General features: G+C 35.4%; 5 protein-coding genes, 1 long non-coding RNA gene and 2 other non-coding genes across 8 annotated transcripts in view; 6 read left to right on the top strand and 2 right to left on the bottom strand.

Annotated features, from left to right (window-relative positions):
* The first annotated feature begins 15516 nt into the window (after nt 1-15516).
* On the top strand, nt 15517-19828 carry LOC111996137 (alpha-galactosidase 1). The gene is given in 16 exon segments (XM_065782135.1): nt 15517-15708; nt 15840-15945; nt 15948-16070; nt 16317-16499; nt 16792-16853; nt 16981-17007; nt 17009-17075; nt 17078-17132; nt 17267-17364; nt 17887-17945; nt 18035-18169; nt 18252-18496; nt 18638-18797; nt 19037-19112; nt 19220-19270; nt 19482-19828. Coding segments are annotated over 16 exon segments (1860 nt in total). The 5' UTR covers nt 15517-15531; the 3' UTR covers nt 19718-19828.
* Nucleotides 19829-25861: 6033 nt separating this feature from the next.
* Nucleotides 25862-30858, top strand: LOC111989417 (proteasome subunit beta type-2-A; the record flags this gene model as incomplete). The annotated part of the gene is given in 6 exon segments (XM_065782121.1): nt 25862-25892; nt 25895-25969; nt 26090-26128; nt 26131-26148; nt 26151-26215; nt 30364-30858. Coding segments are annotated over 6 exon segments (561 nt in total), but the record flags the coding sequence as incomplete, so codon positions are not given.
* A 5749-nt stretch (nt 30859-36607) lies between these two features.
* On the bottom strand, nt 36608-37369 carry LOC136071156 (uncharacterized). Its single transcript, XM_065782120.1, has one exon. It carries the CDS (start codon nt 37367-37369, stop codon nt 36608-36610), a length of 762 nt encoding a protein of 253 aa, XP_065638192.1.
* A 5121-nt stretch (nt 37370-42490) lies between these two features.
* On the top strand, nt 42491-42808 carry LOC111989434 (BAG family molecular chaperone regulator 5, mitochondrial). Its single transcript, XM_024021216.1, has one exon. The coding sequence runs from the start codon at nt 42491-42493 to the stop codon at nt 42806-42808; it is 318 nt and encodes a 105-aa protein (XP_023876984.1).
* A 6315-nt stretch (nt 42809-49123) lies between these two features.
* On the top strand, nt 49124-51187 carry LOC111989424 (uncharacterized). The gene is made up of 2 exons (XR_010632481.1): nt 49124-49793; nt 50815-51187. It is a non-coding gene; the product is annotated as an uncharacterized LOC111989424 (transcript).
* A 3248-nt stretch (nt 51188-54435) lies between these two features.
* Nucleotides 54436-57175, top strand: LOC136071159 (uncharacterized). The gene is made up of 3 exons (XR_010632480.1): nt 54436-54982; nt 55930-56117; nt 56878-57175. It is a non-coding gene; the product is annotated as an uncharacterized LOC136071159 (long non-coding RNA).
* A 2953-nt stretch (nt 57176-60128) lies between these two features.
* LOC136071154 (2S sulfur-rich seed storage protein 1-like) lies at nt 60129-60691 on the top strand. Its single transcript, XM_065782119.1, has 2 exons — nt 60129-60282; nt 60323-60691. The coding sequence occupies exons 1-2, from the start codon at nt 60129-60131 to the stop codon at nt 60562-60564; spliced, it is 396 nt and encodes a 131-aa protein (XP_065638191.1). The 3' UTR covers nt 60565-60691.
* A 10534-nt stretch (nt 60692-71225) lies between these two features.
* LOC111999191 (uncharacterized) overlaps nt 71226-72089 on the bottom strand; it is a 1724-nt gene continuing 860 nt past the window's right edge. Inside the window, exons 3-5 of the transcript XR_010632479.1 lie at nt 71989-72089; nt 71695-71793; nt 71226-71618 (exon numbers count right to left, since the gene is read on the bottom strand). The exon at nt 71989-72089 is cut by the window's right edge and continues 37 nt beyond it. This is a non-coding gene — a transcript (uncharacterized LOC111999191). The remainder of the gene's footprint in view (nt 71619-71694; nt 71794-71988) is intronic.

Here is a 72089-nt window from a genome sequence, read left to right as displayed (position 1 = left end):
AACCACGTAAATATTATCTTGTACGTGTTATTGTTTTTTTTTGCGAGTGTTTTCTCTATTTTTTGTTTCTCACGGGTTGAGAATTTCGGGTTGAATTCCCTATAGGTAGGAGAGGGATTGTTTCGTCTGTAATGAAAATTATTCAATAGCAAATAGCAAGAGTAATGTTTTCTCCTCCCTCTCACATAAATGGTATGTCCCACAACGAAAATCTGAGTAAAATCCAACAACCATTGAATTTGATGTTGAATGTTTGCTATCTTCATTCGTAAAATGCACACATGCAAAGCATTCTTAAGCAATCATGCACTTGTGATCTTATTAAACATGTGTTTATCGATGGTGGACTTAAATGATTTAAAGAGGCAAATGATGAGTAAAATCCAACAACCATTGAATTTGATGTTGAATGTTTGCTATCTTCATTCGTAAAATGCACACATGCAAAGCATTCTTAAGCAATCATGCACTTGTGATCTTATTAAACATGTGTTTATCGATGGTGGACTTAAATGATTTAAAGAGGCAAATGATGAGCTCCACGTTCACATTGCCTTGCAAACCTTATAAGTTTGTGTTGTGCTTTGCTATGCATATAGAGAGGTGTTACATCCACAATATTTTTACAACAAATAATAAGTGGTTAGTTATTATTAGTTCTAATTTGAATTTACCAACTGAAATTACTTTTCTATCCTACCAATAACAACCCGTAACAATCTGCCACATAGAATTTATTATGAAAATGTTGTGGACATATCATTTCTCATGCATATATCATATTCTCTTTGAGCCCTTCTATTTCTTTTTACTGTGGTATCATGACTAGCTCCACCTCACCTTCTGTGCTTCCATTCATTTGTTTTCGCTTCCCTTCCCTTCCTTTTTCATATCAATTATAGTATTTTATACAATTATTTAAGATATGTGTATGAAATAGTAGAAGTAAACTAGTATACTTTTCCAATTTTTAAACAACCTAATCACAATCAAAACAATGCTTTTCACTTAACCCAAAGCAATTTAAACAACCGAACAAACTCCAATAATGATAATTGTATGGCATAAGGCTTCGAGCCCACTGGGCATTGGGCCTTGGCCCAAGCACACTACTAAGACATTCTCAAGCCCAAATCCAATAGTAGGCTCGTTCAGCTGATCGCAAGATAGTTAACCCGTCTGTATTTACCTGGAACAACTCATGACCTCGGCAGCCCGGTATTGTCGTGGGGAGTATTGCTGCTGAGCAACCTTTTGGAAGCAGGAATTAGTTCCAAAGTTATCTCCAAAATTTCCAAAGAAACATATTCCATGTCAGGAATAATCAAATCTGACCCCACCCACACGAGTGAGACTAGAATGTAATCATGAACACTTCACCAACCTTAAGCTATAAATAGGGGAAGTGAGTAAAGAGAAGGGGTTGGTCATTTTGAGTGAGAAGGGAGAGCTAAAGAGAGATAATACTAACCACAGAAAGGAGGTTAGAGGAGAGAGGGAAGTTTCATGTAGGCAAAGGCGTGCAGCTAAGTAATCCGGTTGGGAGCTACTCGTAGTAAGAAAATCATAACCCACCATATAAATAAATTGTGAACCCAACACTAAGCCCAGTCTAGTGAGAAAAACTGGGCATGCACAATAATGGAAGCCTTTGCGTGGAAAAACCTTACGTGGAGGCGTGAATGCACACATGCCACCATGCATAAAGCCACCCAAGTATATGCCAAAACCATCCCTCCTTACACGTACTTTACACGCACAGTCCAAGATCATCATCTATCGGTATTCACCTAAGGATAAGAGTTAAATAACAAGAAACATTCTTCTCACAAGCGAAAGACTAAAAATAACACTCAATATTGCCTCTAATTTTCATACATACACGAGGTGGAACTTTATATTGGACTAGATTACTAGAACAACCCTTCAAGCATGAGTAATGACGGCCTACATTTTCAAAACCAAACATTTAATATAAATAAAACTTGACCAAATACTTAAAAAATAACTAACAATTACCTATATTAATAAGACTTGGGAAATGGAAAATACACTTTCGAAACAAATAGACACATCTAATGCCAAATAATTCAAATTTCTTTGATTACCAAATGCATTCTGCAAGCTCAAACAGTCTAAGGTAAAAATGACCTTAACTCCCTTTAGAAATCTCCAAATTACACTATTTGATGTGTTGTAAACTAACCCTTTTTTTTTTGCTAGGTAAGTGAGGGGGATAGAACCCCTGAGTAAAAAGTTACAAAGGAATCCGGGTGCCACTTGGCTACAACTACAAGGCCATTGGCTGATGCGTTGTAAACTAGAGATTTAGAGCTTTCTAGTGATATATGAGTTGCAGCTACTTCTTTTGGGATGAGTGCAGGATTGACTTTTTTAAGTGAATTAAAAATTGCTAATTCCAACTTCTGTGAACTTAAGTAAATGTCCCACACTTTTCTTGTGTCGACATGAAAATTGATTAGATGAAGTTACCAAACCTTTTTGTCAAAACCGAGAGACATATATATTTGATAAGTTAAATCTACTTTTTGAAACACAGGTAATTGATTAGACGAAGATACCCAATCTTTTTGACAAAACTGTGAGACATATTTTGCAAGTTTGAAAGCTACTTTCTGTAATACACTAATCTTTTAAATTGATTTTTTTATTTATTTTTATTTTTATACCATATATAGCTAAAACGACATGCCGCAAATGCAAGTTTGAAAACCAATTTCTTGAAGGAAAAAAAAAAGGGTAAGACTTATTAATCATCTCTTCTAGACACTGCAAAATGAGAGTTTGGTGTATTAAGTACGACCTTTTATATATATATATATATAACCATCCTAGGTTTAATTTAATCACAAAATAAATTCAAGTTTATAATATTATAACCTTCAGCTGTCACTATCAACCCTATGTAGGGAATATAAACAAAATTCTCAAATTTCTGAGATGCTAAAAAGGAAAAAATATGCGCTAAAGAAAAACAATCACACAAAACAATATTTATGTGGTTCGGCAATTTACTTACGTCCACGAAGTTGCGATGATTTCACCATTCACAAGGATAAACACAAGATGCGGTAGTATAGTTTTTCTCTCCCAAAACAAAACACCAAACCCTAATTTCAAACAACGATATTTCCATCTAGCACTGAGAATTCACAATAGGCTAAAAATAGGCCAAAATTTTTCCAACTAAGCCTCAGAAAATCTCTCATATATTAAAAACCGTAGCACTTTTATATTGAATCATTTCATAATCCTGATTAAATATAACTAGACTCCACATAGCCCAATAACACAGATTATTGTTTTTCTTGAGTTCAATACCTACTATCCATAGCCACACTTATTCTAGTTAGCCACAGATGATAGGATCCCTAGCACTAGCGGCTCCACACGCAAGTTAGGCTGGTCACAGGACTCACCCTGACTTGTAAAAAAACGTATATATATATATATATATATACTTGCCAAAAAAATATTATATGCTAAACTAACCTATTATAAGCACCCTAATAAAAATGATGAACATCTTGACTTAAGAATTACAAAATTTTGGGTTCAACAAAAATAAGAGTAATGCAACATTCACAACATTTTCATAATAATTTCACAACAAATCTAATGTGGTAAGCTTTTACAAATTCTAATTCAAGCCCCAACTGATATGAGTTTTTTTACCCACCAATAATAACTTTTTTGCATAAGATTTATTGTAAAAATGTTGTGGATGTAGCATTACTCTAAAATTAATTCTGCCCTCCAAACATAATATTTAATCCTTTTTATAAAATTATTTTTATAAAAAGGTTAAATAATAACAATAAATACTAAGTCTAATAACAACAAACATAAACCAAACAAAAACAAAACAAGACCAAACAACAGAAAATGACCAAATTATTCAACAAAAAGCCTATTACAAAACAAAAATATAGATATTGTTAATCATTCAAATTTGTAGCTCGCTCAACCTATTTAATTTTGCCCCCAAACATAATTCTTAATCCCTTTTAAAAAAATATATTTTTAAAAAAAAAACCTTAAATAACAACAATAAATACTAACCCAAATAACAACAAACAAAAACCAAACAAAAATAAGACAAAACTGAACAACAACAAGTGACCAAATTATTCAATAAAAAACCTATTATAAAACAAAAAATAAAAATTGCTAATCATTCAAATTTGTAGCTCATTCAACCTATTCAATAAAAATAATTTCTATTTTCATTTTTTCTTAAAAAATGGTACTTAGAAAAATATTGTGGTTGTGAAATTTCCTTGATAATGATGGCAATTGTACTTTTTTTGGCTTTGCAGTCACAACAACACGAAGTTATAGCAATTAGCAAATATTCAAGTTATTACTTTATTAGATTTTGTATAATTTAAATTTCTTAATGACCACTCTAAAAATAATTCTTAGTGTCGCCATTGATCCTTGGATTCATCACAGCGTTGTACATTTACAAATCCATCTTTGGAGGAAATACTATACGGTTCAATATATTCCAAAAGAAAGAAAGAAACAAATGCCGGGGTAAAACTACGTTAAAAGAAATCCATTTATTATATGAGATGAGTTCAAGTTACACCTAGTGTAACTATAAAAAGTTATATCTTTTTTAAATCATTGGATTTAAGTAGATCCAACAGTTAAAAAAACTCTCATTATTACAAATATTTTTATTAAAATCTTATTAATTACTCTCATTTATTACATTCTAAACCTATCTTTAAATCCAACAAAATTTGACGTTAGACTCTCTCTCTCTCTCTACATTTCTCTTCCTCTTTGTTTGTCTCTCTCTCAACATTCTAAACCTATGTTTCGCTCTCTATCTCCTCCTCCATTGCTCCTCCACCATTGTTCCACCTCCACAGGTTGCTGGCAGAAAAAAAGGAAGAAGATGGTTTCAATTTATTGCAGCAGCTATGATGTCTGCAATTTATGAGGAAAATAAGGAAGAAGGTGGTTTCATACCTACAGTGTCGAGAACACCTTTGGGATTTGCTGAATCGTGATTAAGCTGCATCTATGCGAATAGGAGTTGCAAATAAAACTAAGAAAATGATGGAATTAGATTACATGTAAATTGTCTATAGTTCATTAGATTGATGTTCTAGGCAGTACACTATGGTTTGGATCAATGACTATATTTTTTAGTTCGTCAACTGTTTAGTATTATGTTCTTTTTAAATTCCAGATGGTTTGGATCAATGTTTACTTTTGCCAATTTGACTACCTCTTTTATGATTAGGGTGAATGACTATTTTAAGTAAATGAATTGTTTGTGCAGCTCTATGGATGTGCGCATGCGCTTGACTCTGTATTTTAGAGTTCTGGGGTTGGCATAAGCTCAACACCGATGGGTATGTGGGAAAAAAAAGGGTAGGTGGGGGGAGGTATTGAATCAATTGATAGAAGTGGAGGGTTGAAAGCAAAACAGGGATGATAATGGCACATGGACTGGTTTCTTGAGCGCCACTGGTAAAGGATGGCCTCCATCTAGTTGTCTAGTTTAAAATAATAGTTTTAGAAGTTGGACTTGGTGCAGAAATTGTTATTGGCGTCGTTAATAAATAATGGCACATCTCATGATAGAATTTTACAAGCTATGGTCAGTGACTAGTCTGCCTATTGACACATCCACACTCAACTGCACAATATGTTTCAGTGTTATCCTGGGATTGGATTTTAAGCAATGTTACATGGGACCACCATGAGTACTTGCTGAATAAATAGATTAAGCACATCAGTTACAACTTCACACTAAAACAAGTGGATTTGCATGTCTATTTGGAGGTGATATTAATACATGTATCAATATTGTGAAGTTGAGTGGGAAGGCCTGATCCTTTGCATAATTGGCTTGTGTGGGAAGCAGATTTGCATGAGAAGCAAATGTACTTGTCAAGCGTGGTTGTTTTACTATTGCAAAATTTGTCTTCACATTTGCGTGAGAAGCAAATGTACTTGCCAAACGTAGTTGCTTTACTATTGCAAAATCTGTCTTCCCAGATCCCCTGGAGGATTTGACAACAATCTTAGTTTAATGATTGTCTCGTGTTTTAGAGGTGTTGTAATGTGTATTGTTTTCTATTTTTCTATGTTGAAGATGGAACTGAATCACATAAAAACGGCAAAGCTAAAACTCAAGTACAAGGCAAAACGACACGCGTGAGGTTAAAAGAACAGAGCAAGCTGAAGAACAAAATGACTGAGTTTTGATTAATGAAGATCATGTGCTCAGCTTGTGATGTAATTTAATCCTAGTTAATTGTATTAGTAGTCCACTTGTCAAGCATCTAATGTTCTGTTGTATTTCCGTTAGATTAGGAAGTTGTTAATTTTCTGTTTTAGTTTTTAGTTCCTCTGTTGTTGTATATATAGAAACAGGGACTCATCTAATTAATCACTTCTTACATTTTCTGAAATTGTTGAATCAGAATCTCCGTTCTCTCAAAGTTCTCTCTTCCAATTTTCTTAATATGGTATCAGAGCAAGATTTTCTTTGAGTTTTCTTTGCGTTTCGTTGTTGCCAAACAGATTTTAGTCTTCGAAATTTCTTTCTTTTCTTCTTGATTCGCTTAAAGTTCTAGCCTTTCATGGCGTCTGATTCAACAACTAATCAAGCACAGTCTTCTACTCAATTTGTGCCTTCTTCAAGCACAGTATTAGCAGATGAATCTGCCAATAATCCCTTTTTTCTTCCAGCCACTAAAAGTCCAGGAATAGTTCTTACTTCGCAGCCTTTAACTGGTCTAGAGAACTATTTGAGTTGGGCGATATCTGTGTTCTTGGCTCCAAGTTCATGAAACAAGTTTGGTTTTGTGAATGGTTCGATTCCTCAACCTGATCTTACTTCTCCATTGTACAATTCTTGGAGTAGGTGTAATACCACTGTGCTCTCATGGCTGACCAACTCTCTCAGCATGGATCTCAAGGCAAGTGTGATGTACATCAACACTGCAAGGGATTTATGGATTGACCTCAGAGATAGACTTTCACAGGGAAATACGCCAAGGCAATTTGAGCTGCAAAAGGAAATTGCTTGTCTTTCTCAAGGTACACTCACAGTAAGTTCATACTTCACAAGGTTTAAAACTCTCTGGGATGAGTTCATCAATTTTTATCCTTTCACTGTATGCAATTTTACCTACACATGTGGCTCTAAGGCTTCTCAATTGGAAGCACAACATAAGGAGCATGTTTTCCGTTTCTTGATGGGGTTAAATGATAGTTATGGGAACATAATAGGTCAGATCTTATTGCTTGAGCCTTTTCCATCTATTAGCAAGGTCTGCTCTTTGATTTTACAAGAAGAAAAGAGAAGAAGCTTTGGGCATGGAGTCAATATAGTTTATCCTACTGAGGCTACTGCTATGTTTGCTAATCACGCTAAGAGTTTTAATAGCAATCAAGGACAGAATCAAGGCAATCGTGGTAATAAAGGTCATTTCAAGAGGGATAAACCTATTTGTACTTACTGTGGTCTTAGTGGTCACATTGCAGACAAATGTTATAAGTTGCATGGGTATCCTCTAGACTATAAGCACAAGGGAAGCAATCAAGCTATGACAAATCAAGTTTCAGCAATATTGCCTTCTGGACATTTTGGCAATATGGATGGTTTTTCCTCAGCCAATCAAAATTTGATCCAACATATAGCTGGTCTTCCTCATCCTAGCATTCAATCTGAAGCTGGTTTTCTTCCACAGCGTTCCTTTGGTGCCACGTTTGCTTCTCCACAGACTCCTGTTCAAAATTTTCAGCCTAAATGTCCTATCTCTCAGGTTCAATGTGAGCAACTCCTTAACTATCTGAAAACAGTCACAGCTTCTGGTTCAGGTGTTGGTACTTCTGCTGCCCATCAAGTTGCTAATGTCATGGCATCTGCTCCCATTATTCAACCTGCTCTACCACCTAATTCTGCTTCTTCTTCTACTACTGATGCTTCAAATTTTTCAGGTAATCCCTTTTGGATTCCTCCTAATTTCACACATTCTGTTTTCTCTGCTCATATTATTGACAGACCTCATTTTAAGTCTCAAGCTTGGATTTTAGACACTGGTGCTACTGACCATATGGTCCACTCAGTGTCACAACTTACTACCATTACTTCCACTGTCCATTCCTATGTTTTTTTGCCAAATGGGGATCAGACCTTAGTAACTCATATAGGCATTGTGCAGATTTCACCCACTTTGACACTCACAAATGTTTTATGAGTTCCTACTTTCAGTTTCAATCTTATTTCCATTAGTAAACTTACACAACAATCCTCTTGTTGTCTTATTTTTCTTGGCCATTGGTGTCTTATCCAGGACCTTGCTCAATGGAGCATGATTAGTCTGGGTAAAGAGTGTCAAGGGTTGTATCTGCTGCAAGCTCTTGCTTCACAGATTGTTCCTACTGCATTGGTTGCTTCTACTGGCCATTCTTCTTCCATTTTATGGCACAGCAGATTGGGACACCCTTCCTTTTCAAAACTCTTTTTGTTAAATAAGATTGTAAGTTCTGAAATTTTCAATAATCCAGACTATTGTGAAATTTGTCACCTTTGTAAACAAAAGAGATTACCTTTCTCTTCCAGCAGTCATATATCTGTTCAGCCTTTTGAGCTTGTTTATTGTGACTTGTGGGGTCCTTTTTCCAGTTGTACTGTTGAAGGTTCTAGATATTTTTTTAACAATTGTTGATGATTTCTCTCGTTGTACTTGGGTGTATCTTCTCAAGAATAAATCTGATACTCGGGTTTTCATTCCTAATTTTGTTAACATGGTTCATACTCAATTTCATGCTTTTGTTAAGACTATTAGGAGTGACAATGGAACATAATTTTTCTTGAGGGAATTTTTTCATTCTAAAGGCATCTTGCATCAATTGTCTTGTGTTGATACTCCTCAACAAAATGCCATTGTTGAAAGGAAGCATCAACACATTCTCAATGTTGCAAGAGCATTAAAATTTCAATTCAATGTACCTTTGTGCTTATGAGGTGATTGCATTCTAACTGCTATCTATCTTATTAATAGATTACCTTCTACACTTCTAAATAACAAAAGTCCATATGAATTGCTTTTTAAGTCTTCTCCATCTTATAAAAATTTAAAGTGTTTTGGTTGTTTGTGTTACATATCCACTTTACCACATAGTAGGCACAAATTTGCACCTAGGGCCAGAAAATGTGTTTTCTTAGGCTATCCTCATGGCATTAAAGGTTACAAGGTTCTTGACCTTGAATCCAATTCCATTCATTTTTCAAGAGACATCATCTTCTATGAGCATATTTTTCCTTTTGTCACATCTGATCATCCTTCCACTTCCTATCTAGATTTTTTTGTGTTTCCCCATTGTGTTTCTGATGCACCTTATGTTCCTGATCCTTCAAACCTTCTTTTAGTTGATTCAATCTTGGTCACTTCCCAACCTGATTCAACCATTGATCCTACTCCTCCTGTTTCCAATCCTTCCCATTGTGATTCCCAACCTGGTTTGTCTTTACCTTCTAATGATTCCCATTGTGATTTCCAGCCTGGCTTGTCTTCACCTTCTGCTTTGGACCCTGTTGTTCCTCCCTCACCACCTTCCCTTGTTCCATCTTTGCTTATTCCCTCATCCTCTTCCTTACCTGCCTTAAGGAGATCAACTAGAACCCATCACCCACCTTCTTACCTTGCTGATTATTCTTGTAAGGCAGTTAATACCAAGCCTGCTTTTGGTTTGCCTTATGACATTTCAGATGTTCTCAGTTACTCACATCTTGGACCTCAATTTGCATCTTTTGTCATGGCTATTAGTTTTGTCCCAACAGAACCTGTCTCTTTCTCTCAGGCTATTCAGTTTCCTGAGTGGAAAGCTACCATGGACAAGGAAATTGCAACTTTGGAGCTCAATAATACTTGGACCCTCACCACTTTACCTATAGGTAAATCTGCCATTGGCTGTAAATGGGTATATAAGGTTAAGTATCATTCAGATGGCTCTATAGAGAGGTATAAAGCACGTTTGGTTGCCAAAGGTTTTACCCAAAGGCTTGGTTTGGATTATTCAGAAACTTTTAGTCCTGTTGCTAAGTCAGTTTCAGTTCGGATTGTCTTATCCTTAGCTACTGTGAATGGGTGGTTTCTTCACCAAATAGATGTCAATAATGCTTTTCTACATGGTGAGTTGGTTGAGGATGTTTACATGTATTTACCACCTAGATTTCACAGCAAGGGGCAGCATCTAGTATGTAAATTGAATAAGAGTCTTTATGGGTTGAAACTAGCTTCTAGAAAATGGTTTGAGAAGTTTTCATCCACCATTTTGCAAATGGGCTTCATTCAATCAAAATCAGATTATTCTTTGTTTACACACACACAAGGAGCCTCATTCACAGTGCTCTTAGTTTATGTAGATGATATATTGTTGACTGGTAATAATCCAACTTGTGTTCAACATTTGAAGAAGGTTCTTGATGACCAATTTGGTTTGAAAGATCTGGGGTCTTTAAGGTATTTCTTAGGGCTCGAGGTAGCTAGAACTGATGCAGGTATAAGCTTGAACCAGAGAAAATATGCCTTGGAAATTTTGGAAGATACAGGTTTTCTAGGTTCTAAACCAGTCAAGTTTTCCATGGAGCAAAACTTGAAGTTGCCTAAGTATGAAGGAAAGCTATTAACAGATCCTACTCAGTTAAGAAGGCTCATTGGGAGACTCTTATACCTCACATTGACAAGCCCATACATCATGTATGCTGTGCACAGGCTGAGTCAGTATGTATCACAGCCAAGAGAGCCCCATTTAGTAGCTGCAAATAGAGTACTTCAATATATAAAAGGCTCACCAAGTAAAGGCATTTTCTTCCCAAGCCAATCTGATCTGCACATTAAGAGCTTTTGTGATGCAGATTGGGCTAGATGCCCTGACACTAGGAGGTCATTAATAGGTTATGCTGTTTTCCTAGGGGAATCATTAATTTCATGGAGGTCTAAGAAGTAAGGTGTTGTTTCCAGGTCCTCAGCTGAAGCTGAGTACAGAGCAATGGCAAGTGTAGCATGTGAGGTTACTTGGGTGCTGCAAATACTTAAAGATTTAAGGGTGAATCATACAAGACCTGCTATGTTGTTCTGTGATAACCAAGCAGCCTTGCATATAGCTGCAAATCTAGTCTTCCATGAAAGGACAAAGCATATCGAGGTAGACTGTCATTTGGTAAGGGATAAGATCATGGAGGGTATGATTAAAACGTTTCATGTTGCTACTAATTCACAAGTGGCAAATATCTTTACCAAAGCACTTAGTTTCTCGGCTTTTACAAGACTTTCTGGAAAGTTGGGTTTGAAAGACATTTTCGTTCCTAGAATTGTAAAGGCACAAATCGCAGATAAAGTTTCAGTTCAAGAAGGTCAAGTCTCAGAACTTGAGGTTCAGGACTTGAGGGGGAATGTTGAAGATGGAACTGAATCACATAAAAACGGCAAAGCTAAAACTCAAGTACAAGGCAAAACGACACGCGTGAGGTTAAAAGAACAGAGCAAGCTGAAGAACAAAACGACTGAGTTTTGATTAATGAAGATCACGTGCTCAGCTTGTGATGTAATTTAATCCCAGTTAATTGTATTAGTAGTCCACTTGTCAAGCATCTAATGGTTCTGTTGTATTTCCGTTAGATTAGGAAGTTGTTAATTTTCTGTTTTAGTTTTTAGTTCCTCTGTTGCTGTATATATAGAAACCGGGACTCATCTAATTAATCACTTCTTACATTTTCTGAAATTGTTGAATCAGAATCTCCGTTCTCTCAAAGCTCTCTCTTCCAATTTTCTTAATACTATGGTTTAATGGTAACCCTTACTATTAAAAACTAAGAAGTGTTTTCCTGTGAGATTATTACGAAAAGTTCTGATAAATTTATAGACTCGGCTGTTATACAGACCGTTCTGGGAGACAGAAATAGTCATCTGCGATTGAAATTTTAAGTCGAAATTGAGATCATAGTCTTAATTCTGCCAGTGCCGTCATGTGGGAGCTATCTGCTACTATGGTAGAGCTTGCTTGCTAGCACTGCCATGGCATTATGTCACTAAAAGGATTTTACAAAATCTTCATAATGTACATCATAAAGCACAACAATATTAATATATTATAGAGGGTGAGGAACAGCAAAACTAAATCAAATTGTCCACCTTCGGGCTTGGGATAAGAAAAGTGAGCAACTGACTACCAAGCCAACAAAGAGAGCTGTTCACATTGTCCACTTATATGTATAAAGTTTCATGTAAAATGTTCTTGGTTATTTTTTTGGAACAAATACAAATTTTCATTCATCCTGTTGAATATTAGCTCTGATACCATGTTAAATAGATAATATTATCAAACGCAATGTGATGTGTTATACCATGTTGTGTATGCTAGAGTGGATGCAGAAGAGGAAGCATAGAATAGGAAAACTGAGAACACGAGGGTTACGTGATTTAGCCTTGACGGCTTACATCCACGGAGGAATCCCTTAAGGGCTACATCTTTATTGCATAAGAGTGTAGTACAAATCCCTTGTGTTACAATGAACCCTAACATGAGTATATATAGGCGACTAAACCCTAGACTACTAGTACAAGTAGGAATGGGCTTGGACCTATTACATTGGGCTAATATATGTTTAATATATATTTCTAACACCCTCCCTCAAACTCAAGGCGGAAGCTCGATGAAGGCTTGAGGTTGGATAAGCATGAGAAGATCGATGCCTTGAAGAATGCTTTTGAAGAAACCACAATGAAGAATGTGCCAATTGACCAATTTCGAAGCTTCAAATGAAGAAACGGAGTCCAAAATCGGAATCTACGCGAAAAACTGAGCAAGATAGGCCATTTCGGAAATTTTGACTTTTGGTCAAAGGTTAACGCAAAAAGTCAAAGTCAACAGATCAGGGTCAAAGTCAACGCTACATGGACCGGGTCGGTTTCGGGTTTTCCGGGTCGGGTCACGGATCGGGCTGCAGAGACGTTGACTCATCCTGATGACGTGGTGCTGACGTGGACTAGGGCTTACGTGTCATGCTGACGTGGAGGGATGACGTCATACCGTGACGTCAGATGACATCAGCAGGACTGCTTCGGCGCGTGGAAGGCGCGTGTCAGCGTATTCCGGCGCGTGGTGGCGAGACAAAAACCTTGGCGGCGCGTGTAAGCGCGTGTGACTTCAGATGAGGATCGGAATTTCAGGTTTCGTAGATCGGCGGACGAGAAGGTCGACAGGGCGGCGCGTGTACTCAGAAGACCATCTGGAACTCAGGAATCTGAGGTGGCGCGTGGGAGGTTTATCGGAGAAATCCACGGCGCGTGAAGGCGCGTGTAGAGGCTTCGGCCCACCGGATTTCTGGGGTTTTGTCGCGTGAGGTTGTGGAGCACGTCTGTTGTGTTGGTTTCGTCAGGCGGAGCTTGGAGTTGCGCAGATCTGATAAGTTAAGTCACGGTTCGCTTGGTTGTTGGATTTTGACACAGCACAGAGCCAAGGCGGCTGCGTGATGCTGTGGAGTCTAGATCTCACAGGCAAGCATGTGTGACTTTAGATGATGATGTGCACGTGATGATCTTCTTTGCTGTGTAGAGATGTTTGTTTGATGCCAAGAACAAAGTTTGGCTCTGATACCATGTTGAATATTAGCTTTGATACCATGTTAAATGGATAATATTATCAAACGCAATGTGATGTGTTATACCATGTTGTGTATACTAGAGTGAATGCAGAAGAGGAAGCATAGAATAGGAAAACTGAGAACACGAGGGTTACGTGGTTCAGCCTTGACGGCTTACATCCACGGAGGAATCCCTTAAGGCTACATCTTTATTGTATAAGAGTGTAGTACAAATCCCTTGTGTTACAATGAACCCTAACATGAGTATATGTAGGCGACTAAACCCTAGACTACTAGTACAAGTAGGAATGGGATTGGGCCTATTACATTGGGCTAATATATGTTTAATATATATCTCTAACACATCCAATCAAAGGAGCAAATCTTTGTTCATTTAGAGACCTTTTTCTGGTACTGATTCTTGACCCATTTGATTCCCACCGAGGTTCCGCTCTTAACCTTTTGGACGCTCACTGGTGCAGCTGCCTTGGCCTTGCCGAGTCCTGCCGATGCTGCTGCTTTCACATCTCCCATCTTGCTGCCACAGCTGTTTCCTACCTTGTTCATGAGCTTGCCATCATCATCATTGCCACCATAACCTTCTGCGCTCCATTGCTCACCCCAGCCTGGTGGCTTACTTCCCATGGTATCTGAATTTTGCTTAAAGACACAGACCCATTAAATTTGCTTTAATTTCCTCTAGTGTCCTTTAGTACAAATCTTATATTTAACAAATAAAACTACAAAAAAAACAGCCGCATATATTTTATCTGTATTTTAACAAATAAGCTACGAAAATAGTAATACCATCTATAGGAAGCAGTATATATTAATACCTTATCAACACAGTTAAACTCAGACTCAGTCTCTCCTCGGATGGGTACCATGAATATGATGAAGATCAACAATGTTGTCTTCACCTCTATCTGTTTTCTCTTCCTTGTTCTTGTTCTTCTTCTTCAAAACCCAACAAGGTACGTACGTACGTAGCTTCTTTCTTCTTCTTCTTCCTCTACATCTATACTGTTACTTATTCACTTTCCCAATACCTGCATTGCATTTTTTACATTCAATTGTGAGATTTGATCAACTGCTGAAGTTTGAAGATAAGCACGATTATCTGTTTTTGCATGTCTTATTCATCATTTTCTCCAACATGCATTAATCACACAATGTGTATGCATACAGACAACGAGTGTTATAGCTCAACTGACACTTTTTTTGTGTTTATGAGGCAAATCCCCTCTAGCCCTTGTAAACTATCAAATTATTAATAATAATAATAAAAAAATTATATATATATTGGTGGAACTCCAAGTTTGCTATTTGCTAAAATTCCCTACTATGATTATTATTATTATTATTATTGATAATTTGATAGTTAGGGGAGGGCCAGGAGGATTTGAAATGGATATCTTTGTTGGAAATTGCCAGTTGAATTACAAGACTCTTTGCTATAAGTATTTTTTTTTTTTTTTTTGGGGATAATTTGCTATAATTAGTAAGTTTTTCTTTGGTCATCATTTTGCTTAGTAATATGTTTTCCAACGCAAAACAATTACTAAACACTAACAATGCATTAGTTTCTTTATACAAATCTCATGATATTAGTGAAGATTAGTGCACAAATTATAAAAGTAGTGGTTAATCATTCAAATTTATGAGCAACTCAGACACCACAAAACCTTAGGGATGATTAGCTTAGTACTTTGTCCAATATCAGAAAGAAAATGAAGATGCTGAAATGATTTCATGAGTGTAGTATTATGTGATTCATGTTTTTTTTTTTTTTTTTTCATGTCTTTGTTGAACCATATATTTCATTTGTCAATTGTGTCAAGGTTATGTAACTGAATTTACTGGTTTTATGAAGAAAATTATGTGCATAAATGGTGTCTCGTTTCAGGGTATCGTCTAAAAGTCTATCCGCTAAAGAACCAAAACAAGCGAGCTCCCCACCTAGAGGTTGGAACTCGTATGATTCCTTTAGCTGGACCATTTCCCAAGAAGAGTTCTTGCAAAATGCTGAAATCATATCTGAGCGGCTACTTCCCCATAAATATAAGGTGTGAAGACTTTGGATGTCTATAATTCATTTTCTTTTTGATTGATTTAGTGCTATTAAGATTGACGATTTTATTAAGTAATGAAACTTATTTATGTCTTTTTATTGCTACCATTTATCTCTGCATTGCAGTATGTTGTGGTGGATTATCTTTGGCATCGGAGAAAGGTCAAAGGTGCTTACCCTGACTCTCTAGGATTTGATGTAATTGATGAATGGGGGAGGATGGCCCCTGACCCAAAGGCGTGAATGGGTTCACTAAAGTAGCCAAGAAAGTGCATAGGATGGGTTTGAAGTTTGGGATTCATGTTATGAGAGGAATAAGTACACAGGCAGTGAATGCAAACACCCCTATCTTGGACATAAACACTGTATTGCCTTTTATTCCAGCTATAAATACTTTGGAAATACCAATAAAATTGAAAATGTTAGAGCATGATTCATTTATTATCATTTATTTATGAAAGAACAAGGAAGCACGCCCAATTTAAAGTTTAATTCTCAGAAATATAAACAATGTTGTAGGAATATGTAATGCAACTACCTCAAAAAGTGTTAAGAGTTAGCTTAATAATCATTGCTTAAGATTCTGTTTTTAATTTATTTATTTTTATCACGGACGTGCTTATGAAGAGTTTGGCCGAAAGTGGTATGCAAAAGATATAGGGATTAAGGAAAGGGCATGTGCATGGATGCCGCACTGTTTCATGAGTGTAGATACCAAGTTGGGAGCAGGAAGAGCCTTCTTGAGGTCACTCTATGAACAGTATGCTTAGTGGGGTGTTGATTTTGGTAAATTGACCATTGTTGATGGAAAGTAGGCCTGCTTAGTCTACATGCATTGCCGCAATACATACTGTAGAATTAGTATCAGTTAGGGTGTTCTTGACATCCTAAGAATTTATGCATGTAGACACTTAAAACTTTTGATTTGTGCATGTTGTACAACCATAACCTTGTACAATCTTTTGATTGCATCCACTACCTATTACAGCAAATCCAATTGGACAGTCACCTGTTTGTCAGTTCAATCTTAATTTTCCACTTTCTAAGTTTGACACTGATCGCTTCTGTTTCCTTGTAGTGAAACACGACTGTGTGTTTGGAAATGACTTGGATATAAATGAAATAACCTATGTGTCAGAGGTAAACTGCATACCTCCCTCTCTCCCTATCTTTGTCTGTCTCCCTACAGTAACCATCATTGTTACATCTGAAATATTTTGTACAATATTTGCATTGCTAACATTTTACATGGTGCACCTTTGCCCAGGTTCTTAAGCAACTTGACCGCCCCATAATTGTATTCACTGTCTCCTGGAACCGGTGTGACCCCATCAATGGCCAAGGATGTGAGTGGACTAGTGAACATGGGGATGATTGGGATACGTGGGGAGATGTTGCGGCTCATTTCAATATTACAAGGTGAAAAGACTGTTCTGTTTCTGTTCAAGAGTTTAGGAGTTTAGGTTACCTTTCAATCATTATTTCTTTTCCATTTACTGCTTTTTTGACCTATCATTAGATAATGTAGAAATAAAATTTAATTTTTTTATCAGGGACTTATCTACCGCTAATATGATAGGAGCTAAGGGCTTGATGGGGAAGTCATGGCCTGACTCGGATATGCTACCACTAGGATGGCTTACTGATCCAGGTTATAATAATTTTCTTGATGCTTTTCCTTCATTCATCTCATGAAGAAAATTTTTACCCTTATTTAAAGGGCTTTGTAGGATCGAATGAACCACAATTTGTTTGGCCATGTCAGAGTAATGTTAGATAAATCTATGAACTTAGTTATTGTTTAAGTGATGTTTGCTGTACATTTTGGGCTTCTTGATCCAGCAGTATTGAGTGTCAAATGGGTCCATGCACTCAAATATGCATAACATCATCTTTAAAAACAAAAAACTCACCATTCCAAGTCCGTTGAGTGACTTCTACTAAAACAGAAGTATGTCTAGACCAAGTGGCATGGCTTCAGAAACAAGTTATACAACGTACTTCTTTACTTGAAACATTTTGTATATCTATGACAAAGCATTGGCAAGTGAATTAGAGATTTTCAAAAGTCTCAGAATATAAATGATTAGATTTGAATGCTTAATTTTAAAGTTGAGCCTAGCCTAAACGTACAAAAACCAACAATTAACTTCAATATGTTCAAATATTATAGGTTCAAATGAAGGTCCACACAGAACATCTAGGCTTCTTCCAGATGAGCAAAGAACTCAGGTATCTATATAAAACAAAATAGTTAGTTCTCTGTATCCCTCAAAATAACTAAGCACTCTATTTTGACCTTATCTTTCTTATTTTCGCAGATGACCTTGTGGTCTATGGCTAAGTCTCCTCTCATGTTTGGAGGAGATGTGAGAAAGCTAGACGGTGCCACATACAACCTTTTAACAAATCCTACTCTGTTAGAGATAAATTCTTTCAGCTTAAATAATATGGAGGCATGTGCACTCATCTATAGTCTTGGGAAAAATAAACTTCGTCTAAATAGCAACATAACATATTATTTAGTTGCTTGTGCAGTTTCCTTATATTACTAGTACGAAGAATTTTAAGAGTATTGACGGCCAGTCAGGAAGATATCTGACCGATGTAAGTACATCGGATACACATGTTTTGAGCCTCACAAGCTGCACAAATTCAAAAGCAATTGGGTGGTCTATTAAAGCTCTGGACCAAAACCTTGAACAAATCTGCTGGAAAGAACACTTAGGAAGCAAGCATCAAGAGCCATTTTGCCTATACAAGAAAGAGCCTCAATTTTCATCGTAAAATTGCTTTCTTTCTCTGATCTGATAGTATCAAAATGTTTTTTTAAAATATTTTCATGTTTACTTATACTAAATTTTTTATATCAATGTTTAGTTATATAATTACAAATTAATTTCAATACATTTGTTCTGATGCAGAGATGAATGGATGTTCCACAAACAACAATATCAAGGGAAACTCCAATTATTTGCAACTGATAGAATGGAGTTTTGCCTGGGGGGTTCTCCAAATCAAAAGCTTACTTCAAAAGAGTTAAAGAGTGGTGCATTTGCACCTTGCAGATGGCACACAAATCAGGTTTTTTTTTTTTTTTTTTTTTTTTTCAATATATCATGAATAAGAGATGTTTCAAACAAAATAATATAAGTTTTAGGAAAAAATGTAGGGAGTAAACTATTATTTCTGGATGACAGATTCATCCGTACTTTTTAAAAATCGTGTGCTTTGCCTTTGTATCTTAATTTCATTATTGTGTTACTTACTCTTAGCTACATTTATGAATTGATGTTGGAAGTTAATGCATTTAGTCTTAGCAGATGTGGGAGCTGAGCGTTAATGGAACTTTGGCAAATAGCTATTCTGGTCTATGTGCAACAGTAAACTCTATCAAAGGTGATAGATTTGTATACTTGTGCTTTATTTTATAAAATGTTGCAAACAACTTTGCTAGTGGTCCCATTGTTTCATATTTTTGAGTTACTAGCTGATTATTTGTGCAGCTGAAGTCCGTCCTGGTGGAACTCGTTCTTGGATCGCAACTGGAAGAAAAGGTATGAATCCCACACCAACATAGAACTCTAATTTGTAGAGCCCCATAGCTGTGCATTTCCGCCAAGTGCAAGACTATTTTTTTTAATTAAAAAAAATGCATAATTCTATTCTTCACATTTTTAATGATTTTTTTTTTTATGAATTATAAAATAAAAAGTGCAAAACTCTATTCTTCATGCTTTCTAATGATTATTATTTCTGCCTTTCTAGGAGAAATATATGTTGCTTTTTCCAATCTGAACCCTGAGAGGACAGTAATATCTGCAAAGATATCGGACATGGCTAAGGTACTTCCTGGTAAAAACTTCAATGGAAATTCCTGTCAGTGCAAAGAAGTATGGAGTGGAAATGACATTAAAGTTAGAAAGCAGACCATATCAAGGGGAGTAAAAGCCCATGGCTGTGCTCTATTTGTCCTGAAATGTAAGTTGGCAGGATTAATTTAAACTAAGATGTATGAAGTCATCTATGCTGTACCACATACAACGAAGGCGATATGTATATGACAAAGTGCTAAGGCAATGATAATTCTTTAACACTCTACTTCGTCTGCATTTTGATTATGTCTTTAGGCTAGTTGATGAGAATTATACCATTGCTCTCGTCAAATATTATGTTCTTTCTCTCTCTTTTTGTTTAGACTAGTGGTATGAATGAATTAAATAAGAATTCTGTATATGTTTTTTTTCTTTAAGAAAAAGATTTCTCTGATATCATTAAAATCCTGGTCTGCATGAGTCTAAACAATCTGGAGTTATTGGTTTAAGATGGGTCAATGATGTAAGTAATGCCCTTTTAGCTAATTTGGGCTGGCAAGTTGGTTTTGGCAGCAACAAATTATGGGCGCAGTTGGTAATGCAGAAACACAATAAAAGTTGGGCTTTGCCTTTCACCCAAAATGACTGGTAGCCGATTCGAATCAAGAAATTAGTTTTTCCAAAAAAGAGAAATTGTGGGTAAGGCTGCTTACCACCAATTTTCTCAAACCCCGCATAAACGAGAGTTTTATACATTGGGTAGACTGGGTATGACCTTAATCATTGGGTTTAGANATGTTAGTAGATGGTATTCGAACTGTTCCCAAAAGGTAATGGAGGCGTGCAAAGGTTGGTATTACAAAAACTCCTAAAAGGCTAAAAGTTTACACTTCCTTCAAGCATCAATGATTACTGATTAGTACTGATGCCTTAGTCAAGATATGGGATGATCCATGGATACCTTCCTTGACTTATTTCAAACCTCAACCTAGGTCGTGTTCTTCTAGACATTAATTGAACTTGTAGATAAGCAAACAAGACAATAGGATCATTCAGTAACTGCTAATCAGATCCAAAGAATTTATTAATTTATCTCGATCTAGCATTGAGTATAAGTTGATCTGGGTTTCCTATGGCCAGAGAAAATTATACTGTTAAGCAAACCTACCTCACTAATCAGGCAAATTTTCTTCTTCAACAAAAGCCATCTACCATCCATAGTAGGAAATTCAACCTCCCAGATTCCTCATGCCACAAGTGTAATGGCTATACTAAAACTCATGAACACCTCTTTTGTCTTTGTCTATTTGCAATTACAGTTTGCAATAACTCTATTTGGCCTTTTAACTTTACATTATTACATCTATAAATTTTGTTAGGATCTTAGTGCATCTTGAATATTTGTGGGTTAAATTCTATTTGATTAAGAGGTCAAAGTGCTGAAGCTGGAATTGCTGCATCGAGAATCTCGATTGAGCAAGAAATGTCTATTAGGTGAAGTACAGTTTTAGAAAAACAATTAACCTGCAATCTCACCTGAGTCTCACCTGATACTTGATCGAGCAAAGATTGCTAACCTAAGAGAAATCAGTTACACCCATCCAATTAGCCCTGTCATATAAGAATATAACCCTCTAATCCCAAGAAGTTGATGTCGCGGAAGCCTGAAGAGAAGCACACACGATGCTCTCTTGATGAAACAGAAACTAAACTATTAGTTCCTGGGTAGTAAACCTCGAGTCCACGAGGGGTTCCTTGAATCCACAAGGTGATAGGTCTGGAATCCACCAGAGAATACAATAGACATAAGTCTGAATTTTTATTGATAATAAACTATCACTGACTTGCCTTTGGAGGCTACAATGTGTTTAAATAGTAAAAACAAAACCTAGGGTAACTAGAAACCCTAAGGCGGCTATGAAAGCATATAAAACCCTAATTTGACTAAATAACATTAAAAATACCTAAAAACAAGGAAGTAAATGCCCTAAACCTAAAATAACGAAAATTACATAAAAATGCCAAATATAAAAGATTACAGAAATTAATTAGAATATTTTGTCCTACATCAGACCCCTCCACTTGAAATAAACTCGTCCTCGAGTTCATTCTTGAAATCTGAAATCTTCCACTCCAAATAAACAAATACTTTGAATGTTTTAATAACTTGATCTGGTTCTGAAACTTGAATTTGTCATAAAGTGTAGCATAAAATTTCTTCTTATCTATCTTCAATTTATTTGCAACATCAATCAACAAAGGGTTGATAGTAAAATTAAAATTTTCTACTCCAAGAAAATCAACATATTGTGTAGTCATCTTCAACAAATCAACTGAGACCTGAGGATTGTGAGTTGTGGACTCATCCTCATATTTGACCTCAATTGAATCTTCCACAACGTTCTCAATAATTACCATCTCTTCATTCCTGTCATTATTCACAATCAACTCAACCTTCGTTTCTTTGACCTCTTCTTCAAATTTTTGACAAGTGGTATTTTCAATCTTCAATTCAATAGCTTGTAGCAAATCTTGATCTTTTTTAACCACTTCAAAATTTTCTTTAGAAATAGGTTGCTTCTTCTCAACCCTCAAACCCTTTCCTTTACTTGACACATGGACTTGCCTGTCATAATTTTGGTTTCGAATATATTGCTTTTCATATGAATATACAGATTTATAATCAACACTTGTATAATCTAGTATATCATAATAGTCATTAGGAAACCATAAATCAATTAATACTCTTTTCATTCTTTGCCAAGAGCGAATTGGATGCTTACCTCGTCGCTTTCTATCAATTTGAATGTCTTCCCACCATTCTTCTGCTTCATTGTCTAATTTATTAGATGCAAGCCGCACCTTTTCTTCATCACAAATCTTCCAAAAATTAAAATACTCTTCTAAATCAAGAAGCCAGTCAATAAAATCCATCCTACACATATCTCCGTCAAAGAATGGAATTTTCTTGTAGTTAGGAGTGCGTCTTTTAATATATTGAACATTGTTGTTGCAAGATGATTTCCTAGCAAGAAGAGTAGCAATCTTTTGCTGGATTTCACCTATAATTTTCTGACTCTTTCCACAAAATTGGTGATTCTCCTCACAAAAATTAAGGAACTCAGCCCTAGTGAGGACTGGGTTGTTGACGTCATCATTGCCGTCATTGTTGTGGTGGTCACCGTCTCGCCGGTTAGCCATCAGACTAGGGTAAGTCAAGGCTCTGATACCAACTGATGTCGCGGAAGCCTGAAGAGAAGCACACACAATGCTCTCTTGATGAAACAGAAACTAAACTGTTAGTTCCTGGGTAATAAACCTCGAGTCCACGAGGGGTTCCTTGAATCCACAAGGTGATAGGTCTAGAATCCACCAGAGAATACGATAGACATAAGTCTGAATTTTTATTGATAATAAACTATCACTGACTTCCCTTTGGAGGCTACAATGTGTTTAAATAGTAAAAACAAAACCTATGGTAACTAGAAACCCTAAGGCGGCTATGAAAGCATATAAAACCCTAATTTGACTAAATAACATTAAAAATACCTAAAAACAAGGAAGTAAATGCCCTAAACCTAAAATAACGAAAATTACATAAAAATGCCAAATATAAAAGATTACAGAAATTAATTAGAATATTTTGTCCTACATCAGAAGTACTAGACCCAATTCATAGATCGAAGAGCTAGAGAGCTACCTATTTTCCTTAGGAGTTTTTCATTCAGTAAACACTTTGCAGTGTTTGAGTGCTTGTGACTGATTTTGGAATTAGCTATTGTGTTTGTGCATCAATGCATATATTATTTGTCTGATCAAATTAACAATTGGGCTTAATTTAATAAATAACATAAAATTGATATAAGCCATAATTTAGGGTCTAATCGCTTTTGTAATCTCTCAAATTCTCTGCCAATCATTGAATGGGCTCAAAATGATTCTCAATCCATTTAATAAGTACCTAGGTGTTGTTAAAAGACGAGCAACACTAGCACACTTTTTGCTGCTATATTTTGTGATCAGCTCTGGCGGTCTAGAAGCAAGCTAGTTCATGAGGGCCTTGACATTATTGAAGGTAATGTGAATGCCAATATGCTAAATAGCTGAGCACTGATTAACCAAATTGGGTGATTGCTAATCTTTTGTTCTTGATATGAAATTCATGCTCTATGTTGTTGGAATGTTGGTGACTGTCAATTTTGTTATATTCTAAGAAAGGCAAATTTCTTAGGCTCATAATCTTATAACATGGGCTATATCTAGTAATGCCTGGCAGCCCACTAACGTTCCTTCTTGGGCTTTTGTTGAGGAGTTGGGTTTTTAATGCAAGAGGAAAAGATATTATTGAAGAAAATTTTAAAAACAGATTTGATTTTGAAGTTGTTAATTAAAATAAGCATTGAAATAGACAACAAATTAAACACAAATTTAATTGTCACACATAATTATAAACTCATACTTTTTAGTCCTAGTATCCATATTAACAAAAATAAATAAAAATATGTATTCATCAACATAATAATTTAAAGGAGTAATTCATATGTGTGTATATATATATATATATATAAGACATTTAAATAGATAATTTGATTAAGAGTAAATGGAGTTCATATAAAAGATTAAAAGATGAACAATATAGTTGAAAATTTTCAAGAGAATTTCTTTATAAATGCTTCAATTTCTTTCGTATACAAGAGTTTCTATGAACAAAAAAAAACATTTATTTAATTGGAAATTTGAACCCACATTTTCAAACACACCAACAGGCATTTTAGAAAAATATATTTATGCTATTAAAGTATGCCTAATTTGCAAACTTCCAAATATTTTGAGACCATGTTTATTAAACTTACAGATTGGATGATTACTTGTGTTCACCTAAAAAATAAGTTCCCACATAAGCAAGTCTATATGGGTAACATATGACTTCGTGCAATAGGCACTTCTCCATAGAAAATTAGAAATTAGGGATAAGCAAAAGTTGGGTTCGGATGCAGATTTGCATGCAAAGAATGACAACGAATTGGGCAACGTTGTGGTAGGTATGGGAGCAATTTGAGACTATGTTTATTAAACTTATAGATTGGATGATTACTTAATGTTCACCTAAAAAATAAGTTCCACATAAGCAAGTCTATATGGGTGACATATGACCCCGTGCAATAGACACTTCTCCATAGAAAATTAGAAATAAGGGATAAGCAAAAGTTGGGTTCGGATGCAAATCTGCATGCAGAGAATGACAATGAATTGGGCAACGTTGTGGTAGGTATGGGAGCAAGGAGACGAGAGGTGGGCAAGGTCAATGGAGGATAAGGGATGCTAGTGAATGTTAGGGGGACACAGAAAGGTCGAGTTTACCAAGTTCAAGAAAGAGGACTCAAAGGCTGACATAAACAAGTTGGTTTTAGGTTTCAAAAACCAATTATGTAGAATATATATTTCAGTGGAACCCTCTGTGATGAATTGGGTTGGGAGAATTTAGTTAAATTCTCAAATTTATGTTCAGCCCTAATAAAAATAATTACACATTGGTTAATTGATGAAGGCAACATATAGCCTTATTTTACTAGTTGACAAGTGGCTAGTGTACTAGTTGGTTTCCAATTATTTTTGAAATGATGCAGATAAAGAGAAAGAGTTGAAAAGTTTAAAGATGAAATATGCCTCGCTTTAAAGGAATAACTACAGTTTTCCAAACTAGACCAAACCTCTCGATTGAATCAAATTAACTATGAGTTGAGAATTAAGAAAATTAGGAACTTAAAATAATGACCATCTTTTCACATAAGGATCAATCTTTTTATGGCATCTAAATATCTTGCTTTTTCAGGGTTCAGAGCATGGTTATCATTTAAAAAAAAAAAAAAAAATGCAACGTTACAGTATATTGTAAATCTTTCATCAGGACAACAAGTCTGTCTAATCTTGACCTTGCACTCAAGATTCTTTTTGGATTCAGGTTAAGATCATTATTATTTTTGCCTTGCCTTGACAATCACATGAAAGATTAAAATATTTTTAAATCTCATCATCACCAAGTCTAGAGTTTCTCTTGGACACACCAAAACTTGTTTGTTTAGTACATTGTAGATAATACGCTCTAACTTATTCTGAATCAAACAATCTTCAACAATTTTATTTCTATTTAAAATCTTATCTATCTCATACTCTTTTTCTTTATTCTTCTCAATCTCTAACGTAATTGTCTCCATAAAAAAACTACAATTCAATTATTTAGTGAGAAAAAAAGATGAAATTCACCAAATCCTTAAAAAAAATAAATATAAATAAAAAATATAATATTATTTAAAAATTGAAAACACGTGTTTAAACGCCGATTCCTCTGCAGTTCACAGCATACTGGTCACAAGTCCAACGAAGACAAGATCATGGTCCTCGATTCTCAAAAGCTCATCGCCGCTAGTGGCGAGGCCGCGACAGTTTTCACTCTCATTTTCAATACACCCTCTTTTGTTTTTTTTTTTTTTTTTGCTTTCTTTCTTTGTTGGATTTTTGGGTTTTGATTGGTTTTTTGAGTTGTTGGTGTTTTGTTTATCTGCAGAGTTCAATTCACTGAGTATATACAGAAAAACGTGGCTTTTATCAATTCCGTAATGGATTCCTCTGACCACAGCCGCTGCAGCAAACTTCACTCGAGGCGAGCTTGCCACTGCTTTGCGTAAGGTATAAAGTGTAAACTAATTTAGGGTTTTTTTTTTTTTTTTTTTTGGGTTTGTTGTTGATGTTAAAATTTGGGTATTTCATTTGGGAAAATTGCAATGAGGATACAAAGAGAAAAAAAGGAATGATTTTTGGATCTGGGTGTTTGAACAATTGCTATGGGGTTGGGGATTCTAGGGTTTTTTGGTTAATTGGAAGGTTTGAAATGGGTTTTATGGTAAATGCAAGGAGGATAGAAAGAAAGGTATTGTTTTTTTTTTTGAGATAAATGTGTGATTGGTTGTTTGTGATTTGATTATTTGAAGTTCTGGTCTCTGCTGGGAAAATGGTAGGATTTGCAATAAAAACCAAGGCCTAGTTCCAAAATTTTATGGTCAGCTATGGATCCAACAGATTAATCAGGGTCAGCCATTTAGTAGGAGTTACATTACCAAAAAAAATGGGTTTAGTGATATTCTTAAGGACAGTGTTATTAGGTCTAACGAGTTTAACTCTTTTCTTTTATTATGTCTCATGTGGTATTTTGCTTGGATACCCATTAAAAAATTAAGTTAAATTGTGCAATTTATAGGAAGTGGATAGTTTTGTATGCTTTTGATTGCTGAACCGGGCTTGTATATATGAATGGGAATTTTTCTATGAAGAGAAGTCCTGTAAGTGTAATTCTGAGCCAAGAATGAATTCGTTGTATTATCAACTATTATATCTTGCCAATGAGATTTGGCTTAAATGGTATTTCCTCTTCCCACAAGAATGAGTGGATGGAAGGAGAACTGGATTCAAAACTCATTGATTCTGTACGTAACTTACCAATGAAAACACTGTGATACCTAGTATTTTTTTTAATCGTTGGAGAGATTAGGATATTATGATTTAGAGCATGACATATTGCCTATATCAAAGTATCAAAGGCATTTATTGTTTCATTTACTTATTAAGATTGTAGTAGAATGAATATAAGTTATTATTTGTTGGTCCATTTCTTCATTGCCCTATAGCTAAGGAGTTGTGGACTATGGTATTGGGTCTGTTTAGTGTTCGAGGGGTTATGCTGAGGAGGGTTTAGGATATGTTAGCTTTCTGGCAGGGTCAGTTTGGTCATCATCGGAACATAGTCATTTGGAAGGTAGTGCCACATTGTTTAATGTGGCGTTTTTGGAGGAAAGGAATTTAGAAGTTTCGAGGATTGTAAATGGTCTATTCTTGATCTTAAGTTATTTTTCATTCAATCTTTGTTTGATTGGATCCTAGCTTTGGAATCATTTCTTTTTCTTCTTTATTAGATCTGTTTGATCATTATAACTTGAGAGATTGATTGTGTTGTACCCATAGTATACCCCTTGTGTACTTGGGCTAATTTTTCATCAATAAAGTTATGCTACTCATAAAAAACAGAAGAAAAAAAAAAGGAAAACTTAATGTGTAAATGAGCATGATTTTGCTTCATTGTTAGTGTCAAGCATTTCAGGCCACACTAACTCATGATAGATTAAATATGATGGAATTAAAGCAACAGTAGAATACCCAAAACGAATATCCCAAAGGGTGGATGGAGATCTAGACTGGGAAGATGAGGGCCATTTTATTTTATGAGTAGTTAAATAGTTATGATAGTTAAGGGTGTAACATTAGAGATTTGGGATCCAGTTTAGTGGGGATTGGTAGATGTTAAAATGCACTATTTGGTAATATGGATTTGGACTTTGCATTGGGGACTTAGTGCTAATATGGTTTATGGAGACCTAAAAAGCACGGACACAGACAGGAAACCAGAAGGTACAAAACACAGTCACATTACAGTTATTGAAAATTTAGGACATGACATGGAAAGGACATAAAGATTAATTAATATATATACTTTTAGGCATATTTTATGTTTATTCTAGGTTTTTAAAAATTAGTAATAACCAATTTTTTTTTTTTTTTTAAAAAAACGTATCTAATATAAATTTAAAAGCAATAATAGATAGCAAAAAAGTACATTGATACCTAAAAATTGATGTTTAGAGTGCAAATAAACTACAAACAATTAACCAAAAACAGTAATTAGAAAAATGCAACTAAGTGTCGGTCACGAGAAAGGGAACTTTAAACAAAGGAACTCTTAAATAATACGCATTGTTTTTGTTAAATTTTTACTCTCTTCTTTGGGGAACGTTGGTCTACGATATTTTTTAAAAATATATTTGGGGGGAAAAAAGAAACCAGAACAAATGATATCGGTCTAATCTGAGGACCACCCAAATAAAGATTATAGCAGACTTATAAAATGAGAGAAGATGCACCCCAAAGAGAGAGAAGATCATGGAGGTCTTTCATGCTATATCGATAAATTGATACTCATGCAATCATGTCCCAAGCCTGTCCATGTCTGGCATGTGTATGACATGGACACAGGTATTTATTGTGCTTGTGCTTCTAAGGAGACTAAGTTGATGTAGGAACAATATTTATTAAATTACGGGAGCTTTGAGTTTTTAAGTTATTGTGATATGCATGGGTTTCAGTAATTAAGGGTAATGATATATTGTTAGTTTCTCTCTCTTATAATAGAGGCTATGGCATAAGGAACTTTCACTTTTGATTATAATGATAATTAGCATCTGCTTAGAAGTTTTTGTTTAAAGAATTTAGGGCTTTTCATTTGGCTACCTTAGAAAAGGTGCTACTTCTTTTTCTCACTAAAAAACATAGTTTGATTGATGACCAAAGTAGGCCTGTCTTCCCACAGCCTGGACTAGAATCTTTTATTCCTTCCTATAGAGCTAGTGTCAAGGGGGAAGGTATGTCCTTTTGTGACTTGCAACCCCATCAGCACTCCTGTTGGTGAGTCATCCATCTTACTTGCACGTCAGTGTCCTTTCATATATATACTTTGAGCGAAACAAAAGATCTATTAGCCCAACCGCGGCGCCCGCCCCCCAACCCCCCCACCCCCCCCCCCCCCCCCCCAAACACACACAACTAAAAACATGTGTAATATATATATATATATATATCCTCAGCTGGGCATGTAGGGTGGGAACCCATCCTGTTAGGCCTAAAGATTCTTGTCCTAGTTTTTGGTGCCCTAAAATGGGAGGAGCTTTATTTAAGATGTTTGCTGGCTGTCTCTTTCATGTAGTTACCTGGCCTTGGACAGGCTGTCTGAGCTCATTTGAGGGTTTTGTTTTTCTACTTGGTTTCTCATTTGGAAATAGCAGTCATTGCTATATGGAAATTGTAATTGATAATTAGATGGTTATATTGTAAGTTTTTCTGGACAGGGATCTATGGTAAGGTTGTTGGTTCAATTGCTCACTGGTTGAGAATTAACTTACTAATAGCAAAAGAAAAAGGATAGGAATCTTAGGGGGTTTACAGGATTCATAAACAGGTTTTAATTCTTGCCATTTTCAAGATGTCATATAAAGAAGCTGGATGCTTTTCTTTATCGGCACAAGGAATGTTAATCAATCCCCATGTGTGCTGACATTGTGGTGGAGAGATACTGGCTTGTCCATTGTTGTGCTTGGAGGATTATGTATGGCTGAGTTATTTGTACCATTGATCTCTGCTGATTGCATATGTTCTTTGATTAAAAAGATTGGGTAATTCAAGGCTGACTTCTTAGCCAGTAGGAGTATAGTGATATCAGAGACATTTGTCTAGTTTTGAGCTTTAGCTTCCAGGTTTTTTCTTTCATCCTTCTTAGTGCTTCATCCATGTCTTTTTGTGTTTTTCCTTGGAGAGACCTTTACTTAAGCTTCTCTGCCTGCTTTTATTATAGCAGCAATGTCTCTTTCCTATTGTAATCAAATTGAAATATATATACCCAACAGAGAAGAATGCTAACATTAATGCTCAGTGGTCTTCTCTAGTGAACTTGCTTAAGATCAGAGGTAATCATTTAAGCCAGTTGACANGGGGGGGGGGGGGGGGGGGGGGGGGGGGGGGGGGGGGGGGTAATTATATAATCATATCGCATATAAATGCTTGTTCTGGATCTGTTCTGTGATTGTGCCCCTTTCATTGAGTTGGTCCTAAGGAGTTACAGTTGCTAATGCGGTTGCCTAGTACATCCACCTGTGGAGACATATGCATCTTATAGGCATAATTGCTAGGTAGTTGATACTTTGGCTACTTGATATAATTGTGATTTTTTTTTTCAGAATCCATACTCTGTGAATATCCTTCTGGCTGGCTACGACAAGGAGACAGGCCCATCTCTTTACTATATTGACTACATTGCTACACTTCACAAACTTGACAAGGGAGCATTTGGTTATGGGTCCTATTTTTCCCTCTCCATGATGGATAGGCACTACCACAGTGGCATGTCAGTGGAAGAAGCAATCGATCTGGTTGATAAGTGCATATTGGAGATTCGATCCCGGCTTGTTGTGGCACCACCAAACTTTGTTATCAAGATTGTTGATAAGGATGGAGCAAGGGAGTATGCCTGGCGTGAATCCGTCAAGGATGGTGCAGTTTCTACAGCCTGAATTCCTTTTTATGTTTTAATTTAAATGAGTTAAAAGGGAAAGTTATATATCTCTTCCTGAACTTTAGTTTGAAATACTCGTACTGACTATTCTTGTTTCATTTGCTGATATGCCAGAATAGTTGTATTGTTGGAAAATTAATGCAACTCATGTGTTTTTCCATTTTCTTTTTCTTTTTTTCTTCAAGTGGGTCTTGTGTGACCTTACCTTAATTTAATTCTCATAATACTTTCCACAATTAACGACTTGATGAAGGATGATTTGTTTATCATTTTACATTTACCGTGAGCAGCAAAGAGAAGGTCTAGTTGCAAAACTTGTAAGAGCTTATTTTCTCATTGATGTAAGATGAAATGTCAACACCTTACTTTGTCTCTTGAAAGTAATGGTGAAGGAATTTGTTAGTTATGCAGAACATGCCAGGCTGTTGTATTGGCTAAATGCATGATCCAATTGAGTTATATGTCTTAGGTTTAAATTGGAGTATTGGGTTATTTTGAATTAAAAATTAAGGTTAAACGCGTTTACAAGATTTGATAAAACAGAATATAGATCATTGCAGTCAGAAAGGCCTCTCATTCCGTGCAAGTGGGGATAGGTTTATACCTTCATGAAGCTAAGCCATAATTTCACACCCGGATAAGTTCAAACATAAAACCAAGGTTGTCAAAATCGGGATCCTACGTAAGATCGTAGGAGGTAGATGAGATCATGAATCGTAAGATCTTATATTATTTGAGAAAAAAGTAAAAAATACACATTGGTATATTTTGCTGATCCAAAAATAAAAAGTACACATTGGTAGATTCTCAATCCATTTAATAAGGACCTAGGTGTGGTTAAAAGACGAGCAACACTAGCACACTTTTTACTGCTATATTTTGCTATAAGCTCTGGTGGTCTAGAAGCAAGCTAGTTCATGAGGGCCTTGACATTATTGAAGGTAATGTGAATGCCAATATGCTAAATAGCTGAGCACTGATTAACCAAATTGGGTGATTGCTAATCTTTTGTTCTTGATATGAACTTCATGCTCTATGTTGTTGGTGATTGTCAATTTTGTTATTTTCTGAGAAAGGCAAATTTCTTGGCTCATAATCTTATAACATGGGCTATATCTAGTAATGCCTGGCAGCCCACTAACGTTCCCTCTTGGGCTCTTGTTGAGGAATGAGATGGCTCGGCCCCTTGTGGCTCTGTTTTCTTTGAAATCAATATTATGAATTTACTAGCCCAAAAAAAAAAAAAAAAAAAAAAAAAAGCCTAAATTCGTGACAATGTAGTGTACGTTCAATTTTTTTACTAAAATAAATTTATAGTAACAAATTTAAATTAAATAGAAACTTCTTTCAGATTTGATGAGAATTTTTGAAATAAAATTTTAATTATAGTATCATTCTAAAATTTTTTAAACCTTGTAATAGCATTTCACACTCTTTTTTTTTTTTTTTTTGAAAGAGCATTTCACGCATAAGGAGAATAAGGAACTATCTTGATAGTTAGGTCGCACAACCACAAACATTTACAGACTCAATCAAAAAATTATGGTATAGATGATTAACATACTTTATTAACAGAATTTCACATAGAATTTAATTGGGCTCTTTTTGTGTAGTGTAATGACTCTACCCTAGTTGGGATTAAAAATCTTCAAATATGCAAAATAAATGGTAAAAGACTATTCACGTGACATAAGTCGAAGGAAAAAAAAAAAAAAAGGATGGAGCAAACTTGACACATGCAACTTTGGTTGTGTTTGTATTCGAGGAGAAATTTGATTTCTTAAAAATATTTTCCACATTTATGGGTGTTTAGGGCGACGAACAATGTTGGTCAATTGAAAACTATAAATAAAGGCAATTATGATGGAAATTGCCTACGATATTAATTCCATAAACCATTTTCGGACTCACTCAAAATTATCAACTGAACCTCCACTCTTCATTGTCTACCACCCAACCACCACCCTCACTATTGTCCCTAGTCTCTGATAGCCAACCACAGCCAATCACGATCACAATTTTTAATCTAATTTTTCCTTTTTTTTTATTATATATGTACTTGGGAGACGAGAAAATGTAAGAAAGTAATAGAAAATATACTTTTTATTACATTTTCAGGAACCAGCTAAACACTTGAAAATAATTTCTTTTCAAAATTATTTTTCGTCGAACCAAATACGGCCTTTGATTGTATAATATTTATGATCGAAAGTTGAGAAATTTTGAAATTATGTGGTTTAATTTGTTATATTCCTAAACTTTAGGATTTAAAATATAATTTTTTGAAAAAGATGGGGACAAATTGAAATTATATGGTTTAATTTGTTATATTCCTAAACAAGATGAAAGAAAGTTAAAAGATCTCTATCTAAAACTTAGTTTTCATGTGTCTTCTTCCCTCCCTTTCATTGTCCAAACCGATAATGAAGTAGACGTGAAAATTTGAAATTAAAGTCCTTTTCAAACTTCAACCTAGAAATTTCAATGAAACTTATCCACAACCCCTCTCTATTTTCCTCAAACAAAAAATCTTTGAAAAGAGAGTTGAATTTTGATTGCCTATAGCTAGGCTCCGTGACCCTCAAAATTAATGACTTAAAAGTGGAAAGATATTCATGACTAGGCAAGAAATAGTGTGCAAAGAAAAGGTGAATAAAGTGTGTTTTTTGTCAAAGAAAAATGATGTTCATCTCATCCATTTCAAATCTCACATCAACCTTTCTTTTAGGTTGATCATTTTTGGGTAGAGATTAAAGTTAATTTTCAATAATCATGATGTCTGAGCACAAGCACCAGCTAGAATAAAATAATTTTAATGCTTGATTATACAAATACAGTAGATTTCCATTTACTACTATTTTTTTAATTTTCCATCAAACTTATTTTATTCGGACAAAATTTGGCTATGAACTTAATTCTAGCTTAAGGCTATAACTTACATTAAAAAATTAACATGGTTACATATTTTGAAAATCTAACAGCTGGATTGCATATTCTTTATGCTCTTAGTACACGTGTTAAATTTTGTAACAATTGAATATTCTTTACCGTATGATCCATAAACTTATTTTTTTATGTGTAATTTTAGACCATAAAAACTTGCAATTTAAACAATAGATTCATGACATAGTTAATGATCTTTAATCTTCTGGAAATTTTGCAAGCACGAAGGATATAAGAAAAAAAAAATGCAATTCAATAATAGATTTAAAAATTCACATCTAATAAAAAGATATTGAGTGAAGTTATAATCTTAGGCTGTAATCAAGTTTATAACCAAACTTTATCCTACTTTTAATATGTTGAGAAGTTTTCAAAAGGATAGAATAAGATGAAATGAAATGTTGCATATTTTCTTGTGAGTTTATAAGATGAAAAATGAAAAGACAAGAAATATATAATTTTATAATTATATTATTAACTTTTTATTTGTTTTTGCTCAAACTAAGGGTACAATTGGTACTTATACTTTTGAGACGAATATTTAGAAGGGAATTGAATTTGAATGGAATGAGCTAGCTTTGTTTATTTATTTCATTTCTTTCTTTTAAATATCCAAACAAGATAATAGATGAATACTTCTCCAAAAAAAAAATGATTCTCTCGGGGGATATTAGTACCAGCCCCACTCCAGATCCTCTTTGGTTTGCCGCGCCATCAACGTACACTTCCCAATGGGAGGGATTCGGTTGGGAGATCATGCCAACTGATTTTCATCCATGTCCGATGTGGGCCTTGCTTCTTCTAACTTGGGCTCCGTGAACTCAGCCACCAAATCTGCGAGGACCTGCCCCTTGACCGATGTGCGGGGCAATATCTTATATCGAAAGCCCCTAAGATTGTACCCCACTTGGCAATCCGACCGGTGTAGTTAGCACTTCGTAGTATAGTTTTGAGTGGGAGCTGCGTGAGAACGATGACCGTGTGGGCTTGGAAGTAATGAGGTAGCTTCCGTGTGCCCAGCACTACGGCTAGGATAGCCTTCTCCAGAGGCAGGTAGCGAATCTCGGCCTCATGCAGCGACTTGCTTACGTAATAAACAGGCCTTTGTACGCCAGAATCCGATCGTATCAACACCAGGCTTACTGCATAGGGAGCTACGGCGATGTAGGCGAACAGTACCTCGTCAGGCTCAGGACTGGACATGATAGGTGGCCGAGCCAGATAATCCTTGAGTTGCTGAAACGCAGAAGCACATTCCTCAGTCCATTCGAACCCCTTCCACTTGTTGAGTAGGGAGAAAAAAGGACGGCACCTGTCTGCTGATCTAGAGATGAACCGATTGAGGGCAGCGGTCATCCCGGTTAGCTTCTGAACCTCCTTGGGATTCCGAGGAGCTCGTAAATCATTGATGGCCTTTATCTGGTCGGGGTTGACCTCGATTCCTCTATGCGTGACCATGTATCCTAAAAATTTTCCGGACCCTACCCCAAACGAGCACTTAGAAGCATTCAATCGTAGCTTGTACTTTCGTAGGATCTCAAAGGTACTTTCAAGGTCCTTCACATGCTCGGCTACAAATTTGCTCTTTACCACCATATCATCTATGTAAACTTCAATATTCTTGCCCAGCTGTGGCTCGAACATCCTCGTCATCATCCTTTGGTAGGTAGCTCCCGCGTTCTTCAAGCCAAACGGCATTACTTTATAGTGGTAGTTGCCGATAGGGGTGACAAATGCGGTCTTCTTCTGGTCTTCTAGGGCCAATGGTATCTGGTGGTAGCCTTGGAAGGCGTCTAGGAAGCTCATCCGAGGGTGGCCGACAGTGGCATCGACCAGCTGGTCTATCTTTGGCATTGGGAACGGATCTTTGGGGCATGCCCTATTCAAATCCGTGAAGTCTACGCATACTCGCCATTTCCCACTCTTCTTCTTCACCACCACAGTATTTGCCAGCCATTCGGGATAAAAAACTTCTTTGATAGCCCCGGCCACTTTGAGTTTCGCTACTTCGTCTCTTATTGCATCAGCATGCTCCTTGGATGGGCGCCGAATGGGCTGTTTCTTGGGGGTGATCAGTGGACTCACCTTCAAGTGGTGGCATATAAACTCCGGGTCTACCCCTGGGGCCTCGTAGGGATTCCAGGCAAATACATCGAGATTTCGCTTAAGGAACTCTATCAGCTCTTCCTTCTCTTGAAGTGGCAGCTGAGATCCGACTTGAAAGAACCTATCAGGATCATCTCCGAAGACCACTTTTGTCAGATCCTCACATTGGGCGCTTTCATTTGGCTCTTCAAAGGGCAATCCCCGAAACTGTAGTTGCTATGAATCCCTCCCGGCTGCGTCCGAGGACTCGGCTGGGGTCTTACGCTGAATGGCACCTATCAAGCACTGACGAGCAACAGACTGGTCCCCTCGGATCTCACGTATCTGCCCTTCTGACGGATATTTGACCTTTTGGTGCAAAGTGGAGGGCACAGCCCCCAGTGCGTGGATCCAAGGCCTACCCACGAGTGCCGTGTAGGGCGAATATGCATCCACAACTATGAAATCTAACTCCACCACCTCGGTGCCAGACTGCACTGGTAAGCGTATCCGGCCTTTCGGAACGACAGGCCTTCCTTCAAAGCTCAAGAGGGGGGAATCGTACGGCGTCAGGTCCTGGGGCTTTAGGCCTAGTCCTTTGTAGAGGTCTGGATACATTACCTCCACAGCACTGCCTTGGTCCACCATCACCCTCTTTACATCGTACCCTCCTATCCTGAGGGTGATAACTAGTGCATCATCATGGGGTTGGGTAGTGCCAATCATGTCTTCGTCCGAGAATCCTATGACTAACGGGGCGCCAGACTTAGTTCTCTTAGGCCCTCGGCTTGACTCCCCTGCGGGTGGTCGACCTACCGACATAACTTTCAATGGCCAGGATCCTGTTCTTCCTGGCGCAGCGAGGATGACGTTTATAGTCCCTAGCGGCGGCTTTGGGAGGTTATCTCTGCGTGGCCCGATCCCGTTTGCTCTCGGCCACTGGAGGGGTGCAGGAGGTGTTTCAATTTACCATCGCGGACCAGTTGGTCCAGGTAATCCCACAGGCTCCTACAATCCTCCGTGGTGTGCCCATGGTCTTGATGGTACTGACAGTAGAGATTATAGTTGCGTTTCTCGGGGTTTCCTATCATCTTATTCGGCCACCTGAAGAACGATTCATTCTTGATCTTTTCCAGGACCTGGTGTACTGGCTCTTTGAACACGGCGTTGACCGGCTGAGGATTCATCGATCCCAATTGCCCGGCAAAATCCCTTCGCGGTTTATTGTAATTGTAGCGGTCCGACCGCGAATCCCTCCTCTCCTGAGAGATAACCTTGTCTTTTCCCTTGCCCTGCTGCTGATCTTCTTCAACCCTCTTATACTTCTCTATGCGGTCCATTAACTGACGCACGTTTGCAACCGGTTTGCCAGATAGAGACGCCCTCAAACCGTGATCAGTAGGGAGGCCGAGCTTGAATGTGCTGAGGGCCATTGCATCATTGTTACCTTCCACCTCATTGAACATTTCCCAGTACCTATCTGAGTATGCCTTCAAGGATTCACCTTCCCGCATGAATAAGGATAGCAGGGAAGAAACAGGTCTGACCGCTCTTCGGCATGTAACAAAACGGGAACCGAATGCCTGAGTGAGTTCTTTGAAGGAGTTGATGGAGCCTGCCTTCAAACCGTCAAACCACCTCATGGCCACAGGCCCTAGACTGGAAGGGAAAACCTTGCACATCAGGGCTTCGTCTCTGGCGTGCTAGCACAGCTCTTGGTTAAAATGACTCACATGCTCCACGGGGTCAGTCTTACCATTATAGATGGTGAACGTTGGTTGGTTAAAACGCCGAGGGAGTCTAGCCCCCTCTATCCTGCGCGTGAAAGGCGACTCAGATATCTGGTTCAAAGCCCTGTTCATGGCATCGTTCTCCATGTCCTCGTGTGATGGACTTCTACGTTGTCTCTTACGATGGGATTCCTCCTCACAAGTGTAGGACTCGCTGGCTGGTGTTTTGGATTTGTGCTGATAAGAGACATCTCGCTCATCATCAAGATCATCCTCAGAATACGAGGAAGCCCGTTTCCTCTTTGCATGGCGCAGCTCTCTCTTTAGTTTTTCTATTTCCAGTTGCAAGTCGCGGTTCTCCTTTGCATGGGACATGTGACTTCCGCTCTGCGATTGGCCCTGGCTAAGGCGCACTGTGTGTACGCTACCCTCACGATTTTGCCTTCCCTCCAGGTTGGCGAAATGGTCCATGTGTTGGGATGCCCTGGATTCTGCTTGCTGTTCACCTTGTCCCGCCATCATCAACTGTTGTTTTCACTCTTGCACAAGCTCTTTCCCACAGACGGCGCCAATTGTAGGGTCAGTTTTTGCGGCCCAAGCCCAAGGAGGTATGGATTTGGAACCCTCTGAGCCCAAAACAATAAATTTTGTAGAGAGTGGGCGAAAGGGCTAGGCAAATAATGAAAATTACAGTATTAAACAGCAACACCAATGAGAGAAGTTGAATTAATGTGCTCTCGGACTAATGAGTACTCTGTCCGAAGAGAAGTTGTTCATTGATAATCAAGGGTTACAATTGCTGGAGCTACAACCATGTAAGGTACCCTTTCTCTCTCCTGTTTTTCGATCCCCCTCTATCAGAGGTACCCTTCCCTTATATAGCATTGCCTTCTTACATCTCCTCCGTCCATTTGTTCGTCATCCAGGCACCCACTTGAGTACATGTCCCATCACCCCACTTTTAGCCTTATGCGAGTGGCGGTAGCTGAGAAAGCACTGTTCAGGGGTCCTATCCACATAAATGCGGCCAGGAAGGTAGGTGCAGTGCATTAAATGCGGTGGTTGAAGTATGCCTCCTTGATATTTCTCTGTTGTCGTTATCTCTATGTGTGTCCGAGGTCCTTCTCCCCCTTGACACTTGTCAAATAGATCACTTGAACCTCCCATACTCGTGTTTGATCAAACCTCTTCGGATCCGAGGACGCATGACTACTCGGACATATGAGTATCTCCTCGGATGGTATACGTGCTCATCCCCAGGCGTCCCCCATTGGCGTGGGCTTCCGACTGAAGGCCTTATCTCCTCGGATGAAGAGTGTTCCTCATTCAGGGCCTCGGGCCCAATAAGTTGGGCTGGGTTTTTCTCCCCCACATATATATATATATATATTCTGCAGTGCAGATCTGGTTAAAATTTGGATTTAATTAATGATGAATTGTAGTATCATCTACCCCTCTTATTCTACCCATATATAATAGATATATTTGAAGAGATTAAGCTAATAAGAATGNAAAAAAAAAAAAAAAAAGATAATAGATGAAATATTTTTAAAATAAGTAAATAATTTTAAATGGATTTCCAAACAGAGTTCTCAATTTATTTCAAAATAAATAAATAATAAAGATAGTTTTAATTTACGGTGTTCGCTTTGGATGATTACTTTTTATCATCAGACTAAGACACCAATCGATTTTTGGCATAAGCAAGGATTGAACTTCATATCTCTTATTCAACCATTAGAGATTTTACCAGTTAAGCTAACTAAAATGCACCAATTTTTTTTTTTAAGAAGTGAAACCTGTTCAATAACATTTACAGAGATTAAGCTAATAAGAATGAAGTTAAAAAAAAAAAAAAAAAAAAACAAAAACAAATTGATGTCTTTGTTTAATAATAAAGAACTATCATTAGAAGCAAATGCCATAAGTTAAAACTCTCTAAGAAAAAAACATTGATGTTTTATGTTTTAGGTGACTGTAAAAGAAATTATTAAATTAAACAGCTGCCCCAAAGAGGGGGAAAAAAAAATCAGCTCCTATAAAGTGTTGTCTTGAAAATTATCATGAGACCCCAACGCAATATAACAATTGTATATAAACTTAGTTGTAATTTATCTATTAATTTTTTGAAGTTAATATAAATGGTTGGACTTTAGTGCATAGTGTCATCCATGATCCACCGAATATATATATATATATATATATATTGTGGATTTGAATAATCCGTCTCTTCCAAATTAAAGACAAAATTGCTTACAAATCGTATCTCCCTATAAAATTGGAGGTATTGGGCAGTAAGTATGACCTTTATAAATTTTAAAAGAAAAAGTTAATGAATGCTCTAAAGTAATTAGTTTAAGAAGTATTTCTAGAAATTTATTATGGGAAAATTTAAAAAAAAAATAACTAATTTTGTTTTTATAGTTTTTTATATTTTATTTTAAAGTGATTTTAAAATTTTCTTATAATGGTTTATTAACAAATAGCCCAAAGGCAAATGTAAACCCTTCTTTAAATAGTATGTCATACGAAAATATATAATTAAGACTAGGTCTTTTTTTTTATTTCTTCCCCTTTTAGCGTACTTTGATGGAAACCTAGGAATTCAAGCATGATAGAAATAAAAGAGGGAAGAGCACCCACACTAGATGTGGGATATGTGCCAAATGCTAAATATTTGGCACATATCCCACACCAAACCCAATTTTATCCCATTTAGTAGATGTGGGATATGTTATTTTTTTTTACAACATTGAACAGTATCGTGGCAAATTTGCCACGGTACGGAATGCATGTGGCGAAATTTTTTTTCTTTTAATGTGTAGATTGTGTTGATGAGTTGTAATAAATATTATTTTAATATGTAGTAAATATTATTTTAATGTATAGAATTGAATTACAAAACATCTGATAAATGAGATGTTGTAAAATGATATGGTAAAATAATAAAGTAAGTCTTTGGTGTGGTAAAATGACATAATTTTTAGAACATCTGCTACGATGCTCTAAGAATTCAAGGACTACAAAGTACAAATAATAAAGCAAAAATTATTATTTAATATTTTTCGTTACAAAAAAGATAATTGATTAAATTATATATTGATTTGAAAAAGTTAGAGTACCTTCCCGAGGATTAAAAATAAAAATTGATTTCATGATTTTTTTTTTTCCATATTTACAAAGAAGATAGTTGAGTAATAAATTATTTATTTGACAAAGATAGAGTACCTTATTAGAGAAAGAAAAGAAATTATTTCAAGATTTTGTTGAAATATGGTGAAAAATATTTATTAGGAATTCTAGAGTACTAATTATTTTCTAGCTTAAAAAAGAAACAAAGATTTTTTTTTTCATTTTTTTTTTTTTGTGTTCTTTTTTCATTTTCTGTGTTCAGTGTCACATCCACGTGGATCTCATGGAAACATCATCGAAGAAAGTTGAAAACTCTGAAACACTTATCTCTCTTGAGTCTTGGTAGTCAATGCCATTTTTGGACCTTATATCCTTTTGTCATGTCTCACTCTGAAATTGAAATTTTTCGCCAATAATACATGGTGACATTTAATGCTACCCGTCACAGATTTCTTAGTCTAGGAAGCAACAGTATAAAAATCAAATTTGAATATAAAGTCATGTTAACTGATATCCTTAGAGTAATTGTTAATAAATCATAGTAAGAAAATTTTGACACAATTTTTATAAAAAATATAAAAAAATGTCAACAACATTTATTATTTTATAATTTTCCTAATAAAATGTTTTTAAAAATAATTTTTAAAGGAATGCCCTAAAATTGGTTAACATTTCTCATAGACTACAACCCGAATCAAACATGATTACGTACCTGACGATTTTTTCTATTAACTTGACTTTGGGAATAGAAATGCTGACCTTCACACTTAAGGACAAACAAATTCTATACCTAAACATTTTATCCAAAATATGAATCTTTTTGTCTCTTGTCTGAAGTTTATACCATAACATTTGCACTACTGCAAATAAAAGTGCTTTTTAGATACTGCAAATTATAAGTTATTTTATATTTTCTTTTGGGATAATTACACTTTACCCACCTGTGGTTTGCCTCTAATTCTATGTGCCTATCCGTGGTTCAAATTTTGACACTTTGCCCACCTGTACTTCTGACCGTTAGCCCTCCGTAACCCACCTCTCTGCTCTCCGTTACTCTAACACGTTTTCTTTCAAAATCAAAACACAAAACAGATCAAAAAGTTAGAGTTTTTGATTGCTTAAGAACATTTTTATGAAGCTGAATTCAAGTCCCAAATTGTCCAACAAGGCTGTAATCTCCGCCTCACCCTCCAATTTTAATTACCACCATTATTATACCACCGTAACAAACATATAAGGAAAATAATCATTTAGATTCTTATGCTTTAAGCTCTGTTTTGATTGATCAGAAGGCAAACGAAAACTTCAACAACAAAAAGAAAGAGAAATCCAAGCTTTTCGCTAAGTTGGGCACTTGAGCTGAGATTTTCGCTTCGTTAGTTCCATTTGTTTCAACAGAAAATAACTCCAGCTAAGTTCTCTAGTAACTAAGAAAAATCTTTAATTCGAAGAAAATTAATTTCCATCAAATATTTCACAGTACAAAATGCAGAAATTCAAAAACTTGTCCCTCAATTTTCCCCGCAGCCAAACAGAACTTCACCTCATGTCACCGCATATTTCAGTTTAAGAATATCAGTTACAAAGTTTCAAACTCTATGCTCCTGCCACCAGCCACCACAACCCACTGCCATAGCCACCACCGCCCACAACCTCAAACCCCAGCCACCAAAACCACAAACAAGTCACAAACCCAAAATCAAACCACAATCAAATCACAAACCCAAAATCAAACCACAATCAAATCACAAACCCAAAATCAAATCACAAACAAGTCACAAACTCTAACCCACAACTGCTAAACCACCAAGAAAAAATTTCACAAACCTAGACCCACGATGAACGAAAAAATTTCACAAACTCAGACCCACGAAGCAAAAATTTTACATACTCAGACCCACGATGAGGATGAACGAGGCGCTGATGGGTCTGCTACTGAAGCTGGACTCTATGCCCGGAGTTAATCCGATGGTGAGGGAGGCGAGGAGGAAGGTGAGCCGTCGGATCGTGGCGTTGCAGGAAATACTCGACGCCGTTTCGAAGGCAAAGACGGTTTACGACGACGACTGTTATGAATACGGGTTCGTGAGGAGCTGGGACGACGTCGTTGCGAAGATGGCGGAAGAGGTTTGTAGAGAAAGAGGAGGTGATGAGATGGAGAGGTTTTGTGTTGAGCATTTGGGGTTTCGTTGCAAGCAGAGATTTCTCAGTGGGCCCTGATCTTCTGTGCTTTAAAGACATTGATTTTGCCCAGTTTGTTCTTTGTTGTGTGAGTCTCAGAAAGAAAGGTTTTTATTTATTTTTTATTTATTTTTTAATTTCTTTTTCCTTTGGCAAATAAACGCTTTAAAACAATATTTAAAATGAAAATTTCCCCATTTCAATTTGACTAAAATTATTTTAGTACTCTAACGAGTTCTTTAAGTTTTATTTTTTCTCATGTTTGTGTATGTTCTTCGTGTTTGTCCATGTTCTTCGTGTGAGGAGTGTTTTGATCCATTTATGGTTTTATTTTTTACATTTTCTCTGTTAGAGTAACGGAGAGTGGAGAGGTGGGTTACGGAGGGCTAACGGTCAGAAGCACAGGTGGGCAAAGTGTCAAAATTTGAACCACGGGTAGGCACATAGAATTAGAGGCAAACCATAGGTGGGTAAAGTGTAATTATCCCTTTTTGTTTTTATGATGACTTTAAAATATATGCTACAATAATATTCGTTCCTAAATTTTGCATGAAATTTATTTTTTGTCTTTTAACTATTAAAAAGTTTTCACTTTTTGTTTTAAACTTTTTAAAAAAATTATTTTTAATCCTTAAACTGTCACTGTTTTAAAAACCGGACTAGACTTGCCGATTCAATCGAGATCAAATCCCAAAAAGATTCATTTTCAGTTTTTTGACGGTTCTGGTTTTTAAAACTATGTAAACTATTATTGAATTTTTTTTTTAATTTTTTTAATACTTAAACTATTGGAAAAAGTTCTTTACAAAATTTAGAGATAAAAAACAAACATTTTAAAGTTTAGGGACAAAAATAATATTTTGAGCTTAAAATATATTTAACGGATTGTATCTACTACTTCTTTTCTTTTAATTGAGAGAAAAAGATAAACCAATAGATTTTGGTTATTGTCCACAAATTACCAGTTTGATTAGTTTTTATGAGTTTTATGGGAACAAAATCACTATTCAATTAAGGGTCACCAAATATCTCTCAACCAGTCCCAGTCGCCTGCCGACCCACTGGGTTAATGGGCAGCACAACCTAGGACTGTTATGACACGTAGGTAGCCCAATAGCTTAATGGGCTAAGCCATGGACTGGTTTTTCTATCCATGGACACCCATTGTTCGCCGACTCTTTAGCCCAAATTGTTGCTTAGGTTGTTAACCCTAAATTTAAAACAAAATAATTTGGGGGGTGAGGGTTGAACTTGAGATATGAGAAAGGAATACTTTAAAGCCACACACTTAATCAATAGGATGCTTAAAAGTGATTGTGTTAAATCATGCTTACTAAATACTTCCCCCATCCTAGTTTGTTGGTCATCTATTCTATTTTGGGATATCCCAAAATGAAGTCCTCTTTCTAAAATTAATAAATAAAATTTCTATCTTACCCTTTAATTTATTTTAAATGTCAATACCATTATTTTTTTATAGTTTAAATTAATGAGGCTAGTTTTGGAAACTTGTAGTCTAGTAGTATAGTAACTTTGATTTTTTAAAATTAGAAAAAAAAAATTGGACATTTTTTAAATTAAAATATTGAAAAAGAAAAAACATTTAAAACCTTAATATAAAAAAATTAAATAGGTTTTGAATTCTTTGATTCTTTCTGTAGGGATAAGAGCCCAAATTATATATTGGGCCTTGAGCCTTGGCCGAGAACGTGGGGTGATCTAAGGACGAATAAACAATAGTGAGGGGGTTAAGCACAGAGTCTTATGAGTAGGTTACAAATGGGAAGGTTGGGTAAGGTAGGCCGATGAGGAATATCTCCTTGGATAAACCAAGCACAGGTCAAATGTATATCCTATCATTCAAAGTGACATTCCAGGAAGTTCCAGTGATAGGGACGTGCATCATGAACATACAAGAGGGATGGGAGCTCATAAATATCTAAGGGAAAACTGCTACCACCGCATTGAATACTTTGCAGCTAACTCCCTAGCCGCATTAATGAGGAAGTGATCTCTGAACATTGTTTTTTCAGCCTTACAGCTACTCCTAAAGACTTCAGGAAGGTGTTGATGGGACAATGATCAACTTGAGCAATCTACTGTCCACGTGTAAGGGAAGGATGAGAAGGGATAATAGTATAAATTAGAGGGAGAACCCTGAGAGAAAGGGGGGGAAGAATTGGGAGAGAAAACACTGTAGCATTCAAAACTGAATCTGTAACCATTTTCAATTAATAAATATAAGAACAAACCTCCTCAGATTGGGCAGAGGACGAATTTACTTAGATAAAACCTTTCTACTTTTGCTTAATTGTCTTTTAAATCCCTTCTAACCGTTATTCAACTCATTAGGGCCTAGTTCTCCAACCCACACTCTACAAATTAATTGTACTGTGCTCATTGGGCCTAAATCCATTTACACTTTGGGCTTGGGCACCAAAACGGGTCCGTACACGTTCCTTTAAAAAAAACAAAGAAATTGATTCTTTCCTTATTTTGTAATGATGCAATTATTCTCACCCTAATATATTTATGAACACATCAATATACTTATTTATTCACTCAATAAAAGTTAATCAATGGTTTTTAAAAATATATATAATGGTTCAATTTAACGATTTGTGTTTCATGATGTAATATAATTATAATTTTTTTATTAAATTTTATAAACCCATTGAAGGCCTATTAAAAAATCCTAGTAGCCTAGTACACTATAGACAAAATGGGCATTTTCCATGGGTAGGGCCATAGGCTGGAGTTTTCCCTTTGGGCTGGTCTAACCCACCTATTCAATGGCCTGCTAAGCCTGGCCCAATTGGCCCATGGGCCAAGTAAAAAAATGACCCGCCCTAGCCCATTGCTAGCCCTTACATTCAATTTACAAAACAATAAGTTTAGTGTGATCAATTATGATAATTGATACCTATATATATATATATATATTTTGTAGCAAATTTCACAAATACTGAGTTAGCCAACTTAAGTAATTAAGGTGGGCTCCAGTTAGCTTAACTGGTAAAATCTCTAATGGTTGAATAAGAGATATGAAGTTCAATCCTTGCTTATGCCAAAAATCGATTGGTGTCTTAGTCTGATGATAAAGAGCTATCATTAGGAGTGGACGTCACAAGTTGAAACTCTCTCTAAAAAAAATAATTGAGAAAAAGTAGAGAGTCCATAAATGTTAGTTGTGTCCACCATATACGTGAGTGGTGGACACGACTAACATTTATGAACCCTCCACTTTCCCTCTCTCTTGCGTGTGAGTGTGTGTTTGTTTCTCAAAAAAAAAAAAAAGGACAATGATTTGCTGCATACAAGTGTGCAGAAGTTGCTGCAAACAAGGTTAGGTGGCAACAATTCATGGTGACACTTATCCTAGTATCATGTAAAACGCACATGCTTAATTTTAGTTTGTATTGTCCGTTAACTTAAGTTACAACGTTTTCTCTCTCTCTCAAACGTCAAACATGCAAAAAGGTTAGGCTTTCTCTCTCTGAAACCATCAGACTCTCTCTTTCCTCTCTCTTCCCCTCTCTCTCTCTCTCTTCGAAATCATCAGACTCTCTCTCCATCTTTCTTCCTCCTTCTTCGTTCCTCTCATCAAAAACCACAACCACCTAAACCCATAAAAAAACTCTTGCTGCCAATCCCACCTAAAACCGAAGATCCAACATGCAACAAGGAATCCTCCAAAAATTTAGATTTGATCTGTGCATAGTGAATATTTTGGCTCCGATATGTGCAAATTTTTTGGGAATTGGGGTTTAGATCTGATGCTAAATCAAATGGGTTTTATGGGGATTTCGTTTTGTTTTTTTTTTCGGGAATTTTGGATTCTTGCTATTTGGATGCCAAGAAAATATTCAAGATTGAAATTAATGTACTTTTTGATGAATGAAACTAATTCAAAGCTTCTTGAGAACCTATAAAAAAATTTTTAAAAAGGTTCTTGAGATGAAGGTAGATTTATCTTTGGCTAGTTTTAATGCTGGAGATGGCTGAGTGTTTTTTTTCTTATATGCGTGAGATGGCAAAGAGAGAGAAAGGGATGAACGAAGAAGGTGAAGAAGAGAGAGAGGGGATCTAATTGCTTGATGGGTGAAGAAGAGAGAGAGGGGATCTAATTGCTTGATGGGTGAAGAAGAGAGTGATTTTGGATTTTGAGAGAGAGAGAGAGAGAGAGAGAGAGAGAGAGAGAGAGAGAGAGTGCTGCTATTTTAACGGAGAAAGTTAACTCAAATCTGGTCATGTGCATTGCACATGACCTTAGGACAAGTGTCACCATGGATTGTTGCCACCTAACCTTATTTGCAGCAACTCCTGCACACTTGTGTGCAGCAAATCCTTATCCAAAAATAAAAAAATTGTGAAATATATTCTAGGACCACACATTGTTACAACTTGATGGTATATGTAACTGTGATTAATGAATCATTACTTTTATATAGACTCACCACTTTTTCTCTACTATTTATAGTAACACATGTCAAGATTGTGATTTGTGATTTGTGATAATTGATAAGAGTTTTTTTTTTTTTTTTTTTGAGTTGATAAGAGATAAGAGTTGTGAAACAAAAGTTGTGTCCATATACTTTCTTATTGTGAAATTTGTTATGATAAAAGTTATGACTATAGATTAAGTAATAACATACCAAGTATCAAATCAATGTTGTAAAACTCTTTTTTTTTTTTTTTTTTGGTAGCGTTGCTCTTTAAAAAATAAAAAATTTTTGGGTGGATAAAGTGATGGGAAAAGTTAGCAAATGTTCTAAGAGTATTAGGAAATATTTTTAAAACTTTTTATGAGAAAAGGAAAAAAAATTTGATTTTTCTTTTAACAAATTTTTATATATTTATTTTTATACAATTTGCATAAAAATTTCAACTAAAAGCATCCGTTAACTAGGAGTGTCAATGTTTGATACAAGCTACAAACACGACACAGGTTTTTATAGATTAGAGTTGGGCCTTAGCAGGTTCGAGTTATAAACGGATTAACCCAAAAGTAACATGATAAGAAACGTGTTATAAAGCAGAAAAACTCACATTGGTGGTATATGCAACTGTGATCTGCCAAACACTTGCATCCTTGTTGGTAGGCCCACGATGGTGGCAAGGTTTGAGAGAGAGAGAGAGAGAGAGAGAGAGAGAGAGAGAGAGAAAAAGAAAAAAAGAAAAAAAAAAAGAAACCTACTGCAAGTACAAGTATCTCATTTACTATATCAGCTAAATTTATTTTAGCAATAGCAACCTAGGAAATGGTAATTTTGGAGAAATTATTAGGTCCACCAGGAGGATTGTTGACGTCAATAAAATGTTGTTGTTTATGCAAATGTGACATTATTTGATAATTTTTATTTTTTATTCCTTATGCTGATTAAGAAGCTCACGTATATATTTACATAAATATCATCATCTCATTAGTCAAAAAAGATCACATTAGCAATCCTTCAAGTGTAAGTAATAATTTCTCGTAATTTTGGGTATGTGTTTCTAAAATGTTTAATGCTCTAAGTAAATAACAGTAGACTTTTAAATATTCTTTTTTAAGAAAGTACGACTTTTTAATTTACCAAAAAATATGGCGCGTAGGGGTAGTAGTGGTTAGTGGCAGCGGCAGCTGGTTGGGCTAGACGGCGAAGGCCCACTAACACTCTCTATATATAACTAAAGATTCCCCACTCACATCTACAACTGCATAAAACACCACACAGCACAAGCTCTTAGATTCGGAGAACAACATTAACACACACAAACAGTGCGCACTTTAAGGATCTCCCTCCCATTTACTAGCTCTCTCAACTATTCTATTCTTAACCAGCTCTCTCTCTCTGACTTTTAACTTTCTCTTACATTAATTTTCCTACTTACATTTTTTTTTTGTTCCTCAGAAACAACGTGGTCTCTGGTCCAACAACAACAATACTTTCTCTTTCTTCTTCTTCATCTTCTTTTTTGTTTGGTTTTAATTCCCTGAAATTTTCACAGCGAGCTAGCTTGAAGTTTATAGACAACGTGAACGAAAGAAAATTCACGTTCGCGCCTTTGAAATGCATTCGCATATCCGCCTTGACGGCGACGGAAGCCCCTCTAGCTCCGTCGTCGGAGCTCGTGTCCGACAAGCTCCACCGCCTGGCGACGGAGTTCAGGGCCCTGCACGAGCCAATCGACCGGGTGAAGCGGCTGCTGCACTACGCGGCGATTCTTCCTCCGGCGGACGAGTCGAGGACTCGGGCGCCGGAGAACCGGGTCACGGGTGCACGACCCAGGTGTGGTGGAGGCCGAGTTGACGAGTCGGGTCGGGTTCGGTTCAGGCCGACAGCGACTCAGAGATTCCAAAGGTCTGCTCGTGCTTGATTTACGTGCTGACGGTGCGGATCCGGAGGAGGTGGCCATGGTCAAGGCCGACGACTTGTCGATTTGAACGTTGGCTTGCACGGCAAGTCGCATTCTAGAGTCAACACGTGGCACAATGTGCTCGTGGCTATGCAGAAGAGGACCAAGGCTTGCTCCCACAACAATCTCAGGTTAATTATGGATCCGGATCCTCTCCATTTCAAAGAGAAATGGAGAGTGTCCAGTTAGGGATTGGATTAATTTGAAATACAGCTAGTGTCTAAGATGTGCACGTCAATTAAAATTTTAAAAACTTAACTCAACAAATTCAAACTCTGTGTAAACCAAGATTAATTGCAATTATCTATTTTGCTCTCCAGAGCTCCAATGGAGGCACTCACCAACACTTCCTCTGCAGCCTATCTTACCCAAAAGCCTCAAACTTTGCTATCAAAATTAGCTCTTTCCTCAGGAATCAAAACCCATATACGAAATTTGCAAATGGGTACTTTCCCATCTCTCTTTCAAGGCCATTCACTACCCAAAGCTCTGTGCTGGACATAGAGACTCAGTGATAGTGGGGGCAAAGAAGAACCACAAGAACAAAAAGCCAGACACTCATAGCTTTGTGCCCAAACCAGAAGAGGCTACTGAATTTTTCCCTGAAGCTGTGCTCCTTAAAGAGGTGCTTTTTACACAAAATCCCGTGTTCATTCTTTTTTTTTTTTTTTATATTTTTAATTACTTCCCCAGAGTGCTATATAGGAAAAAAAAAAAAAAAAGTAATTTTAGTCTTGGTTTAGATGTATTTGAAAGTTGGGTTCTTTACTTGATAGTTTTTTATTATGTCTGCTACTGATTTATTGGTTTTGAATATGGTTTCTTTTTTTGTGCCATTTTTTTCAGTGGTTGGTTTTGAGTTTACAAATTGAAATCAGCGGGTGGTGTTTCAGCTTTGTAAGATTTATGGGTTGTTTCAATTTGAATTCGTTACTAAAATTATTTTAGTATTTGATTTTTTTTCTCTGCTTTGCCTAATTCCAAACTCTTGCTCTTCATCATTATGACAAATATGGTCATTAACTTTACCATTTTAGCTTATAAGCTGAATTAAACCTTTTACTTTCAAATTAGCTTGTCAATATTAACACTTTTAGGTTCTAATAGGAAGAAGTCAATATGGGGTCAAATGCTCTTTCGAGGTGTAACTCTTCTATTGTATAGAACTGCTTTGTGATATGTTCATTCCATTATCAAATTCTTCTATAAAAAAATTCCACCCTTCCCATACCTTTATCAATTTTACCTCAAGAATGGTTGCTGTAGTTCTTGGCACTAATTCTAAATTTAAGAATTTGGTTAACAATAATGCTTGATGATTGGTTTAATGCAAAACATGCTTCTTTGAACTTCTTTGTGCATTAACAATACTTTTAAGTATCTTGCTGAAATTTGTCTCTAACATTACTTGTTATCAGTAGTGCTTTGTAGAATTATCATTTAATTTTTTATTACATCAGTTTTGCATCTTGGCATGCTTTAATTTACTCCTACATTATATCAGATGCTTTATGTATCATAGCTATTTATCATGGTTGAGTATGTGAATCACTTATAGTTTGTTATAGTGTATTTGCTGTATGTGTAGAACTTTCATTTGATGGTATGTATTTTTGTCATAATGCATTTGATTTTTATTTTTATAGAAAATGAGTTGCAGCAGCTAGCAGCCATCTATTAAAAAGTCTGAAGAGAAGGGTATCTATACAAAAGTCTGTAGAGAAGGTTATAGTTGTTCAAGAAGTCAAGTGCAAGATATATGCAAAGCTTCATGTACCAAATTTTACACACTTGTTATCAAGAAAAGGTTTTGAATATTCCATGACCAATTGAAGACAACGTATTTTGAAGCTAGCAAGGCTAATTTTCAGTTTTAGTAAAGATTTAGATTTGATGTATTCTTAGCTTGTAGGACAACTTGAGCAATTGCTTCAAATTGATCAATTTTGATGTCGCATGAAATTTGATCCACAGAGTAGACAAGAAAGGAATATAATAAAAAATGAACAAATTTTATTAGTCCTTCGAATATTTCCATATACTGTGTGAATATATACTCTAATGTAATTTCCTTTGGTTTGGGCAAAAAGCCATTAGAATTTATTTATTTATTTAATAATTCAGTATTTCATTGAACTAAGAACATAATTCAGTCCTTTGGTTTGGGGATTTATTGCTAGAAAGTGAGAATTTATTTTGTTTAGTATAGATTTTTAAAATTCTTTTTAATTTGTTTATATACTGAAGTTCATTCGAAACTCATTATAAATGTGATTTTGGGTATCCTTGTTTACTTGCCTAGTTGTATAAATCTATTATAGATTGGGATATAAGTATGTCAGGCAGGCCTCGGTACTCCGGAACCAACTTTCTGCATAAGTTGTTTTCTGCATAATTGTTATGCTATTAGGAGTGGATTAGTTTCCCACTTTCTTTTACATTGCTCAGCTAATCTATGTACTTGGATTGAACCCTTATGTGTTACTTGGCATTACAATCAAAATTCAATCCAACAGAGTAGATAATAAGAGAATTTACTTAAAAAAATGATTTTTTTTTATTAAAATGTACACTTTGATCACATAACAAGAATTCCATTGAAATAAACACTTTGATTATATGATTATAATAACATGAAACTTTTACAATTGGTGTGCTTATTGCTTGACTATACATTCCACCTCTTGCTTCTTGATTATACATTCCATCCAAAGTCTACAATTTTCAATCTTAGTTTGATCACTTCGACTTGCCTCGTGTTAAACAACTTGCCCCATCTCTTGGTACAAATGTATGATGCTTCTTTGTTATGTAAGTTCTTTTGGTATCAAAGCTTTGGGATGTATCATAGCTCCAAAGGCCCTTCCAAATTACTAATGATTAGGATCAATGAAACCTACAAGCAATATTAACAAATCTCAATCCTTCAGGATTATAGAGAAACCAATAACAGAACCTGTCTAAAAAATTATGCAGACTTTCCAAATGGATAACCAAAAGGCCAATACAGGAACCAATTTACAAAAAGAGAGGCACAAAAAACAGCTAGGAAATTCAATTATTTTTCCTATAAGAGCTTCAAATACCAACCACAAAAGGGTTCTCTAGAATCCCAACAACTCAGATTTTTGAAAATAAAAAATTCATTTGCCTCACCCTAAAAAGCTAGTGTATATCAATAGCCAACAACCAGTAAACATAAATCCAGCCATAGGCTGAATGTTTTCTTTAGCAGTTCATCATCAAAATATAATTATGTGCATTTCATTCCTACAAAGGAAAATTTACACACACCCAATTCTGCAATCAGTAGCATGACAAGGAAACAAAGAAACAATCACAATACATTCCCTAAAACCTTTCATAATAGAGTGAACAATTAAAACCACAATACATTCCCTAAAACCTTTCATAATAAAGTGAACACTTAAAAATTAATCGAATGAACAATTATGATTAAGTAAAACAACAAGGTTGTATTTTGTTCATTAATTCTATTTCCTCCCACGTCCTTCCAGTGTTAGCTTTGCTTCTTGTTTTTTCTTTTCAGATTTTTCATCTTTGTCTCAAGAAACTTGGGTGCGGTATCAAAACAACCCAAAAATCTCATACCTTTTGGAACAGATTCAAATCAAAACAAACCATAAACCCTCCTGCAAAGCTTAAACACCCACCAAATGTTTTGTTTTCAAACAATCCCAAAGCTCAAAACCCAAAAAAACTAAAATAGCAATATACTAATTTATTTTCCTTTGTTTTCCAAGCAACCAAACAGAGCTTATAAAGAAGAAATAAGATTGAGAAAATTTATCGAGCAGTGGGTTTGGTGATGTTAGGCTGGTGTAAGAAGTGGTCGAAGAAACAACGGTGGCTTGGCATACGTTGGTGATTGTGGTAGCGGCGACGGTAAGGTTGAGCTAGACGGCGATGGAGAAGAGAGATTGAAAGAGAGCAAGAGAGTGATTTGGTATATTTGAATCTCAGATAAGAATAAGATGGGTTTGTTGAGTTAACCTGATTGTTAACCACAGTTGAGCTTTCCAGAGTTAAGTGATTTAAATTTTAATTGACGTGGCAATTTTTACACCCTTGATTTATTTTAGATACATCTTGTCCCTTAACTGGGCACTCTCCATTTTTCTTTGAAATGGAGAGGATCCGGATCCGTTAATTATTAGCTAATAACAATTACAATTACAACTGCTTGTTTTTTTTGTTTTTCTAATTATTCAAGATTTCATTTTGTTTTTATTTGGTTTTTGGAATTTTGTTGTTTACTTTTGACGATGCATTAATAGTGTGAATAGGGAATAGTGAAAAAAAAGGTATTTTTATTTTTTATATGTAACTAGAAATAGAAGAAATGTATAAGATTTTTTTTTTTTTTTAATCGTGGATGATCTTCAAGTCAACGGGCACTTTTTTTATTTATTTTTTTATGTAACTAGAAATAGAAGAAATTAATAAGATTTTTTAGAAACAAACACACAAGAAAGAGGAAAAAGGGTTAAATGTATAAAATTTTGTATCGCACTTCTAGTTGTTTTTACTTTTTATCGGAAATGTTCAGGTTCAAATCCCATTCCTCCACTTAAGATGCATCTACAAAAAAAGATATATAGAACTAGAAGATATTGAAGAATGAATAAAGTTTCTCTCCAAACTTATCATATATTTTTATATTGAATGTGAAATTTGAAAATCTAACCGTTGGATTGTATGTTCTTATTATATCCTTCATGCTTGTAAAATTTCAAGAAAATCAAAGATCAATTGCTATGCCATCAAATAAATATTAAAATTTCAAGTTTTTGTAATAAAAAATTGTGTATAAAAAATAAATTCATTGATCAAATATTAAATAAAATCCGATTTGAACGAAATTTGATATGTATGTTAAGAACATAAGTAAGATGAAATTCAACAGTTAGATTTTCAAAATTCACACCAGAAAAAGAGATATATTGGGTCCGTTTGGATAGCACTTATTGTTGCTGAAAGTTGATAAAAACTTATTGTTGCTGAAAACACTGTAGCAAAATAATTTTTAAATGTGTGAATAGTATTGTGGGACCCACTTTTAATATTAAATATTGCATAAACAGTGCGTGAACAGTGCACGCACAGTACACGCACAGTAAATTTTGCCCCCAAAGTCAACAAGTGCGGCCAAAAAAAAAAAAAAAAAGAGAAAACGCAAAGGTGAAAACGTGCCGTGACTAACCGAGCTATCCAAACCCATATATTATAAGTTTGAAAGGTTTCTCTCCAAACTAGTTTGGAGAAAAACTTTGTTAACGAAGAATTAGATTTGTTGTTTACTTTGATGGCGTTTTACTTTGATGGCGTTATAGATGGTTGAGTTGGTAATATTTTATTAAACTCTCTCTCTCTTCTCTCATTAAAAAAAGTGTTTTATCTTTTCTTTCTGCTTCTCGCTCGCCGGCGACCCATCTCACAGGGAAACAACGAAACCTTCAGTAGAGCAAGCGATCGTGTTCCAGGTACAAGGGTCAACGGAATTAATATCCCACCCATTCATCACATTCAACTCGTCCTTTAGCTTAATCTTCACCGCCATCAAAGCAGGCACTGCTTCACCCACAAAAAACACAGAATTAAACAGAGATTCAGTCAAAAGAAAAAAATAGAAGAAGAACATAACAAAGCAAAAAGGCATGGGTTTTGTGTCTTTTGAAGAAGACCCCACTTGGCACATAGCCTCATAGTTAACACCCTTTGGAGAAAGAAGATTGTCAGAGGCAGCAACCATTGGCAACCACAAGAAGAAGCAATTGATTGAAACATTAATGGGTAACCTTTTTGTGAAATCTATTCTTGGTTGGCAGTGGTTGTAGGATGTGCCATTGATCGGTTTTTGGTGTTTTTTGGACCGTAGATGTATTATTTTATTGTAATTAAATATATTATTTTATTGTGATGTTTATATTATTTTATTGTGTTGAAAATTAAAATAAATTTATTGTTGCTTGATGTTTTATAAAATGAGTAAGTAAAATGGATAAAGTAGTTTTTTTAGTGCCAAATAACTAAAAAAAATAACTTTACTACTATGGATGCCTAAAATAATGTAAAGTTTTAAATTTTGTTAGGTATGAGTTGGTACTGTTTTAGTGTGAAGAGGGAATAGGGGAATTTTTTTTTATTAAAAAAGGGTTTTTTTTTTTTTTTGTGTGTAAAAAAAGGGTATTTATTATGTGATTAGAAATAGAAGAAATGTAATTTTCAAAAAATGAAATAGAAGAAATATTTAAGATTGCATCACCAATGACTGTATCTGTAAGAGATGTCCAGAGTTTAAATTTCCCTCCTCCACTTAAGATGTGTAAAAAAATGAATAAAATTGCATTTGTTTGGATTTCTTTTTTCAATAGTTACTTTGGGAGAGGGGTGATTTGAACATTGGATGTCTTAGCCAGAGATATTACGAGTTACCAATTGTTCTATAAGACTTTTAGCACATCTAATTGGGTTTCTCTTCATATTTTTTTATCTTGCTATTTAGTTGATCTTTTCACTTTATGCATTTTGCCACCCAGGGGCTTAGAACATATTAATCGGTGGAAATGGGAGAAATTCAACTATGCTAATTTGAGGAAAATTTTGATGATTCTTCTGTATTTGCCTTTATAATGAATTTTCTGGCAGTGTTAGGTTCATAAGATTCATGCTGTAAATGCAAGCAAAGTTATTGTGTTATGAGAAATGCTAACGAGTACCATTATTTTATATGGGTCCAGAGTTGCAAGGGGCATTAAGTATTAACAACTGCGGAGAAGATTTGGCCTTGTATCTAGACATCTGAGTCATTGATTATGGCAGATACCACAAGATGGCAAAAGCTGGATGCCAATTTATCACGGTCTTAAGTGTGGATTTTATTTGGGAAAACGTGTGTGCGATCCTTGATTAGGCTGGATTTGGGAAGGTATTGTCTTTCTCCTTATTTGTTTCTTTCTTTTTGGCAGATTTGTTAAGCTAATGAATACAAAACAGACTTTTCAACTACCTCTCAATATAACGTGTCTTTCATTACAACAAGATGGCAACTCCTATAGGCTTTAGGGATTAGATTCATGCACTGGTGGCTCATCCCTTGACTACAGGAACCCACTTGAGATTTTTTCAGCAATAATTGGTTCTTTCAATAATTTGCTTGCAACTTGGATGTACACCATTAGTCCAACCTACCTCAAATAATTGATTTTGTGCCCTGGAGGCTCAGCTTTGTGGTCCTTCTGACTATATTGCCATTAACCAAAAGTATAGACATTTTTTTTTTGGGTTAAAAGTATATACATTTTAACAAGCTTGCTAGTCCTTTTGTCTCTTTTAAGCGTGCCTTTCTGTCACGTTTACAATCTTGATGTGTGAGCTTGATTGGACAAAAACTGTATTCCCTTCATTCATGAACTTTATTATTCTCCTTCACTATGCCTAATATTCTTCTAATGTTGTGCAAACAATTCTTAAGGTAGATTTTATTATCTCTGTCATTTTGCTCTGTTCAAGTATTACCTGTGCTTCTTCTAATGTTGTGCACACAATTCTTAAGTGATGTTGATGTATTAATTGGTCCATGCTTTTTTATGTGCTGAATTGTTTTCCACGGATTCCTATAGTATAAATTTAAACATACTTTATGGACCTGATCCCTACATGACTGCAATATTACCAAGTTGTTTCAGCGGATGGCTATAATGGGAAATGAAAAGTTTGCTGAGATATATCCAGGACACCACGAGAGACTTCGATAGTATCACTGTTGCCTTGCCTGCACTATTACCATGTAACTCTTTAGTTGCTTTAGGGTTTTTTTCTTTTCTTTTCTTTTTTTGGGTGTAACTACTTTTTAAGATATGTTCTACGGATTAAACGTGGCTTTTGGATTTTATATCATGTCAATTTTGTTTACCTTCTAGTTGTATCTTGTATTTAATAAAAGGAATGTTCTGTAAAAGGTTTCTTTTACTGGAACTTATGACCTATCCTCCTTCAACTTTTTCCTTTGTGTCTTACTGATGACATGGTTGATATGGTTCTGAATTAAATTTTTGATCCATCTTCATTAGCAAAATCAGCAGCATATTAAGATAATTGTGCTTTTAAATTAATCGGCAATAATACTTTTACTTTCTTGTGTTTATTGGGATCAAATAAAAAAGCATTTGAGTAAAAAATCAATAAGTGAAACTGCATCAAAAGTAAATTAAAGGTATTGTCGCTGTAGAAACTGAATTGGAAGTTTTATCAGGGCATTACACCAGGAGCAAGTAGGAAAATGTTAGAAGTAATGTATACGAAATAGGAAGTGAACAGATTATATTCCATGTTCCTCTAAGACTGGTATGTTTATTTAATGGAAATAGTTTTACACTTTTCTTGCTAAATATGGACAGAATTTCTATCAATTCAAGATGGACAGTTGATTACATCCAGGGTTACATAAGCATAATCATGCATAATCATTAGAATTTAATATTTTGTTGATTTTCCCATTCGAAATCATTAGAATTCTTTCTATATTGGATCCATTCAATTTTGTGCTATTTTGCTTGTGTTTAAAGTTACTGAAATAATTTTAGTCACAAGTTGCATACTTTGTTAATTTCTATAAATCTTTTATACCAGGATGGAAATGTATTGTAATTTGTACATAACTTATTAGGACATGATGTCTTGGAGAAGATGAAGGATATATATTCTGGGAAAAAAGTTCTATATTCTGATAGTACATATGTGATAGCTCGTTTTGAAGTTCAAGGGGAGATTTTTTTTTCCTGGTAATTGAAGCAGAAACTATTCTTATGGGAGTTGTGGGCTCTACTCAAAACATATTTGATTTCGTCACGCAAAGGATTCAAGAGGCTTTAGAGACAGACACCTACCTTCAGCACCTTGTTTTTGTTGGGGACTGTGAAATGGAAAGTGTAAACATCAATTATTGTAGCACTGGCAGTGGCAGCTTGTCACGTTCTTATAATTGCTCCTCATAAAACAGCAAAAATTAGCATCAAGATTGTCTTTTCAGCTGATTGATTGCCAAACTAATCTCCACATCCCAACTTTCTAGCTTCTATCACACAAGCAACTAATGAGAAATTCTGGCCACATTCTATAGATAAAGAACAATCACAGCACAGATGATCTCGGGAGTCAGGACAAAATGTTATGTCCCAGACAAAGCTGGAACAGCCGTGGTTGATACAATTGAAGTCACGCAGCTGAAGTTACCAAGTTGCTGAGGATTCAAATATCTGCTATGTTTATGTTCTGTTAGTTCAATTTGATTGCAATAAGAATTCCTATTATTTAGGGGGTTAGGTTGGTTGTTAAAGCTGGAACAGCCGTGGTTGATACAATTGAAGTCACGCAGCTGAAGTTACCAAGTTGCTGAGGATTCAAATATCTGCTATGTTTATGTTCTGTTAGTTCAATTTGATTGCAATAAGAATTCCTATTATTTAGGGGGTTAGGTTGGTTGTGATCAGGTTGGTTCTCTATTATTTAGGAGATTGAGTTGATTGTTATTAGGATATAGTACCCTCTTTGAGATTATTATATATGGGGATGGTGGCAACCAACGGAATCTTAGCAGATCGATGCTGATCGAGCTTGATACTTATCGGCGAAGAGATCTAAGACCCTCCTAATTCTTTTACCTTTTGCTTTTTTGCTTCCCGTTCTATAAATTTCTTTGGGGTTTGTATCATTACTGGCCAAGGCTGTATCATGGTGTCCAACTACCTCACACTCAGACTCAAACCACTAGGCACCACAACTGTGGATGGTAGGGACCTTGATGTAAATTATAAGTTTTTAATAGTCAAGGACCAAATTTGAAATGAGCCCAAACCTAGAGCACTTGCATCAATAGGTAGGTTAGAATACGTATAATAGAAAAATATGTAAAATTTACACATATTTACCTAAATATGACTCATATTAGTTAGTTATAATTGAGTAAATTTACAAATTTACTACAATAATTGTATAAATTTATACTAAAATTATTTATTTTACATTTAATTTTTTTCTTTACGTATCCCTAGAATGAAGAAATGAAGGAAGAAGGAAGAGAGTGAATGGTAGTTGTTGTGCGTAAAGAAAGATATACAATTAAAAAAAATCAAGAAAAATTGATATTTTAATGAAATATAGTGTAAAATAGATAATATGATGTGGGATGTTTTAAAAAGTACGTAAAAAAAAAAAATTTATGTTTAAAATAAAAAATAAAAAATTGCACAAGCTAATGCAAATACTCTCTTAAAGGTGTAGATAGCATTTGAACATCTAATTTAAATATCAAGTTAAAAAAATCAAGTTACAGTGAGTAAACGTTTTTCCCAAGAATTTTCCTTTATTGAGTAAAGAAACTTTTACAAATATATTCATTAAAATTCTAAGGACTTTTTATTCTTTCACATCAATTTTTTCATATTGGTTATTAATTTCACATCCACTTTTATGTATTAAAATATAAAAAATTTCATATCAATTATAGCCTTTTATAAATATGTGTGTAAAATAGAGAGGTGAATTAAGTATATTTTTCCAAAGAGTAATACTACTGTCATAAATTATTTTATAAGATTTTTAGAAATTATTGATGAGACAAATTTTTACTCGTTCTTATCTGAGTCCACCACTAATATTACTTTTTTATTTATCAATAACCTCCAAAAAAAATTAAAATAGTTTGTCTTTATTATTTTCCCTTGAAATTTTAACCAACCTAACCACAAGCAAAACAATGCTTCTCACTTAACCCAAAGCACTTTAAACAACCAAACAAACTCCGGTAATGGTAATGCATGGCAGCCTTTGCATGGAAAAACCTTAACGCTTCTACAAATACCAACCACTTCCTCCTTAGTTTCTCACCAAAACATTTCATCACAACCCCATTACTATTTCATACCACAACTCTTCAACAATGGCCAAGCTCTCAGCCGTCGCAGCTCTCCTTGCAGCCCTTTTGCTCATTGGCAACGCCACAGCCTACCGCCGCGAGTCTGGCGAGAGCTGCAGCGAGCAGCTTCAGCAACAGCAGTTCCTCAACCATTGCCAGATGCACCTGAGGCAGCAATGTCAGTCAGCAATACTTCTGACGAAAGCAAGCAATGTCAGGCAGCAATGTCAGCAATACTTCTGACGAAAGCAAGCAATTTCAGCTGTGTTGCCGTCAGCTGAAGCAGATGGACAGAGGGTGCCGATGTGATGGGTTGAACATGATGATGAGGGAGCTGATGAGAGAAGAACAAGGTCAGCAGCAAATCCAAGAGATGATGCAGATGGCTCAGAACTTGCCAAATCAATGCAACATGAAGCCCCGCCGCTGTGAAATGGAAATGCTTTCGTTCCGGTCCTAGAGAGCTAGCCATGCATGCATGCATGGATGTGTACCTACAGTAATAGGGTCACTCGTAGCTCTAGCATTGTAGCTAGAGATAAAGGGTGACTACTGACTAGCAAAAATAAAGCACATCATCGTGTGCAAATGTATGCATGGATGTGTACCTACAGTAATAGGGTCACTCGTAGCTCTAGCATTGTAGCTAGAGATAAAGGGTGACTACTGACTAGCAAAAATAAAGCACATCATCGTGTGCAAATGCAATGTAATTAGCTCTCTCTTTAATAAAACTAATGATGTCTTGTTAAAAGTTAAAACAAATGCCTCTTTGTATGTTTCTTGGTTAGTTAACTTACTACTGCATCGTTTTTCATTTTTGTGTAGTTGCAAAACATATCATATTTGGGTCACCTTACGAATTATGATGAAAAAAAGAAGTTATATAGGTCTTCATAAGTCAAAAAACAACAATCGTAATAATACGTAGCTCAACTATATAAAGACACGAAGACTAGAAGTTGTGATTGCTTTAGACAGTAACAAATTGACAATGCGATGATGCTATTCAAAAGATCAAGTGTGCCATTGATTAATATGGCCTTCACAGGCTGTCCTCTTCAAGCATATTTTCTTGAGGCAAGTTTCACCTCCAAATTTGTTTGAATGAAAAAATCCTTCCAACCCAGATTGTGACTATGATCCACGTTTACTTTTAGTGATATATGTAACATATTTTATAAGTTATGTAATGTGTTTAAATGATTTAATAAATTACGTGATTCAATACGTATTAATTGTCTAAGAAACTATCACATAACAGATAGAAAAATATTTTTTCAAACCAATTTGAAGAAAAACTGTCATATTTATTAGGAACAAAATTATGAACAAGAAGAAAATTTGGAAAAATATGGGGACAAAATTAGGAACAAGAAGAAATTTTAAGAGGAGTGCATATTTATTTTCACAATATTTTTTTATCACTATTGACCACTACAAGAAAAGAGTTGACTAGCGAGGATAAAATGCCCTCGCAAAAATTCAAATATCATTGCAAAAGGTTATTAGCGAGGGCATATGGTCCTCGAAGGCTGTCGTATTTGCTCTTGTTGCTAAAAAAGATTTTGCGACCATACCTTCGCAAATAGATAATTTACTAGGTCAATCCACTGTCGTTACTAAACAAATCCGCCTTAACAAATATATTACCAAACGACAAGAAAAATCGACGACTTATTTGCAAATTTCAAATTAATGATAAGACAAATAATGATGTCGCTAAAATTTATTTGTGAGGAATTTTAACCCCTCGCAATTAGTTAGGAATAATAGTGACGACATTAAGCTATCACTTAAAATGTTTTTGCAAGGGGTTAAGGGGCGTCGCTATTCTATAAATTGTGAGGGATTTTGTCATCACTATAAAGTTATTTATGTCCAAATTTTTATGTCATCAGCGATAATATTTTATATAATTTTTGAAATATTTTATTATTTATTTATTTTTAATTTATTTTATATCATTTTTGTTTAACTATCATATTACAATAGTACAATAATTACTAAAAATTGATACAATAGTAGAATAATTACTAAAAAATGATCCATTGAAAGATAAAAATTCATATAAGTTCAAACTTTAAAATATAGAATATACAAAGAAATCCTGAAATTAAACATTGTTTTAAACTTAAAGAACTAGAATTATGACAAGATCTATATTAGTCTTCCTCTAAGTCACCCTCTAAGCTGTTTTTGGCCTCCTTGTTATTGTTTGAGTTGTCTTCTTCATCTCTGCTAGTACCATCCTTAAAAAAAAAAAAAAAAAAAGCATTAAACATGAGTTAAAATGAAACAATTAAAGTGAATTTGTATTTGTATCAATGCTTCAATAAATAAGTACACATATTACTATATCAAATCTAATCACATAATAATATATCATAAACAACAATAATAACCTTTTTTAAAAAAATTTAACAACGATAATAACTTAATTTGATTACTTAAACCACTATCAAAATTAAATATAAATTAAAATAATATAACAATTTCAAATTTATGTGCAACAGCCAACAAGGCCCTCCACACAATCCAAAGCTTGAAGTCAAGAAAAATAAATCTTGGCCTTTGAAGTTAACAAAAGTGAAACTTCAAGTCCAAGCCTAGCCTCTTGATACAACTGGTTCACCCAATGCAAACCTTGGCCAATACTATTAATTATTGTCAGCAGTAATTTTGTCCTAAAACTAAAAGATAGGATAGGCCAAACCATCAAACAAGGATGCTTCTATGATGGTCTTGTAGGAGAAAAAAAAAACACCAAGGCACTTCATGAACATCAGGGAGAGACCCTTAACAGTGCATGAAGACAAGGGTTTAGAGCGGTGGTTTTATTGGTAGACACAAAACAAGAAGCAATCAATGTAAACATATATGGTCCAGGCAAAACATGAGCTTCAATGAAACCATACATGGAAGAAATCACAAAGTTTTGTTTGGCTCTTATAAATGTTAACTGTTTTGTACCCAGAAAAAAAAGAAAAAACAATTATTAGTAATGCACACATAATTTTTCCTAAACAGCAACCCACATATTTACAATAAGAGTCAACCCCCAAATAAAAAAGACAATATGATTTGCATGTTCCCAGAAATGTGACTATTGTTTTGCACCAAAAAAAACAAGAAGTACTTAAAGCAATAAAGCCAATAAACATGTATGGACTAGTTTAGCAATAATAACAAAATATGAACACTTACTCCCTTTCTTTCCACATGTGCACATTTAGGCTGAGAAGTTGACAGTTGCTTCAATCCCAAAGCATTTATTCTCTCTTGGTTTTGCTTGATTCTATGTGCTCTTTCCATCTCATATTTTGTTATTTTATTATGAGTGCCTTTGTCCTTTTTGGCCCTTTTTTTGCAACTATAGATTGACATAGAAAATAAAATACAATGTCTATTCATTACAAGTTTATTCATATCGCTTGCTCCAATTCAACAACCCACCAAAATATCAAGCATCATTAATTTTGTTAAACAAGTTTACAAATATTCAATATAGAGTACTTACTATATACTAAAGTCAGTTGCACAAGCTTTCGTCTTAATCCACTTGCCCTTCTCTTAACCATAAATTAAATTAATTGAAGAATTTAAATTTAGGTTATGTGGACTGTGTAACTACTCAATTATGAGCATGACTACCACTACCCCTACACGTGGTCAAGCACCCAATCATCACACCCGTTTGAATTGCAAGGAATCATTTTTTCATTTTGTGTTAAAGACTTAAAGTTACTATAATGGAAGCCAGTCTCAAAAGTGTAGGGCTTGTGGGACTCTATGAATTTATAATCTATTTGCCTCTCTTTTTGAGAATGAACCTAGTTGCACTTGCACCTATATCCCACAAGGAATTTTGTCTGTTTTATTTCTCATAGGCTCATAGCTCATCAATAGCAAAAAAAATTAAGTGATAGGAATCTAATTTTTGAGAATGAACCAGTTACACTTGCACCTATATATCTTTTCATTCTTCCCATTAATCACTGATGGTGCCAGAAAACATCAAGTCCAAACACTCGTCCGTATGGTCGTCCACCTCAATGCTCAGCTGTGCTTAATACCCTCGTCCCTCCGTTACCACCAATGCCCGTTTAAGCTCGTCCAGTGTAGGACGAGCGGGCTGCATATCTCGTCCTTCAGTAATGACGGACGAGATGGATAATAGAGAGCTAGACCTCGTCCATCATTAATGACGGACGAGGTCAATTCACAGACGGACTAAGCACCCTTTCAGCCAAAAGCTGCATCGCTTAAGTCTCAACACAGTTTCTGAAGAGGTAACCCTTGTGGCAGTTATGGAAGTTATACACTGAATCCTCCAAACTCTACAACGATTGGTAAAGGTAACTGATTTCTACTGCTATATAAAGGCCTGTCTCTGCAAAGGTAAGGGGATCTTCTTCTTTCTATTCTTTCTCCGGAAAGAACTTGAGAAACATAAAAACACAGTTTTCCTATCCTCCAGTTTTCTAACTTTACCATCGGAGAATCAAAGGCCGGCCACAACCGGTCTTCTCTGCTGACTTTCTTGTTTTCTCAGGACATCTTACTAGATCAAGAACATCCGAAGACATTCCAGCCCACTGACTCCTTAGAATTCCTTTAAATCTATCAGAATTTCTTGGGAAGTATCAGTTGGCGCCGTCTGTGGGAAAAGAGTTGTTTTTTGAGTTCTAGTCTTTCTCCAATCAAGGGTTGAAATGGTTCGGACAAGATCTAGAGCAACGAGTCCAGGCCCTCAACATAGTCGGGACGCTTCTAGTAACCCTCACCGAGACCGTCAGTCAGCACCTACCATGCAACCTCCCTCATTTCAACACGTGCAATCCATGGCTGCCGCTATGGCGGAACTAACTCGTCAGAACCAAGAGTTGGTTAGGCAACTGGAGTTAAGAAAACAACCTCATCAACGGAATGCTGGAGAACAGGCACAGAGTCAAGAGGAGGAAAGGAATGTTGAGACTGACAATCAATCGAGAGGTACCGTTTCACGGAGGGTACCTCACTTGGAAAAAGAAATGGATCAAATGAGAAGGTAATGGACGAAATGAGGGAAAACATGAGGAAAACCAACCCTGTGGAAGACTTGGTCCACAGAACTGATTCCCCCTTCGTGGCGTCCGTCAATGCCCATCCCTTACCGCTCAAGTTCAAGATGCCTCCTTTAGATTCTTATGATGGGACAAGAGATCCTTTGACCATATTGCCACCTTTAAAACTACTATGCATCTCCAAGGAGTTCCAGACGAAATAATGTGCAGAGCTTTCCTACTACTTTGAAAGGACCAGCGCGGGTGTGGTTTAGCAAAATACCTCCTAATACAGTGGCGTCCTTTGAGAGCTGAGCAAATTGTTTGTTAACAATTTCATTGGAGGCAAAGGCACAAACGTTCTTCGTCCAGTTTGCTGACCATAGAAAAGGGAGAATGAGAGTTTGCGGTCTTTCATCACGCGTTTCAACAGGGATGCCTTGGCGGTGGACGAGGTGGATGACAAACTTCTCCTGCAGCATTTTATAATGGCGTTCATTCTGATCTATTTATACATAAGTTGTATGAGCAAGCACCTCAAACTATGGCCGAGCTAGTTCATTCGGCCAAACTTCATGAATGCAGAGGACGCTATCATAGCCAAGAAGAGGAAGAGAGTTGAGAAAGTTGAAGCCAACACAACGCGTCAGCCAGAGCAAGGTCCTCTCCCAAGAGGACGGACGGAAGACAAGAGAGACCGAGATAAGAAAGCGGGCCCTTCAGCACGAAGTCAACAGTATACCCCTCTGAATGTCCACTGGAGCAAGTCCTAATGCAGATTAAAGACGAACCTTCCTTAAAGTGGCCAGAGAAGATGAAGGAGATCCCAACAAACGCAATCGAAACAAATATTGTCGATTCCATAGGATCACGGGCACGATACAGATGAATGTTTTGATTTGAAGCAGCAAATTGAAAATCTCATCAGCAAGGAAAGTTGAGGAACTTCCTTGGACGAGATCACAAGGATGAGAAGTTGAAAGCGAAGGTAGAGGAAACATCACGACCACCGCTGGAGAAATAAGATCATCCTGGAGGGAGTCCTACAGGACATCGTCCAAGTCAAAGAAGCGCGTACTTGAAAGCAGTACAAAACGTCCAACTCTCCGGACGATTGCCAAGGAGAAAAGTACGACGAGCAGACGATCACCTTCACGGACGAGGATGCAGAGAAATCCACCACCCTCACGATGATGCTATCTCATTACCCTCCTCATTGCTGACATACAAAACTAGAANCTTTACTTGTAACCGCTTGTTTTGATATTAGTGGATTCTCAGGAGTGATGATCTTAAAATCACTCGGTGAAGTTTTTGCCATGTAGGTTTTTCCCATTCGTAGACAAATCACTGTGTCAATTTATTTTCCGTTGCATACTTAGTTTAATTGGTAATTTGTTTGTGCTACCATGCGCTTTACATGTTAATTTGATTAATTAATAAACTTGGCTAATTAATCAATTAATTCATTGCAAGGGGTCAATACATTTTGGCCTATCAAAGAGGATGGAAAGATTTTAATTTCCTTCCTTTTTGTTTAGTTGGGAGTGGAAAAGTGAAAAGATGGAAAAAATAAGTTTGTATAAATTTACTTACATACTCTTGTTAAAAAATGATGCCAAATTAAAACAAAAAAGTGATAAAAAAAAAAAATTCAATCCTTTCAATCATGTCTAGTTAAAAAAAAAAAAAAAAAAAAAAAAAAAAAAAAAAAAAAAAAAAAAACACACAAAAGCACAAAACAAAAGAAATCACTATCACCCCACGCCCTACAATATCAAAAGAAAAAAAGTGTCCCAGGAAAAAGAGCCAACTTTGCCCAAAACAAGAAAAAAAACAAAAAGAAAAAAAGCCAACATTGTGCATGCCCCAATAAATCCAAAGAAAAAAAGAGGAAAAGGCAAAGTTCCCAAAAAAGCAAAAGAAAAATGAAAAAGAGCCAACGTTTGCCAAAAAAAAAAAGGCCAACATTGCCCAGGAAAGCAACTGGGGCATTTTGTCCATCTAACAAATCACACACTCTCCCTCAGTTTTCTTCTCATTTTGGGGAGAAAACCTTTTCGTGGGCTTGGGAGAAAAAACCCGAGCCCAATCACATTTTTTTCCTCTCCCCCTTCCAACCGAATACCCTTCAAAAAGGTTTCCCTCCTCATTCTCTCTCTCTCTCTCTCTCTCTCTCTCTCTCTCTCTCTCTCCATCCTCCCTAAAATCCACTCTACCAAACACACCCATACTGTCCGATTCTAATGATTGTTCTTTATATCAGATCAAGATACCAATTGGTTTTAGTGTAGGCGGGAATTAAATTCTAGATTTCTTATTCGATGATAAGAGATTTTACCAGTTGAGCTAATTAGAATCTATTGAAACCTAATTTAGGTGTATATGTGTGTGAAACCCATTTCTGGAAACTTGAACCCTGATCTTTACCCCCTACACTTGACCATCACGCTAAAGGTGTGCGGTAGTAATACACAGGGGCGACCCAATAAATTTGGAAGTCTAAGGTGATATATTCAAATGTGGCATTTTTGTTATCACTTGAATAATATTTAACTAGTATTTAATATCATAAGTTTTTTATAACAAAAATCTATTCCTTTTATTTTGTAATATGCTTTTTTTTTTTTTGGGAAAAATGATAAAGCTATAACAAATTTTACTAAAAAAAACTTTCAAACGATGTAGAAATGAATGCGATTAGTGACACTTCAAGAAGACAATAAACAAGTATTTGAATGAATGATATTAGGGATATTATAAATTTTACAAAATGAGACTTACAAAGATGTATCACTATTCACAAAAAATAATTCAAAAATGCATTTAATAGGTTATTGACTTCTACATATCTATTAATTGTCACATTAATTTGTAAAGTTTTCAAATAAAATTAATAATATTTCTAGTATTTTCCTATCTGAATTATTTCTTACGATTAGTGACACATATATTTGTAAGAAAAATGTTAGAGATCCAAATTCTTTTACAAAAAATTTTACAAACAAATGATGTGTTGAATGATTATAAATAAATAAAAAAATGATGTTATCGGTGGGTTTAGATGAAAACTAATAAAAAGTTGGTCACAATAACAATTTGTAAAAATGTTGTAAAATAATTTGTAACTGTAATATTACTCTATTTGTAAGACCCATATATTTAAAGTTGAATTATCTTTGACATTACTCAATTTTTTGAAATTTCTTAAAAGTAAAGGAAAATTATAAAACTAATTTTTTTCCCATGTCTCCAATTTTTTTTTTTTTTTTTTTTTAAATATATCAAATTTTGCCTCAAAATTATGGGCCTTCCTCTAATAGGAGCCTAGGCGGTGACCTAAGTGGCCTAGGGCCAACCCTGGTAATACATTGATTTGAACACTCGAATAAAGTTCACTAATAAATGCTTATTATATGAAAAAAAAAAATCAAAATTAGTTTCCTTAATTTGCGGTTTCTTTAGATATTTTTTCCTTTTCAACATTATAAAAATAAATACAATATAGTAAATATTTTTTTAGGAGAGTTTTCAATAATAAGGGGTCAGAAATTTACAAAAACCAGGGTTGTATCGTCAGTGGTCAACATAAAATATCATGGGCCAAGGAAAAAAGTATAACTAGGTCGGTCGTTATGACCCAACTCCCAAGAAACACTCTTACACGCTTTCCTTTTGTAGGAAGAACCGAGGAACCTTCTTAACATGAAGAAAGCAAAATTCCAGAAGAGCTCTTGGAAAGAAACAACCATACAAATTTATTTAACTTGCAGCCCAAAAAAAAAGAAAAGATCTTGATAGTTTGGCAATGACGTTTACTTTATGAAGTGACGATAAGGATGCATCGTCGATGCCGGTCCTCTACAAACTTTTCATATAAAGGATATGGTTTAAGAAATGGTTTTAGAAACTTGTTACAGGGGAAGAAAAAAAAAACAAATTCTTTTGATAGTTTTTCACATTTCTCATAAGAATGGTATTAAAATGTTTCTAAAATAGTCCATTATAAAATACCTTGAGGCAATTGTTAACCGATCTTGAATTTTCTTTTTAAAAATGGACTTCACTACAAAACGATCTTAGTACCCCATTTGCTGTTAAACTCTTTATGGTCTGTAGCTAAAAAGGCAACTCAGGTGCCTATGAACCAGTGCTGGTACAACCCAGCACTTTTGTGAACTTTTGTCTGTTTTCCCTTTCTCCCTTTAATGGCATCCCAAAAAAAAAAAAAAAATGACATAACACCATCCAATATCCTCGTATGAGCCATGCATAAACGTTCCACTCTTAAGAATGGCGTCTTTTCCTTGTTCTGCATATCAACGCTAAAAAAGATTTGTGGCGTTACTGGCAGAGACAGATTCAAGATTTTAAGTTAGTAGGAGCCAGAGAAATAAGAAGAAAAAAAAAAAATTCAAATAAAAAAAATTATAAATATACAAAATCGTCATTTCTAAATACATTAAGATGTAATTATTTACCAATAAAGACAAAAACAAAAACAAAAACAAAATAATGTTTTCTTTAATACTAGGTTGGCTAGGATTTGTTTGTTTGTTTGTTTTTTTTTTTCCTGTTAAAGTTAATGCATTTACAATGGTAGTGCTAAAAATTTTAACTTTTAGTATCTCAAAAATTTACTTTATCTATTTTACTTACTTTATAATACACTTAATATCAAATGTTCTATTTTCATTTATTACTTCATTTAAAATAATGTAAACAACTCATTAAAATAATAAGGAAGAGAGAGAATTTGAGTTTTTAATTGAAGGAAGAGATATAATCTTAATAAAATATTTTATATTATTTTTGACAACTTGCTACAGTCAACTGGTATTTAGACCAGTTTATTATAGTTGCAAAAAAATTTAGCCTTAACTTCTCCAATACACATGATTTTTTTTTTTGTCATTTTGTGGTAAAATAGTTTTTTTTTTTTTTTTTTTGCTAAAATACAATTGTCATTGTGAATATTTTTATTTTTTTTGTTAAGTTTTGAGTTAGATAGTTATTACTTGGATTAGATTAGCTAGACTAATTGGGAAAAAGTGGGGGCCAACTACAAAATGAAATATAGAATGACTAAAAAAAAATAAAATTTGGACCCAGCAGGGCCGGGCCCCATTAGGCACCCACCTGGTCCATCCCTGATTACTAGGTCATGTTATCCAAAATTTTTTTTTTCATAAAATTAATAATTTATTTATTTTAGTTTTGCATCTCTAGAATTTGCTAATTTTAAGTGTCAATAATCAATATGGGTTGCAAACAAACCAAGCTCAGTATTAAAAGTTTAAGTTTGTTCATCTAATTTAATTTCGAACTAATTTATTTTTTTGTTGAACAAGGTTGAGCTTATTTACGATTTACTTAATTAATTTATTCTTTTTCCATACAGTAAAAGTATGACTAAATTCTTTACATTTTCACAAATCTATGAATTTTTATTATGAATGGATTGTTTATATTACCCATAAGCTACAAAGAATAATTTGATATCATATGGACTAGTTTACAAACTTTCAATCCAATCTTAATATATATATATATATATATATATAATATACATATTATTGAGTGTCAATTTTGAAAATTTAATCGTTGAATTATATATTCTTTATGTTCTTAATATGTATGTCAAATTTTGATTAAATTGAATGTTATTTACTATTTGATCAATAAACTTATTTTTTATGCATAATTTTAAACCACGAAAACTTGAAATTTAAACATTTAATTAATGACACAAAAATTGATCTTTGATTTTCTTGAAATTTTGCAAACATGAAAGATATAATAAGAACATGCAATCTAACGAATTTCCAAATTCACACTCAATAAAAAGATATAGAAAGAGTTTAAAGAGTTTCTCTCTAAACTAGTTTAGAGATAAATTTTTTCGCTTATAAATAACTTATTCATTTACAAGCCTAATATCAATTGTCACTAGACCTTGGAAGCCTCAATTTAGAATTTTAATCAACATATTAAAGTTTGTGCTTATGTCGAATGCTCTTCAAACGAAATGCTGAGCAGTTGAATGTTCAAATTTGTAACATACCAAACAGTTCAATTTGATGAGAAACCCACTAGCCAAGATCAGCTAGCAAGCCTAGCATATATATTAATTAAACAAACGTATATGATTTACACACCCTTCCATAATTCTCAACTATAAGCATTTACAGTATATGTCTGGAATAAATTAATATTGGTATTATTCACACCAAAAAAAATTTTCCGCAATGCGAGTAACATTGCACCATCTACATTCTACCATCAAGAGTGCAGTAACTAGGTTCTACCTCCCAGACATTAGATTGGCTAGAGCATCATTTTTATAAAAGGAACCGACGTCCCAATCCTCAGTTGTGGATGAAAGTGTCATTAAGGCAACCACGATAGATCTCATACTTGGCCGTAGTTGCGGATTCTCTTGTGTACACGCTTTGGCAAGTTGGGCCACCTGCAAAAAAAACTCTTTTATTGGAAATGAAATCATAAAGCCAATAATGGTAGGGTTTTTGTATGAGATGTTTCACCTTCCATACTGAGTCAAGTGGGTAGTCATCTCCAAGCCGAGCATCAACTACTTTACGTAGGTCCTCTCTAGGATTGGGCTGACTAAAAACGTCTTCAAACTGTGACACACAGAATACACAATAAATGTTCGTCCAAGTTTTCTTTCCCAGAAAGTGGTACCAGACAGGGAAAGCCTAATAAAAGCTTCATATCAAGCTGATAGGCTCGGAACAGTAGAGAGAAGAGAAGGTAGGAGGTGTGTGGGGGGGGGGGGGGGGGGGGGGTGTTACTTAGAGGGATGGCAAGAAGATTACCAAAGCAACAAGGCCATGGATTCATGAGCAGAACTATTATCCTTGAACACAGCTTCCTTGGCTGAAATAAGTTCATAAAGGACAACCCCAAAGGCATATAC

The sequence above is a fragment of the Quercus suber genome, unplaced genomic scaffold (genome assembly GCF_002906115.3).
Source record: "Quercus suber isolate HL8 unplaced genomic scaffold, Cork oak 2.0 scaffold_290, whole genome shotgun sequence".
Taxonomy (NCBI): domain Eukaryota; kingdom Viridiplantae; phylum Streptophyta; class Magnoliopsida; order Fagales; family Fagaceae; genus Quercus; species Quercus suber.
The sequence above is the reverse complement of the archived record's forward strand: the minus strand, read 5'-3'. Positions and strand labels throughout refer to the sequence as shown.

Bases quoted from the DNA above. Each gene is read 5' to 3' on its own strand.
- LOC136071154 (XM_065782119.1), top strand. From the start codon at position 60,129: ATGGCCAAGCTCTCAGCCGTCGCAGCTCTCCTTGCAGCCCTTTTGCTC. The intron at 60,283-60,322 runs GTCAGTCAGCAA...AAGCAATGTCAG, and splicing joins GATGCACCTGAGGCAGCAAT to GCAGCAATGTCAGCAATACT.
- LOC111989434 (XM_024021216.1), top strand. From the start codon at position 42,491: ATGAGGATGAACGAGGCGCTGATGGGTCTGCTACTGAAGCTGGACTCT.
- LOC136071156 (XM_065782120.1), bottom strand. From the start codon at position 37,369: ATGAGGTGGTTTGACGGTTTGAAGGCAGGCTCCATCAACTCCTTCAAA.